The 72089-nt window shown below is 41.9% G+C and overlaps 1 protein-coding gene and 1 pseudogene across 3 annotated transcripts; both read left to right on the top strand.

The window, feature by feature from the left end:
* Nucleotides 1-15505: 15505 nt before the first annotated feature.
* LOC308529630 (ferritin light chain-like) lies at nucleotides 15506-16056 on the top strand (annotated as a pseudogene). Its single transcript has one exon. The product of its transcript is annotated as a ferritin light chain-like (transcript).
* Nucleotides 16057-50454: 34398 nt separating this feature from the next.
* Nucleotides 50455-70508, top strand: CLDN18 (claudin 18; the record flags this gene model as incomplete). Of its 2 annotated transcripts, none has more annotated exons than XM_081105919.1 (5): nucleotides 50455-50674; nucleotides 62797-62961; nucleotides 64534-64651; nucleotides 67051-67161; nucleotides 68305-70508. In XM_081105919.1, the coding sequence occupies 5 exons, from the start codon at nucleotides 50455-50457 to the stop codon at nucleotides 68474-68476; spliced, it is 786 nt and encodes a 261-aa protein (XP_080962045.1). In that variant the 3' UTR covers nucleotides 68477-70508. The 2 variants fall into 2 exon arrangements, with proteins under 2 accessions (XP_080962045.1, XP_080962044.1); XM_081105918.1 differs by lacking the exon at nucleotides 50455-50674 and adding an exon at nucleotides 54630-55073.
* Nucleotides 70509-72089: the final 1581 nt, after the last annotated feature.

The following is a 72089-nucleotide window of genomic DNA, read 5'->3' as shown; positions in this document are numbered from 1 at the left end:
GGAGGCAACCAATAGATGTGTCTCTCTCATGTTGATGTTTCTCTCTCCCTCTCTGCTTCCTCCCTTGCCTAAAAAAAATAAAAATAAATAAAAATAAATCTATGGAAAAAATATCCTTGGGTGAGAATTAAAAAACAAATCCTAAATCTCCAATTCAAATGGTTTTCTCATTTTTCGCACATGGCCAACTTCCTCTAGTTTTGTACCTAAATAATCATTTTTCAGTACCTGCAGGCTCCAAAGGATTTATTTCTTTGCTGAATGAATGAATGAATCTGACTTAGCTTCGTGAAGGTAGAAATTTGTCTTAAATGTCTTCTTTGTATTTATCAAGAACTGTATAGCGCATTGGCCTTACTGGGTTTTTTTGTTTGTCTGTTTCTTTTCCATCAGCGGATTCTGAGTCCTCCATCCTGGCATAAGTTATTGGGAGGAAAGTTCACTATAAGATGGCTTGTCTTCCACTGCCTCATTTTGCCCATCCATTCTTTCTGGATGTTTGCCTTCTCCTTCATGGGACGGTGCTATGGTCTGAATGTTTGTATCTCCTCCCTCCCCCAAATTCATGTGGAAATCCCAATCCCTCAGGGTGATAATATGAGGAAGTGGCAACGTTGGCAGGTGATTAGGTGATGAGGATGGAGCCCTCGTGATTGGAATTAGTTTCCTTATTAAAGAGACTCCAGAGGGCTCCCTTTTCCCTTCGCTATGTGACTCCACAGCCAGAAGCTGGCCACCTATGAACCTGGAAGAAAGCCCTCATCAGACACTGAGTCTCCCAGCACCTTGATTTTGGACTTCCCAGCCTCAAGACCTGTGAGAAATAAATTTCTGTCATTTATAAGTCACCCAGGCTGTGGTATTTTGTTATGGCAGCCAGGATGAACTAAGGTGATTTTTTCTCTCTAAGTTTTACACTTTTCGTAAAGAGTTCAATACCTCCGGTTTACAAGACTTGGTTTCATGGAGACTATAGAGTTTCTAGGCCCCATTTAGTAGTGAGAGGCCGGGCAGGGACTCTGACGACACAGCCACAAGGGGAAGGACTAACAACAGAGCTGGGAAAGTCACCCCTTTTGTTAGTGCTTTGCATCTGTCAAATGCCAATTCAGACTTCCATCAACAGGCGTATTTAAAAGGATACATGTTAGGGAAATTTGTTATCCATGCAATTTCAATAAGAGCCAATTCTATTAACTCCTCCAAAGCCCATGCATTATGGCTTGGCTTTCAGGAGCGAGCCTTGAATAAACTTTTCAGTGATTTCACAACACTCCCATTATGGCTGTTCCATTATGAAACAGATGAACATTTTCTTGAACAATTAGACAGGGTTGTGTAGAATAAAGAGTGAGGTTTGCCTGAGATCACGGAAACCTATCTGCTTAGGTGATTCATTTTCTTCCAACAAGGCAGCCCATAATAAGCTTTTCTTCTGGAGCCTTGTCTTGCTTCCCATTTCAATTAGTGACAATGGCTGGAGAATGGGAAGAATGTCTTCTTCATGTCCTTGTGCTGCAAACAAGACTGGCCAATGAAAAGCCGTGAGGGAGGGAAGGGGAAGCAGCTGCAAGGAAACCCAGTCTGCTTTCTCAGAGAGGCTCCAGCAGTGCCGGGCTAGGGTCTGGGGGAACTAGGTGGCAGAGCTAAGAGGGGGAAGAAAGACTTGGGTGTCATTCAGCAGGAACCGAGTCACTGCAGGCAGAGTGGCAGGCATCGAGTGACACTGAGAAGCATCACTGCCTCTCATGACAGAGGCCGGTCTGATCCTCGGGCCTTGACCCCTGCTGGTTTGGGCATATTGAATTGTCACACTTTCTACAAGTCATTTGTACGTGTATGTGTCTTGACATACTTCTGCCGTGTTGCTGTGTTTTAGACAGAGTTTCATTGTTTCCTGTCACCAGGTATATCAACTGCTCATTCTTGCAGACACAGTGTGAAAATGAGAGAAATTCAATATCACCAATTCGGTTGTTCATTTATTCATTCTCTCATTGAATGAGCACTTATTGGGCATATAGTGCATACATTGATTTCCAGGCATCCCAACTACTGGGCCATGAACTCTAGCTCAAGAGAGGCAAGCTTTTTATCTTTTGTGTCTGCCTTCTCCTCCATCAAATTACTCTTATCCCCTACATCCACATACAATTCACCTTTGGCAAACATTAACAGTCTGCCCCTCTCTTCCAGACCCTGTTTTAGGCACTTGCAATCAACAGTAACCAGAATACAGGTCCTGTATTGGTTTCCTAGGGCCATCTCTAAGAAGTGCCACAAACTGAGTGACTTCAAACAACAGAAATGTATTCTCTCCCAGGTCTGGAAGGTGAGAAGTCCAAATTCAAGGTGTCAGCAGGGCCATGCTCTTTCCAAAGGCCCTAGGCAAGGAAGGCAAGAAGGAAAGCAAGCCCTTCCTTGCAACTTACATTCTAGAAGGGAAGAAATGAGAATAAAAAGTAATTGTGGCCTTGAGTGATAGGTAATATGACGAAAGTCGCACAAAGCCCAAAGGCAAATGAGATATCAGCTGTGGAAACTGGTCTGGAAGTTGATATGCACTAAAGAAGAAAGGGATAGAGATGGACAGATCCTAGTTCCCAATCAGCTGCCCATTAGCCCTACACACTGTGAGGGAGCAATGCAGAAGACGCAGCTGTTATTTTCTTTTTATGGAACACCAAACCTGTGAGCTTGGGTCTTTGTGCCTCAGCCCCAGCTAGCCAGATGGCCTGCCCCAGCTTCTCTCCCCGTGTACTCTACTAGGATTTAACCTTCCACCCTGGACCCCTTCACAACAAGGAGAATCAAAGCAAAGGAAGTACAAGGGAAAACAAGGGTTTCTAACCGAGGCCCATTCATTGCAGAGCTTCACAAAGAGGTAAACCAGTGGTCAGCAAACCGCGGCTCTCGAGCCACATGCGGCTCTTTGGCCCCTTGAGTGTGGCTCTTCCACAAAATACCACGTGCGGGCACCCACGTACAGTGCGATTGAAACTTCGTGGCCCATGCGCAGAAGTCGGTTTTTAGCCGGGGCGAGTCTATTTTGAAGAAGTGGCGTTAGAAGAAGTTGGGGGTGTCGGTCGGTCGGGAGACAGGAGACGCAGCACAGATGGGCCGCAGGATACACAGCAAGGAGGAAGTACATTGTTTTGAGGTACTGAGGTCCACCCCTTCCAACTCTCCCATCCACACTCGTCTTGTATACTTGTTTCAGATAGACGAGTGTGGATGGGAGAGTTGGAAGGGGTCGACCTCAGCGAATGTACCTCAATCAGATTGAGGAAGTTTTTAGCAAAGGCCAGCTTAGGAGTACCCTAATTAAGTTAATAACAATGTACCTACCTCTACAGTTTAAGTTTAAAAAATTTGGCTCTCAAAAGAAATTTCAATCGTTGTACTGTTGATATTTGGCTCTGTTGACTAATGAGTGTGCCGACCACTGCCCTAGGCAATCTGGATACACAGTGTTCGATCAAGTGCCAAATGTCTCTCACTCACTGCAGGGCCAAAGGTATGTCTGCTCCCATTTCCTCCCCTTCTGGGGCTGTGGTCTAAACCAGTGGTCGGCAAACTGCGGCTCGCGAGCCACATGTGGCTCTTTGGCCCCTTGAGTGTGGCTTTTCCACAAAATACCATGTACAGTGCGATTGAAACTTCATGGCCCATGCGCAGAAGTCAGTATTTTGTGGACGAACCACACTCACGGGGCCAAAGAGCCGCATATGGCTCGTGAGCCGCGGTTTGCCGAACACTGGTCTAAACCATGTAAGATAGAAGGACATCACACCAAGGACATGAGCAAGCCTGACCTGGGAGCCAAAGAGATGGACTGCAAGGTCTAGCCTGTGCGCACACCTCTGATATGCCGCTATCCGAAAGAGTATCTGACTTGATCCTCACCTTGAGTCATGTTACAAAGGACCCCTTCCTATTACCTCACACTCCAGGAAAGGTGGAGCACCTCAACACCCCTTAGGGAAAATATATTATCAGTCTTCCCCTGCCCAGGGGGAAAAGAGGACTGGGACATCCGAGATAACACCATCGTGTGCCACATACAGCACCTTAGTCTCATGAGAGATGTCCTCCTCAGGCACACCCATTTAGGGAATCATGAGTTGATGAATCAGCAGCCGTTTCTCAGTTCTGGAAACCCAGCTCTTGTCCTGTCCTGAGCAGATCATCACCTCTTTCTCAGTGATACTGATTTTTCCCGATACAGATGCTCCATCCTGATCCCTGGGACTCAAATTCGTGGAGCGGGCTTGCTGCTTCTCCAAAATGAGGCAATAGATGTTCCACTTCTTTGCAAAGACAACTGTTCCACTCCACCAAAGAGGTGGCCACCTCTTCTCCTATTCACCATCACCACCCTCTTGCCGAGGGGGGTGGAATGCTGGAACCCCTTCAGGTCCTTTTGGAGACCTGCCTGTTGCCTTTGTCCTCTGAGTGAATGTCATGGTGTTGAGGGGGACCCCCCACCAAGTGGAGATAGGCTGAGTGCTAATACAGCACTGAGACAGACCAACCCTAAGCTCCAAGAACATTCCACAACCTGGCAGGGGTCCTGAGTGCTGCACTTTAAATGCAGGTTCCCCAAATATTCTCAGCCCTCCCATCTGGTAGGAGGCTCACCTCTGACCTGCACGTCCTAGAAGCACACATAGGGTCACAGGGAGTTTTTGGCCGCACCAGGTTATACTGAGGTGCCCCAATAGCTTACCTAAAATACCCCTTGGAGGATATTCCTCAGTTTAGCCCACTATGAGATGAGACTATACTTTCTGCCCCCTTGTCTGCAGCAAAGCAGAAGACAGGCCCACAGTCAGCCTGGCTCCGGTCTGAAAGCAAGAATTGGGAGGAAGGGAGTGGTGTAATTCCTACGTGTGGACCCACATATTGCCTTCATAGGATAATATATTTCTTTGGGATGAGAGAGAATAACTGTAGACTCATTAATTAAAACTCTTTTCATTATGACCAAGTCCCCACGTCTCTCCTTTGATTGTAATGAATCTGATCAGAGAAGAATTTTCTCTTAGTATCTATGCAATGATAGAACTTTTCATCCCTGATAGGATGTGCTTAGGATTCATCGCAAAAGTGGTTTGCCGCCACAAAACCTAAGGTTTTGACTCTCAGGTTGTGAGACAAAAAGCTGATGCATACTAATTGTTGTTCTTCACTGGTCTGAGTTTTCCTCTTCCTCCTCCTTCTCCTCCTTCTCATTCTGACTCTCCTATCTTTGAGAGTAGGTTTCAACTGCACATATGTTGAGTAGGGATATCATAATTCTTCCAAATGTTCCTTGGCCCCATATTTATAGCTTCTTCTGTTTCCCTTATGTCTGAGGTCACCATGCCCCACTCAGCACCATAAGGTGGTTTTTCCAGGATAGTAGTACCTAAATTTCCACCCACACCTACACCCACCCCCAAGGATGAAAACCTGGGTATAATGTCCTTCTCTCAAGCAGGATCAGCTGAAACTCTTATCTTGGGCAGAACCTGAAGGAGGACAGGTAGAGAGGAAGTGACAGCCCATGGTCATTTAAGACATTCCCTTTTCCATGAATATCCACTTGTGCACAGTACATTATCTGCCATCTTTACTTTTTGCTTTTCTGGCAATGTTGACTCACTGAAAAATACTGGTTTTTATTAAGCTCCCAATATTGTGACTATTTGTGTTTTATGGGATTTTTCTATAATAATTTTCATAGCCTATAGCTCTGTGATGCAGATATACTGCTCTACAAATTAGTTACCATTTAGACCAGTGGTTCTCAACCTTCTGGCCCTTTAAATACAGTTCCTCATGTTGTGACCCAACCATAAAATTATTTTCGTTGCTACTTCATAACTGTAATGTTGCTACTGTTATGAATTGTAATGTAAATATCTGATATGCAGGATGGTCTTAGGCGACCCCTGTGAAAGGGTCATTCTGCCACCAAAGGGGTCGCGACCCACAGGTTGAGAACCGCTGATTTAGACCATGTTGCAGTAGAGCTCATGAATTTTCCCTTTCATGACTCTGACCTCTTGAAATCTTTCCATTGAACTTTCTCTAAAGCCTCAACCCCACCCTGCAGCTGTGAAGACTGTTGTCCAGGCCCCATCTCAGGCCAATCCTCAGGCTCTTGACTTTCCTGAATCTCACTCCCTCTCGACAGCTAAGATCCCACCGATAAAGAACGTGGAATTGGTTGTCCACTAGACCTCCCATCCAACGCGGCCCTGCAGCATGCCATTCACGAATAAGTGAGTAGCTGTTATCGGTCCACACTCCAACTGCTACTCCATATTTACTTCTTAAATGTACTCTTGACAGCCCACTTCAGCTTTAGAAACTGCAGGTATGAATGGGGATGTGAAGAGGTATCAGGCCTTACTGTCAAAGAATGCAAGAGGTTTCTGCCATCCGCAGTTCTCTTGGTGCAACCTTCTACCCACAATCACCCACCAACCTTCCCAGCCAGCGGGTATATGATAAGAATGGCTACTGGGGTTAGCCAACAGTGGACAGGGGTTGGGTGGCCATCCATTCAAGTTGGCATGCTGATCAGCTCCCACCTGACAGCTCAGGGCCTGGGCCCAGCCCTCCTCTTTCGGTGCCCACGGCTGCCTGATCCGTCTGTCCTCTTGTCACCTTGCTTTACCTTCACTGCCCTAAAACACACTCCTCTCTCTTACCCTGCAACCCGTGCACTTGCTGGCCCCCTGCCTGGATACTTTTTGAGAGCTATCTAAAGAAATCATATATTTTTTTAACATACTTTATTGTTTCCACCACTAAGTCTTACGTGGCTATTAGTTCTATTATCAACTGATTTTTACATTTCTTTATGGTGTTAATTTTTGTCAGTTTGGTGACTCTTGTCTTTATATTCGCAGAAACTGTCAGCCTGTCTGTGGATGCTGCACTCTGCTTATAGCCACATTCTTCTTTCGAAGGTCGGGTTGGGGGATGCTGGGAGTATTCTGGGTGGAAGAGTCACAAGTTGCACTTCTGGGCAGCAGGCTCTGGGTCAGGGGTGGGCAACCCCTGGCATGCGTGCCAAACATGGCACGCCAGTAACTTTTGCTGACATGCGAAACCCTCTTATAATCATCCATTTACAATTTTTTTCTTAATATAGACTTTTTTATTTTTCAGATAAATTCAGTGTAGGTGCATCTTAGATAATAATTTTACATAACATGTATACGTTAAAAAATAAATGTATTTTTCATCATCATATACGGTGTTTTTGTCGCTCAAATGAATTTTATTATTCCTTCAACTTTCTTCACATACGTACACCTTAAGAGATATCAAGTAGGCGTAACATGTTCTCAAAAAATTAGGGTCGGCACGCAGAAGAATTTTGAGTCAGCGATTTTGCTGGTTTTGGCACGCACTCACAAAAAGGTTGCCCACCCCTGCTCTGGGTTCTTCCTGGGTATATCCAGCCACCTGAAATGCCTGCCTGGCCCTCAGTCTGGAACTCTCTGCTCCTACCCAGGCATCAGATCCTTCTATTCACTGCATGGCGTTGGAAAGGAGGGGATGGTGGAGGAGGGGCCCAACATCCCAGCTGCTGTTCCCCTAGACACTCACTCCCTCCTATGACCTGGCAGTTGTTCCAAGACTCCCTTCTGCTCTTCTATCTGCTTCCTCTGAAGCCTCCCACCTCCTGTAATCATCCTTGTCTGAGTGTGTTTTGGGCTGTGATTTCTCAATAATTCCTTACGATTTTTGGTCAATTTATAGCATCTTTTCTTGTTTTCCAGACCATTATGAATTTTCCAAAATATATATATATATATATATATATATATATTTCTAGGGCCTTAGGGTGAGAAAAGAAGGCTGAAACATGTGTTTAGTGTGTCATTTTCACCCAATCTCTTTTTTTCCATTTTACAGATGCAGCAAGGTTTAGAGAGACTAAGTAACTTTTCAAACTCACACAGCCAGGAAGTGCGGTGAGACTGGTGGGTGTCATGATGATAGCTGTCTGTTGGGATTGGCGTAATAATGATGGTAGCACAGAGACAGAGAAGACCTTGTTTTATGGACTTACTCTAGAGGACTCCCTAACTTCAAACTATTGGGTCTATTCAGATGTTCAGTCCAAAAATATTACGTATGGCTTTAATAGGTATATAAAAAGATTCAAGCCTCCAATATTTTTTTACAGAATACTTAGCTATTTTATTAAAAATAGTGCCCCTGGCCGAAACTGGTTTGGCTCAGTGGATAGAGCGCCGGCCTACGGACTCAAGGGTCCCGGGTTCAATTCCGGTCAAGGGCATGTACCTGGGTTGAGGGCACATCCCCAGTGGGAGATGTGCAGGAGGCAGCTGATTGATGCTTCTAACTTTCTATCTCTCTCCCTTCCTCTCTGTGAAAAATCAATAAAATATATTTAAAAAATAAAATAAAATAAAAAATAAAAATAGTGCCCCTAATGAGAATTCATTTCTTATTTAAAGATCAGCTTTACACACATTGTGTGCTGTATGACCAGGCAGCACTGCTCATATTGTTTAATTCCAAAGGTAACTGACTGGAATTAAACATACCAATCTCTTCCCACCTCCCTGATCTTGGGTTTTGTAAAATGAGGATTCTAATTGCAGTGTTTTATGGTTATAAGTGGTATGTGATAGGCTGTCATTAATTAGTAGTTATTGTAAGTATTAAAGAGTGGTCTCTCAATAAAACATAACTATAAACATAAATATAACACACACTTTTAGTTTGAGCAAGATTTCTGATAACCCTCTATTTTATTTTGGAACTTTGATCTAAAAGACCTTTTTGCTTTCTTCATTTTTCCCACAAAACTTCTGCTTCAGTTAACACTGCCCTTGGATCCACACTCTGTTCCTGCTACCCTTAAAATTTTTCTTTTCTTAAAAATATCTTTATTGATTTCAGAGAGGAAGGGAGGAGAGAGATAGAAACATCAATGATGAGAGAGAATCACCGATCGGCTGCCTCCTGCACATCCCCCACCAGGGATCGAGCCCACAACCCAGGCATGTGTCCTTGACCAGAACTGAAACTGGGACCCCTCAGTCCGCAGGCCAATGCTCTATCCACTGGGCCAAACCAGCTAGGGCTACCCTAAAAACTTTTATCTCTTGCTCCTGGAAAGCTGAGGACCCTATCCATGTAAGCGATATGAGAACAGTTGGTTTCCAAAATCAGCTAATAAACTTAAGTTTAATTCTTGCTGACTCTAAGGAGACAAGAAAAAATATTTCCCTAAACAAAACCCACCATAAATAAGGCTTGCCTACGTTCCAAACAGCAATGCATTAGGAGGAATTGAATACATGGGAGGTGTTGAAGAAAAGGAAGCTACGGGAATGTTTTCATGAGAAGAAATGGCAAAACTTATGGAGGATATTGAGAATGTAAGTCCTTGAACTGAGATTGATTGAGAAAAAAATTATGAAAAGATTGTCTGCCTGAATAATAGAGTAACTAGCGACCTTGAACACAGAAGGAGTGTAGAATAGGAGTGAAACAATGAAATCTTTTTAGAACAGAGAATAATACTCATAAGAGGCAATTTTTAAATGAAAGACAGAATGTTCTATAATAGAAATATTGGGGGCCTGAACCACCTTGCAATTCATAGAGCAGGGAGCACCAGTGGCCTTGCCTACAAGCACACGGCTAAGAGAAGGGAGAGCAGCTTGAAATAAGATTATTAATTTCTTTGGAATGAGGCCAATATAACATCCCCTTGCAAAGCTTAGCCAGATTCTTACAAGATCACTGTGAACAATGAAATCTAATGAATATGCAAAAACAAAAGCCAAGACACATCTGGTTACACCAACAAGATGTAGAGTTGTTTGCTCTTTGAAATAAAAACACCTTGTTTTCCTGCCTTCCATAGACTTTGTAATATTTGCCCTGATTAATAAAGTAGTTTTCATCCAACTTCAGGCAAGAGCAATTGAACAGAAGATATTATAGGGCTTTGATGATTTTTTAAAAAGATAAACATTAAGTGATATCAGGAAAAAAAAATGATGCTTTTGTAGGCCTTTATTTAAGTACAGCTTGGAAAACTATAGTAGACTTTCCTGTTACTGTCTACCCAGTATCCTTCCCCTCCTATGGGGTACTGTATCCTTTTTCTGGGTACTCATTTCTCCCTTTGGGGAACTGCTCCTGCCCCTTTTCACAGGTGCTGGAGGGATTGCCAGGCAAAGATGCCGTGCTGTGGTTCGTCAGTCTCCTCATGTTTCTGACTTGAAGGTGATGGGAATTTGTCTTTTTCTATTGGTACAGGCTTTAAGAAAGTGACTGCTAGTGGAAAGTTTTAGTTTTTGTTGTCATTGTTGTTGAAAAATATTATTGGCAATTTTGCTTAATGAGTTTTCAAAAAAAAAAAGAAGAAGGAGCCTCATAAGTTTTAAAAAAGGAAACAAATGCATGCTGGAGTATTCATGAATGAATGACATGAAATTCAGAGGGATGATGAAAACATATAGCAAACAGGATTTTTAAAAGACATCTTGGAAAACCAAAGAGAAGGAATACTGCTAACAAGATAAAATCAAAGAGACTGTTCCTTCAAAAGAGGAGATTGGAGTTGTATGTCAAGAGGGAGATTATCATTCTTAGCTTCCAGTCTATAAAGGGTGACCTTGTGGATTAGGTGCATCCCATGTTCTTGATGACTTTTAGAAGCAAACCTGTTGTTGCATAAGTTAGCTCTCAGCATCTACAGCCATTTTCAGTGGCTATTCTGGTTTTCAATTGCTTTATAACAAACTATGACAAATTCAATAATTAAAACAACAACCATTTTATAGTTTCATGGGTCAGGAATTCAAACTGGACTTCACTGGATCATTCTTACCAGTGTGCTGCACATGATGTTAGCTTAACTCACATGCTGGTGCCTTAGCAGGTATGGCTTGAAGGCTAAGCTCAGCTGGGTGCCTCTCACTCTCTATGTAACACCAGAAGTACAAAATTTTGTCGATATGTAAATTATCTGGATTTTAAAGTTTCAGTTTAAACCTAGCTAATAATAAATCTGGTATGAGTCTATAATAGAGATATATCTTTTATTCCCTCTTTAGTTTCTTTTGTTTGTGCTCTGTCAGGGTATTTTATGTTTTATTAGGTAAACTTTGGTGATTTATATTTTTCTAATATAGCATTTTTATTACCCAGTATGATAGTCTATATTTATGTATTATTTGTTTATCTCTCTATATAAAAGTCTAAGCGACTGCTTGACCATTCGACTGGTAGCTATGACACGCACTGACCACCACGGGGCAGATGCTCAATGCACAGGCATGGAAACATGAAACAGACTAATGAATTTCAGAGGGAGGGAGAAGGGCGGGAAGAGATTAACCAAAGATCTTATATGCATACACGAGGCCCGGTGCACAGATTCGTGCACCGGTGGGGTCCCTCAGCCTGGCTGCAAGGACTGGGCCAAAACTGGCAGTCTGACATCCCCTGAGGGGTCATGGATTGTGAGAGGGTGCAGGCCAGGCCGAGAGACCTCACTGGTACACAAATCCATGCACCGGGCCTCTAGTTAATGTATAAAATAAACACATTTTAAGTATATAACTCAATAAATGTATCTGTATGTGTACACCTCATAACTAACAACCAGATCAAGAGGAATATTTCTATCATGCCAAAAATTCAATAGCCTTTTCAGTCAATAGCTACCCACCTCCTGGGGTATAATCAAATTTTTAGACTTCTATCATCAGAGATAATTTGTGGGGAGTTTGCTATTTTTGTGAATGGTGGGGGAAAATTTTCCTTCATGATTCCATGCCCTCAAGTAGACGACATGTCCACAGCCCACCTGTTAATCAAGGCCATTGTTTACCTGTAAAAAAGCCTAACCTCCCCTGAGTGCCATCAGACCCAATGGGAGCTGACAGCTTCATGGTGTCCAGCCACCACAAGTTCAGGCTTTCATGCAGTTCCCAAGGTCATTTCCTGTGTCCCCTTCTTGAAAATTCCTCTAACTTTTGGCTGGGCATCTAAAACATGCCTGAGTCTTATTAAAGACCCAATTGACAATAGAAAGTATCAAAGGCAATACGCAGAGTAAAATAGTCTTCAGGAATTTCACTGTGCTATCCAGTTTTATTTGCCATTATTGTTGTAACATTTAAAAATAAACTATAGCCCTGCCCCTTCTTTCTTAGAACTTATTGACCATGTTAAAATGACTATAAGAAAAATACCTCATTGACTTGGCAAGACTCCTACCAAGTGAGGCCAGAGATTGAGAGCTAGAAGCAGCCTATCTAAGCATGTGTGTGTGTGTGTGTGTGTGTGTGTGTGTGTGTGTGTGTGTGTGTGTTAGGTATGTAAGAAGAAGGGGTAGATGATAGCTTTCTTAACAATAGCCTTCAAACAATGCTCCTCTTGCAAGCTTCCAGTTTTTCTGGAACTCAGGGAAATTCATTGACTACTAGTATTTGTGTCAATTTATGGACTTTGTAAGCATGGACTTTTCTGTTACTTTTGTACAATCTGTTTTCTAATTTTCAGAATTTCTTCATGTTTTTTTAGTCTATATACGGTACCCTGCATCTTCCTGTCACAAGCATTTTTTTTGTTTTGTTCTGTTTGTTCTTACACTTTAATATACTTAGGATTTTTATAGGAATGTGAGGTAACTATAGTGATTCAATTTACCAACTTGAACCTGGAAGTTTGATATGAATATATTTCAAAACTAATCTAATAAGGCCCCAAAAACCAAATGCTCCATTAAGAGCAATTAGTTTAATATATTCAGATCTTTTCAGAAAATGCTTGGCTCTTGGTCCTTTTGAAGTAGGAGAAAGAATGAAATTGGATCTCATCTGATCAAAGTAGTTAACCAATTCTTAGAAAAAATATACTCCAAGAAATTTATCAATATTTCCCATACTTTGAGAATCTTACAGTGCTCTCAAAAGGAAGGAGAACTGGTTCAAAACTACATTTTCACCTCCAAAAACTCACCAAAGTAAGCAGTCTCTCACCTTGTATTAAGTTTCATGTTGTCCTTGATTTTCATACCACAAAAGATTAAAGATAATACCACTAATTATGATATTTAAAAAGGGCCCTTCCTGAGAATGATCTGCCACTGGTATTGTACTATATAAAGACTTTGATAAATAGCTTTGATAATTTATACTCATTAACAGGAGAATGCAGGAGATTAAAGGTAGCAAGGGTGAATAGCCTCTCATTTTTGCAAAACTTGTGAAACCTTTTATTCACCTACTAAAGCCATTATTAGGTAATAATAAAAAAGGAGGTGTGCTTCATCTATGAACTCAGAGAGGGAATAAAGACACAAGGAGCTATTTTCTCTCAAGAGAACTGTAGTGTCGTAGATTAAAGGTGGAAAGACAGCCATCATTTAAAGCAGCTCACATCTCCAAAGGATATTTATTCACAAACTGATTAGAGTTGGAAATGAAAATGATTCAGTTGGTGGGAACATTACAACTGCCCTTTAAAGTGTGATGGGAAAGATGAAAAGGAGGCTCACTTACCCTTTCCTTAGCATTCGGACCGAGATCAAAAAGACTCCTGTCCCATTGGTAGCCCTAATGAGCCTGCGCTTCTATTTAGCTCTTCAGCTATTTCCAGTGACTTGGAGGCATGTTGTCTGACAACCCTGACCTCCCCCATTGCTGGAGGCAGCATCACATTTTGTGAATATTTTTTTCCCTTGGGGGGGGGGGGCAGGAGGAGTGTGATTTGATTGAGTTTTCCAAAATGGTAATGGAAATTAATGAAGCCACTCAACAGAACCCTTTATTTCTCCCCCAAAAGACTTGCTTCTTTTCTATTGCTACTCATCCCAAAATCTTTAGTCATCTCCTGCATCTCACTTCCTCTCTCATCTCCCTTCAGATCTACTAGCAAATCCTGTTAGCTCTATTCTGAATCTGATCACTTCTCTCCCCTTCCACTTCTTCAACTCAAGTACAACTCATCTATTTCCATTGCTTTAGACTTTGTGTCTCACTCAGGAACTGAGAGCTCAGAACACTGCTGCTATCCAAGTCAAAGGGATAAAGCCAGTTAATGTGATGGTCAACTGAGAGTCAAAGAGATTTTGGTTTTTAAATGTGATTAAAAGGAGTAATAAATTCAGAAAACAGTCAGTCCCAGAAAAAAAAAAAAGTCAAAACTTCTTTAAAAATTGAAACACTATTTCTCCAAAATCAAATTTGCTTCTTGTTATATTTCATCAAGAAAGGGAAAGACCAAACAATTCTTACTTTATTTCAGATGCCAAGTTCATATTCAAAGTATCATGGAGCAAAAACCCCTGTACACAGGATGGCTCCTTAAAATCACTCTTTGAATCGTTAAAATTACTTTTCATTCGAAAGACACAACTAGTTGGTTCATTCTGATGAAAATTCTTACATTTATATCTGTGTCTTCTGTGGGCCTCACAGTTTTCAACACGTACACCCTTATTTTATGTACCATTATGAGAAGAAAAAATATCTAAGATGGTGTAAAAAACTGAGATATGAAAGGCCTATATGTTCCATGCAGGACTAAACAAGAAATATACTTGCATTTTTTAATCTTGGTCCTGAGTGAATACAGAAAAAAAAAATTTCTGGGAATCTGAACCAAAAAACTGCTCAAGCAAATTTGCAGTCTAAATTCTCATTATCTATGTGGTCCCAACACTATCAAGCAGAGAATTGAAAGTGATCTCAGCTTGGCAGTGCCCCCAGATTCTCTCTGGAAGAACTCTACTTCCTTCTAGACTAAAATGCCATCCTGATCTCAGAGACATTAACTGTCTAAAGATGTGTGTCTAAGACCAACGATTTTCAACCTTTTTTATCTCATGGCACACATAAACTAATTGCTAAAATTCTGCAGCACACCAAAAAATATATTTTTGGCCAATTTGACAAAAAAAATGTATAATTTGGATTCATTCACACCAGATGGCTATTGTGGTGTTGACTGCTGTCATTTTTTTTATTTTTTGACAATCTAAGGGAAAAGAGGTCAGTGCCCCTGACTAAAAAATCAGGTATTGCATGTTTTAAAAATTCTTGTTGAAATTCGCTGTCTTAGACTAAATGAAGTCCTTCGCTATGTTGTTGATGTCTGGCCCAGTATAGCTTTTGAGTTCAGTTCTGCTCCATCTTGTATAACTACACAAATTTAGTTGTGCAGTACCTCAAAGGCTGATCAATAAGAGGCATACAGGCACACAAATGAATATTGAAATTTTTATAATAAAGAGCAAATTGGTCAGTGCACTTGGAGGTCCCAGATCTGTCTCTTGTTTCAACAGCGTTTGGACGGAACAGACCCAGGGACGCCCCTTCTTCCAGCCTCTGGCCACTCTCCTGCGTCTCATTCTTATGAAATGAGAACCTTCAGCACCACCTCTGGGACCAGTCAACACACCATTTGTTTGGTTTTTTCTACCTTCACTCCTTATTGCCAAACAATCATGCGCTCCCACATTCATCAGAATTATTCCACCGAAGCAGAGGCTGCTGCCAACCGCCTGGCCAGCCTGCATCTGCGGGCCTCCCACACCTACCTCTCTCTGGGCTTCTATTTGGACAGGGACGATGCGGCTCTCGAGGGCGTGGGCCACTTGTTCTGCGAGTTGGTAGAGAAGGAGCGTGAGGGCGCTGAGTGTCTCTTAAAGTGGCAAAACAAGCGTGGCGGCCCCATTCTCTTCCAGGACGTGCTGAAGCCTCCCCAGATGAGTGGGCAAAACTCAGGATGCCATGGAAGCCGCCCTGGCTTTGGAGAGGAACCTGAACCAGGCCCTTTTGGAGCTGCAGGCCCTGGGTTCTACCCGCGCAGAGCCTTGTCTCCCTGACTTCCTGGATAACCACTTCCTGGGTGAGGAGGAGAAACTCATCAAGAAGATGGGCTACACCTGACTCACCTCCACAGGCTGGCCGGCCCCAGGCTGGGCTGGGCGAGTATCTCTTCCAAAGGCTCACCTTCAAGCACCACCAGGAGCCTTTGGAGCCCAGAGGCCTTTGAGGGGCCCCTCTGCATTCCCTTAGTGTCTGGCTTTTACCTGAGCCTCTTCCCAAAACTACTAGCCATTCTTTTAACCACCCTGAAGCCCTCTCCCATGCATTGGACCAAATGAAACAATAAAGCTTTTTGCAGCAAAATAAAATAAAACAAAATAAAATAAAGAGGAAACTGAGCAAAAATTTCATCAGAACTTAACCTTCCTAAGTTCTCACTTCTCCTAGAGACCAAGAAGAGCAACAAGAAAAATGGGGGTGAGAACCAAGATGGCGGCATAGGTTAACGCCGGAGTTTGCTGCTTTGAACAACTACTTCAAAAGTGAAACCAAAAAACGGAAGGGACATCACCCAGAACCACAGGAACGCTGGCTGAGTGGAAGTCCTACAACTAGGAGGAAAGAGAAACGCATACGGACACTCAGAAGAGGCGCAGTGCTGAAGTCAAATTCTGAGGTGTGGAGTGCACAGAGCTGGCTGGCAGCGGAGGGCACAGTTGGCGTTTTCAATTGGGAGGGAGTCGCAGACTCTGAGCTCCAGTTACGGGCGAGTCTTTAGGGACCCAGACTCAAACGGGAGAAGCGGGACTGTCTGGCTTCGGTCAGAGCGAGTGCAGCTTTCTCTCCGAGGTTTGCAGCCATTGCTGGGACTCAGAGAGGCAGAGCCCCTGGGGACAGGACTGAGAGCCACCATAACTGCTCTCTCCGGCCCACCCTGTTGATCCTGTGCGACCCGCCCTGCCCAAGCCCTGCACAGAGGCATTTGCCGGATAGCCTCAGACAAAGGCTAGATTAGCACCTCCCTAGAGGACAGAAGTTCTCTCACTGCAGACACAGCTGATTCTCATAGCCACTTGGCCTGGAGGTCAAACCCTCCCTGGAATTAGCTACAACAATCAAGATTTAACTATAAGACTGCGAACAAAGACCACTAGGGGGTGCACCAAGGAAGCATAACAAAATGCGGAGACAAAGAAACAGGACAAAATTGTCAATGGAAGATATAGAGTTCAGAACCACACTTTTAAGGTCTCTCAAGAAGTGTTTAGAAGCCGCCGATAAACTTCATGAGATCCACAAGAAAACTAATGAGACCCTCGATCTTATATTGGGGAACCACCTAGAAATTAAGCATACACGGACTGAAATAATGAATATTATACAGACTCCCGACAGCAGACAAGAGGAGCCCAAGAATCAAGTCAATGATTTGAAATGCGAGGAAGCAAAAAACACCCAACCGGAAAAGCAAAATGAAAAAAGAATCCAAAAATGCGAGGATAGTGTAAGGAGCCTCTGGGACAGCTTCAAGCGTACCAACATCAGAATTATAGGGGTGCCAGAAGATGAGAGAGAGCAAGATATTGAAAACCTATTTGAAGAAATAATGACAGAAAACTTCCCCCACCTGGTGAAAGAAATGGACTTACAGGTCCAAGAAGTGGGGAGAACCCCAAACAAAAGGAATCCAAAGAGGACCACACCAAGACACATCATAATTAAAATGCCAAGAGCAAAAGATAAAGAGAGAATCTTAAAAACAGCAAGAGAAAGAAACTCAGTTACCTACAAGGGAATACCCATACGACTGTCAGCTGATTTCTCAACAGAAACTTTGCAGGCCAGAAGGGAGTGACAAGAAATATTCAAAGTGATGAATACCAAGAACCTACAGCCAAGATTACTTTATCCAGCAAAGCTATCATTCAGAACAGAAGGTCAGATAAAGTGCTTCACAGATAAGGAAAAGCTAAAGGAGTTCATCACCACCAAACCAGGATTATATGAAATGCTGAAAGGTATCCTTTAAGAAGAGGAAGAGGAAGAAAAAGGTAAAGATACAAATTATGAACAACAAATATGCATCTATCAACAAGTGAATCTAAGAATCAAGTGAATAAATAATCTGATGAACAGAATGAACTGGTGATTAAAATAGAATCAGGGACATAGAAAGGGAATGGACTGACTATTCTTGCGGGGGAAAGGGGTGTGGGAGATGCGGGAAGAGACTGGACAAAAATCGTGCACCTATGGATGAGGACAGTGGGTGGGGAGTGAGGGCGGAGGGTGGGGCGGGAACTGGGAGGAGGTGAGTTTTGGGGGGGGGAAAAAGAGGAACAAATGTAATAATCTGAACAATAAAGATTTAATTAAAAGAAAAAAAATAAAAGAAAATTAAACTTGTTGTAAAAAAAATAAAAAAGAAATATTCAAAGTGATGAATAGCAAGAACCTACAATCAAGATTACTTTACCCAGCAAAGCTATCATTCAGAATTGAAGGTCAGATAAAGAGCTTCACAGATAAGAAAAAGCTAAAGGAGTTCATCACCACCAAACCAGTATTATATGAAATGCTGAAGGGTATCCTTTAAGAAGAGGAAGAAGAAAAAGGTAAAGATACAAATTATGAGCAACAAATACACATCTATCAACAAGTGAATCTAAAAATCAAGTGAATAAATAATCTGATGAACAGAATAAACTGGTGAATATAATAGAATCAGGGGCATAGAAAGGGAGTGGACTGACTATTCTCAGAGCGGGAAAGGGGTGCGGGAAGAGACTGGACAAAATTGTACACCTATGGATGAGGACAGTGTGTGGGGGGGTAAGGGCAGTGGGTGGGGTGGGAACCGGGTGGAGGGGAGCTATGGGGGGGGAAAAGAGGAACAACTGTAATAATCTGAACAATAAAGATTCAATTAAAAAATAAGTAAATAAATAAATAAATAAATAAATAAATAAATAAAAGAAAAATGGGGGAGAAAAACCTCACAAAACACATTTTTAGAGAAACTAAGAGACAGAAGAATCCTGAAAATTCCCCTTGACATGTAAGTGGTATCAAAGGCAGAGTGAACCACAAGCCTGTGCTGGAAGTTTCTGAGGTCACAAGGAAAAACCGAAATATGGAGGGGGTAGAAGGGCTCATAGACCTTGGAAATCTCCTTCCAGGAGAGGCTCCCTCTAGAATAAACTCAAATGGACCAAAGATTTGAATATAAAAAATGAGACTATACAAGCTCAGATAATAACATGAATTCCTTTATAAACCTGGGATGCGGAAGATCTTTTTAACTATGACTCGAAATTCAGAAGCCATTTAAAATTTTAATAATTTGATTACATAAAATAAAACAGCCTTTCATTAGATAAGTAAAAAGATCTCTGACACACTAGAAGAAATAGTTGTCATTCATATTTCAAAGAGTTAATTTCCCAAATACATAAAGAAATTCTAGAAAATTGGAATAAATGATAATCCAGAAGAAAAGTAAGCATAGAAATTATAGAGATTTTTCCCTCATGCTCTAAATATCTCGATTTTATTTCCTGTTAATTTTTGGTTCTGGTTAATATCTCAAGGTCCATGTATAACAGGGGTAAAGAGTTTCGTTCATGATAGTAGATTTAATTCATATTTCTAATAGTCTTTAGAATTTGGAACTTGTGCTTCTCTTCCTTTTATACTTGATAAGATTTTCATTCTTTTTACTTCATATGGTGACTGATGAAGCACTTATTTGAGGAAGCAGGAGAAGGGTCAGCTCAGCCATTTTTGTTTTTCACTTGCAATAACATCTTCAACCAATATTTCTTATTTAATTAAAATCATATAGTATTATCTTTACATTACTTAACTGAGCACTCTTACACTGTAGTGTGTTGCAATAGCCTGAAAGTGAAGTAATGAGAGAGAGTTCATGCTCTAGTTCCCACATTTTCCCCTCAAACCAGGCAGATTTAGGAATCAGGGTATCCCTAAGGCAGATAGGACAGCCTGGCTTTCTTGGAAACAAAACTAGAAACCAGAAAGCCTCAGGATCTCAATCTCTCTCTCTCTCTCTCTCTCTCTCTCTCTCTCTCTCTCTCTCTCTCTCTCTCTCTCTCTCTCTTGCTCTCTCCTCCTCCCTCTCCTCACCCAGTGTCTCTATTTCTCATTCCATGCCTTTTTCTCATCTTTAACTTTTATTCTGCTGATTTATTTTTACTGCTCATGAGCAAATACGGTAACCTCAGGGCTACTGAATTTTAGTAATTTCATGTCCTCAATATAAGGGGTCAGCTAAAACTATCTAAAATCACCATTCAAATTAGCAAGAGCCAAATTCCAAATAGCTGAACTTGGGTCAGAGGCCCTGTCCTGGTGCAGTCAACCCTGGCCAAGCCCAGGCTCATAGGTGGGTGAGATAGATTCTCAGAGAAGGAGATCTGGACATGGGAAGATTTTCTAAAAAGCGGCTTTCACAGATGGCCCTAGCTCATGTATCCTGATGTAGCCATCTCGCTGTAGGATTGTCTCGTCCATCCTTTGGCTATATGATTTCTTCTCACATGGATGGGGCTGGAATGGAAATGTGAACATTTGTTTCTGTGGTTTTCTTTTTTTCTCCATTTCTGTATCTGGCCGCCTAATTGACACATTTGTTCATCATTAAGTGGTGAATACACTAAAACAGGTCGTAGTTAATTCTGCTAGCCTCAGAGCCTTCTCCTTTTTATGGTTACCTTGTATATCTTTGTTCTTGTTCATCATGTGTGGACTTTACAATTTAATCTTCAAAAGGTAATATTATGCCCACACTTTCAAATTCACTGTGCACATAAATCCTCAAGAGGGGTCAGTGATATTGAAGTAGGAAAATGTCACAAAATGGTTAAGAAACAAATATAGTTAACCTGGAAAAAAAAACAACACTATGTCATCTCTTGAGAGTACAAAACTAAGCCAAAAAAAAAAAAAAAGGAAATGGAAAACTCACTTTAAATAATTATGATAACCCGTATGCTATCTATGCTCAACGTTCAGGTATGTGATGTATAGAACTAGATATGGAAATCACATTGGAGTTGGAGGTAGAACTGGACATAGACATACAGCACAAGCTCAGAAAGAGTGGGAGCCACTGTGGGCCGGTTCCCTTTACAGTGTCTGGACCCCTCACTCAGGATAACTTAACAACCACGAAGGCTAGATTTTGACCACGGCAGAGGCATTTGACAATCTACCAGGGGTGGGCAAACTTTTTGACTCAAGGGCCACAATGGGTTCTTAAACTGGACCGGAGGGCCGGAACAAAAGCATGGATGGAGTGTTTGTGTGAACTAATATAAATTCAAAGTAAACATCATTACATAAAAGGGTACGGTCTTTTTTTTTTTTAGTTTTATTCCTTTCAAACGGGCTGGATCCGGCCCGCGGGCCGTAGTTTGCCCACGGCTGATCTAGACAGAGTTAAAACCCACCAAAACTCCTGCTTTGGGTTTCTGTCTTGTGTGAAAGCCAACAGACTCATGACCTTATTCAAATGAAAGAGAAAAAAAAGGTGTTGTTGTTTTTTTCCCTCCTTGTCAGGGAATTAAATGGTAAATAAAAGTATTTAACTCTACTTAAAGCCTAAAACAGAGGGGAAAACAGAAAAACTATTTTGTCTGCAGACAAACAGGGAAGATGGGGAGAGACTTCAAGATTTTGGAGCATTAAAAGTGATGCAAAGCCCATTTAATGGGCACCCCCAGAGCTTTTTTTTCCCATGCACCGCAATTGATTGCCATGAGATTATGATGCCATTAAAATTCACTCTGCCCATAAACTAATGCCGTAGAAAATGCTGACGTTTATAGCAGTTCCTACAAGGGACATATTTCAGTGTGAAAGTAAGTCCTAATGTAAGAACTTTATCTCAGTAAAGCAACAGCTAGGAACGGGGAAAGAAGGAGGAGGAAGAGAGGCCGTCCAAGAGTGCTGGGAGTTTTATTTCTCTCAATAATGGGTGTATGGATGCTAAATTTCAAAGACTTTTAAAAATAAATCTATTGGCCTTTGACAAAATCAATCCAAACCCCATAAACCAAGAAGTCATCCACTTGATATTAATGAGCCCACATTTGCATTTATTTGTCTCTTACACTAGACAAACCATTAATTTCGTGTTTATGCTTCCTTTGAAGTCTGAATGCTCATAGATAGATGGCCTCATCGAATCTCCTGCTGCTACATTAATATTTCGCTATAAATGATAAATTTTATCATTTTCCACAACACCCCTTTTTACTTTAAGAAAACTGTGAAAATACAAGCAATAAGTCTTAAGGCCTGAAAGCACAGCTTTTTTTATTTTTAATACTCTTCAGCAGGGATCATTAAAATAGTGATATCTTTAACATCAGGATACCTTTGATGGCCTCTAGAACTTGGAAGCCAAGATGATGTACATCTCATCAACGAATCAACCTTTCTTGAGTAAAAGGTGGTTCAGTTGGCTAGAATCAACACACAGGTCCATTTTTGACCAACACTTGTGCCTACAGTTTTTTCAGAATTTATCTGACAATAGATTTATTTCAAATATGAGCCTTATTCATTGGTTTTAAAAAGAAAAGTATTTTGAAAGGTTTGAGGTGGAAATATTTACCTCCAGGAGCTGGTTCTTGCTTGGCAGAGCATAGGAATGGCAAAGTACTGGGTGAGAGGCAAGGAGTTCTACATTGAATAGATTGATGCTAAATGATATGCATTGTGTTATGTTACGGAGATGGTCACAATCAATTCAATTATTCCATTAAATAATAATTGTGATGATGAAGGTTGTGAAGATGATGATGATGACTACTTATTGGGCCCTTCCTACACATCAACAACCTGAGAGGTAGTTACTACTGTTATTCTTAGTTTATAGATAAGGGAACTGAAGGGAGCAAAGAGGTAAATAGTTTGCAAAAGGTTTAACCAGTACATAGAATGATAGGTCTATTTGCCTCTTTGTCACTGTGCTCTTACAGTCAGATCCCCAAGGGCCCCCCAAGAATGGTTCTGTAAGTGACTCAAACCTTTTATTTAGATCTATAAGACCCTCTTACTTCTGTGTTCATAGTAGAGGTAAGAAGGATTTCATAGCCAGGAATTTCCAAGGGATTAACTTTGGTGACATCACCTACAGTCACAGCCTGAATCGGGTGCATGGAAGAACAGGAACAGCTCTAAACCTTTGGTCCAGGTGTTTTCTTGGAATATTCTGTCCTTGCACATTATTCCCTTCTATCCTTCAAGCAGCCTCTTTTCCATTCTGACAGAGATTCACAAATTCAGTGTCCCCCACAGACACTCACCACCTCTCTCAGATTCGTTCTATCGCTCTTTATTACCCCCATCACCTAAATGTATTTGCCCTTTGCTTATATATAAAGTCTTTGCTACAATTCATGTTTTGCTTTGATGTTTCATTAAAATTAATGTTCATCTTTTTATATTTCTCATAAATATGCAATTATATCCAGGGTTTTTTTTAGGTTTATGTTACACATTCCCTTTGAGGGAAGAATGGGCAAGAATTCTATCTTTGACCAGAATCCTCATGTTCAAATTGAGTTGATTAAAGAACTATTCATAATCGCTAAAATATCATCATAATAAAAATGTTTATAAATAATTATGGTGCCAGATATTTCATTTGATTTTTTTAAAAACTTCTGAGCCAAATCTGTGTTTAAGGACTGCAGTAAAATGTTTAACATGCAGACATAAGCTTTGTTATTGAAATAATGTACAGTGTTTTGAGGCTTATTGGTGCGGGGCACTCCTTAAGTGCTTCACATGTGATACCACAGCTACTCCTTAAATGGGCATTGTCATTATCTCCCTTTTACAAACAGGGGAGAAGACAACTGCCTGGATGGAAAGTGCCTCGACTAAGGTCACACAGCTACTAGGAGAGGGAACTGGGCCTGAAACCCAGAGAGTCTGACTCCAGAAGTCCCCTCGTCGCTACAACACTGATTTCTTTTTTTAATAGTCACAGAATAACCCAGAAAGGAAGCCTGTTTTAATATACTACATATGGTTGCTGTGATTACCTATTTTAATAAATTATATATTTTTTCCAGGTCTTTAATTAGATTAATTTATTTAAAAATAGCCTTCCTTGCCCTGGCTGCATGGCTCAGTTGGTTGGAGCGTGGTCCTTTACACTGTAAGGTTGCAGGTTTGATTCCCAGTCAGGACACATGCCTGAGTTGTGGGTTAGATCCCCAATCAGGTTCGTGCAGGAAGCAATTGACTGATGTTTCTCACATCGATGTTTCTCTCTCTCTCTCTCTCTCTCTCTCTCTCTCTCTCTCTCTCTCTCAAATCAATAAAGATGTCCTCAGTTGAGGATTTAAATAAAAATAATAAATAAAGTAAAATAAAAATAGCCTTCCTTGTCACCCTCTAATTTCCTTTTTTAATTAAATTTTGTGGTGACGTTGGTTAATAAAATTATATGTTTCAGGTATACAATTTATAATACATCATCTGTATGTTGTACTGTGTGTTTACCACCCCAGGTCAAGTCACCTTTCATCACCATTTCCCTCCCTGTACCCAATACTACCTCCCCCCTCCCATTTCCCTCTGGTAATCATCATACTGTTTTCTGTGTCTATGAGTGTTTTGTGTGTTTATGAGGGGTTTTTTTGGGGGGTGGGGGGTTCTCTTAATCCAACTTTTCACCCAGTATTTTAGTTACTTATATTTTCTTTGTTAAGAAAATATATGTTAATTGAAGAGAAAATCATGACAATCTCTTAGTTGCTCATGGCTACAGCTAAAGCCAGTCCTTTTATACCTATCACATAACTTCCCAATTTCCAGTAACACATTGAAGAGGAAATAACAGGCTTTTGATGCTGAACTTGCTCTCTCAAACTTGAGAATGGCACCCAAAATAACAAGACCTGGCTGGAACTGGAGCAACTCAATCTTTAAAAATTGTTTAGTTATTTCCTTTCTGAGCAGCTACACTCAGACAAGGTGATCTGTCTGTGACCAGAATTAATCAGATTGGAACTAAGAGTTTCGTCAATGTAGACCTGAGGACTTGGCAAAATCTCTTTGAAGCGATGAGAATGAGGAATTCTGGTACTGACTACACAGCTTCTACTTTAATTTCTTATTTTTATGACTCCTTCATATTTCTGCACTTTGGTGGATTAACAGTTTGCCATATTTTTATTACCTCTGAGTGGACTCCTAAAGAAGATACCAGCACAACATAGGCTGAGGAAGTTAAGAAGTTTCCTTAAAAAAACGTAGGCCAGTGTGGCTTGGTGGGTAAGTGTCGACCTATGAACCGGGCAGTCATGCTTCGATTCCCAGTCAGGGCACATGCCTGAGCTTCAGGCTCTATCCCCAGTGGAGGGCATGCAGAAGGCAGCCAATCAGTGATTCTTTCTCATCACTGATATTTCTATCTCCCTCTCTTTTTCTCTCTGAAATCAATTTAAAAAGGTAGGATAGAAGCTTGAAAGATGGGGAGACTCACTAATTGACCCAGTAATTGAAGAACCATAATGTTCATTAGATTAGTTCCCAAGATCTTGTTGCAATACTTAGCTCCAGACAGTGTTTTCTTGATGTTGGTTATGTGGCCATAAACTATTGTGCCCAGTGAACCAAGAACTACCCCAGATGATTCTACTTTCAGAAAAAAGAAAAAATAAACTAGTTTCAAAGCATAGCAGGAAATTTTGTACAGCTACCTGACTAAATACATCAGAGGTGAGACCATAATTTAAAATAAATGACTAAGATTTGAAATAATAAATTTAATTAGGCATGAAGGCATTGAAATTTCCACAAATACTGACACTTACACCAATTTGCCTTTGTCTCCACAGCAATGAATTATGAGAATTTAGGGGTTTAGATGCTGAATTAGTAGAGGAGTAATTCTTCTGGCTAGGTTCTGCCTTGAGCCATTGACAGTTCATTAGTGTTGCCCTAAAAGCACAAGCTCTTATTGGTCATCACTCTTCATGGGATCCAAGCTTGAGACAGCCACTTTGCCTACATTTCCCCCTTCCTTAGTAATAAGATGATTAAAGAGATACAGTAACTGAGAGCTTCTTTATTTTGCTACCTCCATCCACTCTCTTCTTTTCCTACTAACCATTTCAGGTTCTCCATTGGATTTCCTGATTCTTGAACCAAAGCTGACACTCACTTCAGCCCATTCACTTTGGAGAGAGGAATAAAGAAAAAAAAGGGGAAACAAACCTTAAATTTTTTTCTTTTTTTGAAGAAAGAAATGTTAACACACAAGGCTCAGTGGATGCACAGGAGACAAAGTTCTTTCTGTTCAGTAACAATCACCTGGAGAAGGGAGTGCCATCATGTTGGGCAAGGTTACAGCGCGGGGCCCATTGTGTGGGATTATGTGAATATGTGTGTCAGCCCCTCCACTGCCAGAGCCTGTTCTGTACTCAGAATGGTGTCCATTGTGCCTGTGTTGCTAGAAGGACCCGGGCTCACCAATGGAAAACGCTCACTCTCACCTTCCCCCAATCTCTGCTTTGCTGTCCAAATCTCCCATTATGGGTATGATGTGGACCTCTGGCATCCGGGGCTGCTCTTGGCCTGTACTTCTGAAACAAAAGCTATTATACTGCACTATGAAAGCATGGACACAGAAATAAAACAGCCTGAAAGGCTAGACTGAGCGAGGGAGTGTGAGCTCCATTTAAAGTTAAAAACCCATGGAAAACAAAACACTTCCGATTAAATATGGGCTTTCATGCCTTTGTGTACACACATATGTGAGTGTTCGTCAGAACAGTTCATCCAAATGCTCATGACAAAAGCAAGTGACCTGTCCTTGCTTTCCGAAGCCAAAGAGAAGTGTCGCTGGAGAAGAGGCCAGAAAGGAAGGAATTCTAAGCTTGCTAGATAAAGCTTGTTCTAATTAATGGGCTCCAGGACAGAGCGGGGATGGAGGGAAGGTGTGTTTTCACTGAGAAATGGCAGGCAGGGAATACAATGTATGTGATGTGTCTGTACAAATGAAGGCGGCAATCAAAGCATTTATGTCCAGCCCGCCTCCCCTCCCCCCACCCTTTTAGGAGAGAAGTAACAGAAAGCAGATGGAGTTTTGCTTTCATTGGGGGAAATTCGGTGTGCACCAAAGATGCTGAAGGCACTACCAAGTGGCTGATGTGTCTGGAGCTACATTCATTTCCTTGAGAAGCCCAAGGTGCTTTGAAAATGTATGTGTCAGGGGGGAGATGCTTCTTAGGTCTGGAGTAACCTTGTGCAATTATCTGAGGCTTACCTGGGCTTCAGACATCACCCATTCCACGCACACAGCCCAAGCATTTAGATGTGGCTGTTCTTAAAGCTGTCCAGGGCAAAAGGACTCATGACTTCCCCCAATTAAGCATGTTGGTCCCAAACTCACCTCCATTGCTTCGCTCATAGCTGTCCCCTCTGGCTGATACCCCTTGTTTCCTCTCTTCACTGATATAGCTCATGTCTTATCTACCTTCATAACTCAGTTTTAACCAACACCCTGCCCTCTAACTCCAAGGCTGAGTGAGGGGCCCCCTCTCCCACAGGCCTCTGCCTTAGTCCTATTACAGAGCCTACCAGGCTGTACTGAACGTCTTCCCTACTCCTTTGGGAGTTGCTGGCCTCATTTCTCCTCTATAGGCCTAACAACATACGTAACACCTGACAAAAGCCCATGTTTTGTAAGCATTTTATGAGTGAACCACTGGTGACCAAAATTCCTTTCATATCCCAGTTCTAACTCTGCTTATGCTATCACTTAAAGTCAAGAAAATCCATTCAATGTCTCTTTTTCATTAGGAGCGTAGAGTCCCCTTCCACAGGATGGAGAAGACTGAAGTCACCCTTCTGTAGCCACAAGCCAGGCATAGCTGTTGTGAACAGGATCCAAATGTAGGGCATATGACAGTGATGGCGAACCTATGGCACGCGTGTCAGAGGTGACACACGAGCTCATTTTGTTGGTTGATTTTTCTTTGTTAAATGGCATTTAAATATATAAAATAAATATCAAAAATATAAGTCTTTATTTTACTATGGTTGCAAATATCCTAAAATTTCTATATGTGACACGGCACCAGAGTTAAGTTAGGGTTTTTCAAAATGCTGACACGCCAAGCTCAAAAGGTTCGCCATCACTGGTCTATGAAGATGCCACAGGAAGAGGGTGGGGAGAGATCCCCAGAGCAAATCCAGAGGTCATTCACCCTGCTGGATTCATGTATGAATCAAAAAGAATCACTGAAACGATGGTTTGTCCAAAGGAGTGAGTGCTGTAAACTGGATCCCTTGTGCATCGATGTTTCATTTTGTTCATTCCTAATCCTCAAAGCAACCACATATGATAATCTGAGTTATAAACCGAAACAGAGATGCAATATACTGGGGGTTAGCAGTGTTATCTCCAAAGCACTAGTCAAGAAAGTGGGCCTATATCCATAGCCATTCTCCTTTCCTTCTTGGATTTGGCACTCCACCAAAATCCTGCCCCTGAAGCTTCCTCACATGTGTACATGCGATGGCAAAGCACCAAATGAAAACACAAATAATTCAATCTAAAGCCAAAGCCAATTCTGAATTACTTGTCTCAACAGAATTAACTGAATTTGCCAAATGCTCTGATGTTCTGTAACTATAATTACACTTCATAATTTGTTGCAGTACAGTCACTTGGAGACAGAAGTGCTGAATTAATTGTACCATTTTTGTGACCTCTAGACTTTCTCCATTAAGACCAAGTTAATTTCTCAACATGGAAAGATTCATTTTTTTGTACAGAATAATATCAGTAATAAACCCAGAGCATAAGTGAGCAGTGTGCACAAATGACTGCTATCAAACAGCTATGCGATCACACCCTTGTTCCGCTTAAATGCAATTTATGTCAAATACATTAAGGGAGGATGTGATGAGTATTTGATTTGTTTTGGCTTTGTGGGCAAATAGCATAATTTCTCAAGGATTTGGATATGTGTTTGCGACTAGGCAAAACTAATAAGTAGGGGCATTACTAGGAGGGTCGTTGATGGGGTCTTGATGCATTTATGGAAGATAGGCTTCTCCAGGGAGACACGTGAGGGCATCCTTTGTCAGAAGCACTCCAGATCATCAAGAAGCCATTGAGCATGTGCCGCTTTTGAGGAGATCTCTTTATCTTTCAAGCTTTCCCTGAATATGTGGATGGCAGTAGGACAATCCTGATATAGTCCAAGCCAACCCTTTGGGCCAATGCTTCGATGCCAGTGTATCTGTGAGGCAGGCAGGACAGTGGCCTGGTGGTCTTTCTCTGGAGAGCACTTTAGCTGATGGTTTGAGCAGAAAGGTTATTTCAGAGCATCATTCTTTTGCAGACTGAGAAATGGCCCATGTGCTGGCCAGGTGCTAACTGAGCTGCATTCATTTCCTTGCATAAGATCCAGGCTGACAAAGATACTCATTTATGGGTAATGCCAATAATCAACAGAATGGACAGAACTCATCAAGATAAATATTCATGGTTCAATGATAGCTGAGGGACTGACTGTGCTTTACATGATGTGTTACTTTTCAAAAGCTAGCATTAACCTGATTTGGTTTTAATGTAAGTGAGGAGTAGCGGATGTAAAACTTTGGACACATCTAAATTATTCATGGCGTCTTCTAGGTCTCTTAGCACTCGTTTTTCAGATGCTGTTTACTGTTTAGATATTTTTCCATTGATGATCTTGAGTATGAAACCTACTTGATTCTAGCACATTACACTGTGATAGAAGCTATTATTCCTACTTATAGATTCTACTTAGCTCTAAACAGTAAAGAGTTAGTTTGCATTAACAAAATTATTGATGAAAATGATAAATAATAATATGGCTTTAAAAGTGATTTAAACATACATTATGAAGGACTCAATCATTCAAGTATTACCCTATCAGTCATTTATTTAAAAGAACTTGGAACTGGTTTGTAATCAGTATAGTGTTCTGTCTTTATTTCTCCTGGAAAAAAAAATGGGGAAATTACTCTAAATGTCTGGTACATGGCAAAGGTCTGTCATTACCATAAACTAGAGGTTTCCAGGCAGCATCCAGCATACTAAAGATGAGAAATAAAGCAATCAAAAAAGATATGGCACATAAATATTACCAAACAGAAAAGTAGGCAAGCAATATTAATTGCATCAAAAATATTAACATTCAAACAAAAATATGTCATAATAAAGGCTACAGACATGCACTTAAAACATGGACTCTGAGCAGGTTGTATTTTCCAAAGCTGGTTGTAAAAATATTGCCCATCCCACATGCTCTTCTGCAATGTGCCCTTGCCACTCCCCACCCAGAGACTGAGTCTGATTTCCCTGCCCTTGAATCTGAGTTGGCCTTCGCTACGGGGTTGAAACCAATGAAATACAACAGAAGCGAAGTTACAAGACTTTTGAGGGGAAAGGTCAGCAGAAGCCTGGCAGCTTCCACCTTGGTCTCTTGGGACGATTGCTCTCCAGACACTCCCTGCTGAATGGCATGCTCTGAGAAGGCCAAGCCCATGAAGGGCCATGGGTAGGTGTCCTGGACATTAGCCCCAGCCTTTGAGTCACCCCCGCTCATGACCTTAACATTTGAGTGAAGTCTCCAGGTGAGTCCAGCACCCAGCCATAAGAGTCCTCCCACCTATTTGTGTCTTCACTACTGCGGTCCCACACATTGTGGAACAGAAACAAGCCTTCTAGATGTTCCCTGAAAGATTACTTACTCAGAATCCATGAGCATAATAAAAACGGCGCTGTGTTATGACAGTAAGCCTGCTCTGTTTTACAGGGATCAATGACCAGAATAGGCTCAAAGATAAATCAAGCAGAAATAAACTACACAGGCTCCATATATAAAGTAAAAAATTATAAAATTTCAAAGAAAATTAAATAATTTGTAATCACAGTGGGAAATGTTACCATGTCTCTATAAAAAAATAGACGAAGCAAATTAAAAGTTGTAAGAACAAAGAATAACACAATTAGCAAGTTGATATAATATATATATACATATATATATGATTCTGAACCCACAAAATAAGTAATGCATGTTCTTTACAAATTCAAAGGCAACATTTATTTTAAAGTTAATTTTTAAAAATTTACCTTGACCTTGTATTATGTCACAAGAGAAGTCTCAAATAATTTCAAATAAAATTAATACAATACATACAACATTTGTTGATATAACAGAATTAAATTAGAAATGAACAATCACAAGTTGGTAGTATATAGTATATAAAACATAATATTAAAGCATATAAAGCAAGCATAAATGCGTGCATATGTATATATGCATATGTATGTATATATGTATATAAATGCATCCATACATAATTCATTATTTAAAGAGAAAATCATAATGGAAACTGAAAAATGTTTAGAACTGAAAATTAATAAAAGCATTACTGTAGGATGAAGCTGAAGTACTACTTAGAAGCAAATTTCAAACATTAGATGCATTATTTTTAATCCTGAAAAAATTCAAACAAAAGTAGAGAGGAGTGTAATGACTCTCTCTGTACCCATCTATCCAGCTTCAACCTTTATTAACATTTGACCATTTGGGATTATTTGGGAGCAAAATATATCATATCATTCCATCAATAAATCCTTTAATATGTATCTCTAAAAGGTAACCATCTTTATCATCATACCCAAAACAACTAATAATAATTCCTTAATAATATTTTAGCTAGTTAGTTAGTCAGAATCCAGATTCTAAACAATATATGGTTATTATTTGATTTATATATCTATAATTCCCCCCCCCCTCTTTCTCTCTCTTATTACTAATTGTTTGTTGATGAAGCCTATTGTTTTTCTTAAAGAATTTCCCAGTCTGGATTTTATTGATTCCATCCCAATGGGGTCATTTAACATGTTCTTTGGTTCCCAGTAGTTAGATGTTGACAGCTAATTCAATCCAGATTTGGATTTTCAGCAAGAACACATCATAGGAACCAGCACATCAACTCAGGAGACTTTAGAAACCATCGAGGATCATTGCCCACCTCCATTTGGTCATTAATGGCTGCAAGGTGGTGATCTCCTGAGGATCTTATTCTTTATTTCCAAACTAAAATTATTCTAAGAAGAACTTTCCTTCATCAACTATTTAGTTACTCTGAGGTATAGTTTGTATAAGAAAAGCAGAATAGCCGAAACCGGTTTGGCTCAGTGGATAGAGCGTCGGCTTGCGGACTGAAGGGTCCCGGGTTCGATTCCGGTCAAGGGCATGTACCTGGGTTGCAGGCACAACCCCAGTAGGAGATGTGCAGGAGGCAGCTGATCGACATTTCTCTCTCATCGATGTTTCTGACTCTCTATCTCTCTCCCTTCCTCTCTGTAAAAAATCAAAAAAAAAAAAAAAGCAGAATAAATGCGGACACTTCCCTTTCTAAAGGATTTTCAGAATAATGAGTTGATATTCTAACATCAGAAATTACCATAAAGGATATTTTTAGTATCATTATGAGTTCATGGATTTTAATATATATGATATATCTCAATTCACAGCAGATAATATTTTGATGGTCATATTGTCCCACTTTTGGCCAATGAAAATGAACCCCTTTAATTAAGTATCAGGGTCCTATTGTTATGACCCTGGTAGGCTTTGATAGCTTCTTTATTATCTATTGTGACAGATGTTCTGGGATCATTTTGCACATTTTCTGCTCCAGATCTGGACTCAGCCATTCCACAAGAAACTCTGATTTCTTCCAGTGGGAATGATATTTAGAGAAATGCATTTTATATGACAAATTGGAAATAAATTAGTACTGTGGTCATTTCAAGAAGCTAGGTGCAAACATTTACTTGAAAAGAAGTAGAAGAAAATATTAAAGCTAAGGGCAGAAATTAGAAACTAAAAGTTGGTTCCTTGCAAAAACTAATACAATTAGTTTTATAATAATAAAATAGACAAACTTTTAACCAGACATTTAACCAAACTAAGCAAGAATAAAAAGGCAGAAAAAAACAACATTTCTGGAGGGTGGGGAGAGGAAGACGACAAATTTACATCTAAAATGATACTAAAAACATTATTTAATTGATACTATAAATAATCTTATCCAAATATATTGGTAACTGGGTATATTAGAAAAGTTTCTAAGAAAAATTTAAAAAGCAAATTGAAGAAGAAAAGGAAACTTGAATAAACCAAAAACTACCAAAGAAATTGAATTGGAAATTGAAAGACTTCCTCACTCTTTATTTGCAAATAAAAGAATTCAGCAAGCTTGCTAGAGACAAGATTTATATACAAAAATCAATTGAAATTCTATATAATAGTAATAATTAATTGGACAAATAATAGAAAAAGATCCATTCACAATCCCAAAACATTAAAATCTACAAAGAGTCTTGTGATACACATGCTTTATGGAAAAAAACTATAAAGCATTATTAAAGTACATGAAAGGATACCTGAATAAATAGAGACAGATACTCCACGTTCATAGATAGGAAGACTTAATCTCATAAAGATGTCAAGTCTCCCCCCAAAGTAACCTATAAATTTAATGTAATTCCAATCAATATCCCAACAGGGTTTTTATTTATGGGATGTGACAAGCTCATCCTTAAATTCACATGGAGGAGTAAAGGGCCAAGAAAATCAATGACTCTTTTGAAGAAGAGGAACAAGGTGGGTGGGTGGGTGGGGAAAGGGTGGGACTGTGGGATGGCAGGAAGGCAGGGGAGGAGGTCTGTGGCCCTACCACCTGTTGGATTGTCTATACAGCCATTGTAATGAAGAAAGAGTGGCACTGGTGCCAAGATGGACAAGTAAATCCAACTCTGCCACTTATTAGCTATGTGACCCGGCGCAAAACTCTCAGCCTCTCTCAACATCTTCTTTAATCCTGTCTGGAAATTTAGCTTTATAGCATCCTAGATCATACATGTGTTATGCAAAATATATAAAATAACTGATGTAAATAGTAGGGACATAACATAGGGTATTTAGATACATATCTGAAAACCAAAAAGAGTAATTCAGCTGTAACAAGCTTTATTAAAATATTAATTCGGAAATTGCACTTCCAAATGTTTTGGTTTCTCCTGGTCTTCGGGGATCCTCTTCACACTACTGCCAGGACTATGTGTCCTGTGTTTAAAAAAAATAAAAAATAAAAAAAATCCAGAGGCTCTTGGCCAAGCTCCTTACTTGTTACTGGGTCTTGGCTGTCTTTTTATTTCTGACGCTCACTTACCAAGCACAATTCCTCACTCTCTTCTGAACCTAGAAGTCCTCATAGGTTTCTTTGCCCTAGACACAAACAGATAGCCCTCAGTAAATTTCTTGGTCCTTTCCGTAACCTGGACACAGCCCTCACAGGAGGGAGAGCACACAGCCTATCTTCCCTGTGTCTATGAGCCAATAAGATGCTCAAGGTAACAGGGATATTGCTATCTAACTTTAATTAGAACTAACTTTTTTAATACTAGAAGGTATTACGTGAAACCTTTAACAGTAGTTGTAGGTAATTTTATTTTATTTTATTTTATTTTTGGCCTAGATTTGTTTCCCAAATTATCTCTTCTTCTATAATTAACATTATGTAATAAGCATAACTAAATAACATTGGAGGTATAAACAATCCTATATAATAAAAGGGTAATATGCAAATCAAACAAACGGAGGAACAACCAGTCGCTATGATGTGCACTGACCACCAGGGGGCAGACGCTCAACGCAGGAGCTGCCCCCTGGTGGTCAGTGTGCTCCCACAAAAGGAGCGCCACTCAGCCACAAGCCAGGCTGAAGGCTGGCAAGCACAGCAGCCTGCCTCTGCAGCAGTGCTAAGGATCCCATAGGGAGCAGGCCTAAGCCGTCAATCAGACATCCCCCTAGGACTCTGGGACTGCAAAAGGGCGCAGGCAGGGCTGAAGCCCCCCCCCCCCCCCCCCAGTACACAAATGTCATGCACCTGGCCTCTAGTATCAGATAATATACTTTATTTAATTTTTAAGGGGGAAAAAATGTATTGCATTAGTACATCTCTTCCTTGCAGGAAGGGGCCTTCAGTTTTGTCCGAGTTTCTTGAGCAGGGTCTGGTTCATGGTACAGGCTCCAGGTTTCATTACTGACAATGCTTTCTATTGCTGTCGACATAATTTTCCTCACCAGAGCCAGAACTAGGTCAGAGAAACCAGGACTTACTAAGCAATAAGAATTATAAATATATACATGTATACAAGTCCTTCGGTTGATCTCTTCCCCTTACCCCTGCCCTCCCCTACTTTCCTTCTGGGGATTGATAGCCTGATCGCTGTTTCTCAGTCTTTGGGTCTGTCCCTTTTCATCAGTCTATGTTGTTCTCTATAATCCACAAATGAGTGAGAATGGACATGGACAACGGGGGGATGGGAGCATGAGTTTGTGTGTGTGGGGGGGAGGTTGGGGGTTAATGGGGGGGATGAGGACACATTTGTAATACCTTAACTAATAATAATAAAAAAAAAGAATCAAAAAAAAAAGAATTATAAATAATTCCTTTTAATTTTGTGAGTTTGAAACTTATTACATGAGGCATGTGGGCCTTCGACAGCACAGAATAAAACTGAGGTTATTAACTCAGCACATCCAGTTAAAATAGGAAGCCAAGGTTAGCCGGTATTAGGGAAATAACGAACACCTTACACTGCTTCTCTGAGGCCAAGAATGGCTTTGTACAGTTCTGGTCTTCACTAAAGTTGGTGAGCAGGGCTCTATGAAACAGTCCTGGTTGGAACCTCTAGACCCCAGGAGTTCTCAACCCCTTTTTCTATCACAGCACACATGATCCATGATGTCCCCATGAGGATCATACTCCATGTATGTGCTGTGATTATGGGCAGCAGCAAGATAAAATAGGCTACAGTTTATGTGTAAGTCCGAGCAATTTCTTTCTCTCCTTAAGAAAGCACATTAAAGGCAAATAAGAGGGATTTTAAGGGGAGAACCCCAAAACTGCTCTAATTTTTAATGAATTACATTGCTCAAAACTTCACATCTTTCTTACAACTGAGCGTACTGCTCTAAATACTTAATCTTGGGTATCAGCTCTCATAGAGACACTATGTTCCAATGACAAGGATGCCCTTCTCTCTTCAGTAGTCACAAATTTCCAGAAAGAGCCTGGAACGGTCTCTCTTCCCCCTGTCGTGGTGGTGGTGGTGGTGGTGGTGTATCGCTTGGTAACGCTCATCACGATGTCTACACTTAATGAAACTAATCCTGAAGGTTGGAAATCAAAATCCTATCTGGGTTGAGTTTAGGGTTTCCTGGTAAGAGAGGGAACAGGAATCTTTTGGCTCAGTGGCACTTTTAAAAGGAAGTTTAATTGAAGTCTGAAATGTTGCATAAATGCAAGATATAAGTTTTAATTGAAAAATAATTATAACCACTTAATCATTTTTAAATGAGGGCTGTAATTGCAGTCAGTGCACAATAGCCACATACAGACACTGAGATTTCCGCAATAAAGCAGGCATGGTACAGCTTGATTTGCTAATAGCACTTCCACTTCTCCTCCCTTTTGTCTCAAAGATTAATTCAGGCAAGGGCTATTAGTGCTGTTAATTGGTTCTGCAATTTAGACCTTGTGCCTGTGAATGAATGACTGATGCAGTCGCTCAGCCAATAAATGGGAGCACTTCGTCAATGCTCCCCATTGTCCAGCAGGGCATCCTCCCTCCCGCCAGCCCTTGGGGACAAAAGGCTCAGGGCCTCTTCTAGGTAACAGCTTCAGTAGGACCTGAGATAGGTCGACCAGATGCCTTTGAAATGAGGCTGACTTATTGAGTCTAATGATATTCAACTAGCGCTCTTCCCCTGTCACCAGAAGGAAGGTTCCTTTTTGTTTTGAACCGTCCCCTCACTCTGTTATGAGGTTATGAAGGAATAGGAGATCTGGTTGTTATGACGCTTGGCAAAAGAAAGCACCAACTGTAACATTAGCTTGAAGATAAATATACCCCAGAGCTCAGGGAGAAAGCCTTCTTTAATTGCTGCAGAGCCTTCCTGGCATGGGCACCGCACCCCCAGGGACGCCTCGGAGAGTTATCAGGCCCGATGGGGAACCATACCGAGCGTGCCTCCCCCAGAGGACCCTGGAGATAATTGCAAACTGAAACACCACCAAAGAGACATCCTGATTGAAGACTCACTCACCAGTGGTCATTTGCAAAGCCACATCGGATTTCATTATTCAGACAAATTTCCATTGCTCCATGCGAGAGCCCCTCCTCACTGCAGGCCTATCCCTCTCCGCCAAGGACATGTAGACCAATGCTTTTCAGAAGGAAGACATTAGGAATCAATGGCCTACCTGGCATTTTTGCTCCCTAGAACAGCCTCAGGCCAAGAAGAGGAGGGCGTGAAATGCCCTTAAGGAGGGGAGGAAGTGAAGATGGCAGGGTGCTCTGTGGCTGACTTGACAGTTGAGCATGGACATCCCTTGAATTCTGTGCAGATTGTGAACTGAGGTTACATATTCATGCTTCTGCCCAGGGGGCCATCCGTGTTCAGTTTGGATATCATTTGAGAAGTAATTCTTCTCTCCAAAATATAAGTTTAAATCTCTTCTACTCACGCAATAGAAACTGTACCACACGGCAGGAGAGGCAGAGATCAGATGAGAGAGGGGAATGCCACAACACCAGGAAGCAGTTTCTGGAATAATGAATTTCTAGTAAAAATTTCCAAATATTTAAGAAAATAACTTTGTCCATTCTTTAATAACAGCATAATTTTTACTTTCAGCCCAATGACAGAAACTCAGATCCCCTTCCTATGTTTTCCTGAAGGCTGAATCCAAACCTAAGTAGTAAGACATCAGGGAGGCATCATCTGTAGAGAATTTTATTTTATTTTTTAAAATGTATTTTTATTTATTTCAGAGAGGAAGAGAGGGAGCAACATCAATGATGAGAGAGAATCATTGATCAGCTGCCTCCTGCACACACCTTACTGGGAATCAAGCCCACAACCTGGGCATGTCCCCTGACCAGGAATTGAACCATGACCTCCTGATTCACAGGTCAACACTCAACCACTGAGCCCCACAGGCTGGGCCATAAAGAATTTTAAAACAATAATAAAATGTGTTCAAAGTCGATCTGCTTTTTAGTATCATCATGTGACAATTCCATATAATCTATATATATAAAAGCCTAAGCGAGCAAACGACTGAACGACTGGTCACTATGATGCACACTGACCACCAGGGGACAGATGCTCAACACAGGAGCTGCCCCCTGGTGGTCACTTTGCTCCCACAGCCAATCTCCCGTGGCCCCTCCCCCATCAACCTCCCACGGCTCCCATCGGCCCCCATCACTGACCAGGCTGAGGGACCCCACCCATGCACGAATTCGTGCCCAGGGCCTCTAGTGTTAATAACAAAATTCTTCTTCTCCAAAATATCTTTTGTTGGTCTAAAAATCTAAAGTTACTAAGGTTACTCTTGATTATTAATACTAATACATATGTAGTCTTCAAATTAGCACATTTTATTACTTCTTTTTTAATAAGCATTTTCTGCATAGAAGTTAATTCAGAAAGTTTCCTGCTATCTGCTTGGCCTGACACACTTGAACTTAGCTACACACTTTTGTTTCAAGAGCAAGCTCTTAAGGGTTCAGAATCATTGTGTTTGCTTCTGGCACAGTTTAATGTCTCTAACTCCTATGCTACAACATATTCCTGCATTTAATGAGTAGATTTAAAATAAGCCCAGATAGCTTATTTGTTTCAAAGACAAAGAATATGTTTTATTTCAATTCTGTCATTCTGTGAGTGCACTTGAAGTTTTTCTTGTATTTAAAATGTAAAAGAATACAAATTACAGTGTAATTTTTTTTCTTCTTAAAAAAAACCAAAAAACTAACCCTGGCCAGGTGGCTCAGTTAGTTGGAGCACCATCCTGTGTACCAAAAGGCTGCAAGTTCAATTCCCAGTGAGGGCACATACCTACATACCTAGGTTTCTGGTTCAGTCTTGGAGAGTCTGACAGCTGGGGAGGAGGGGGTGGGCGTGCAGGTATGGGAGTCAGCTGATCAATGTTTCTGATCAATGTTTCTCCTTCATATCAATGTCTCTCTCTCTCTCTCTCTCTCTCTCTCTCTCTCTCTCTCTCTCTTTCTCTCTCCCCCACTTCCTCTCTCTCTCTAGAAATCAATGAAAAACATCCTCAGATAAAGATTTTAAAAAATCCTAATGTCAGTAGAAAGTATTAATTCATGACTTCCCCCCTTTTCTGTATTAAAATATTTTCATTTTTATTTATTTTTTTGCTCATATATGGAAATTTTATTTTTAAAATGTCACAGTCCATGTTCTTCTTTGGACACTGTTATTGTTTCCTTTCATGATTATTGCTGAAAGAAATGTGGTCATATAGATGGAGAACATGTTAACAATTAATCTTCTGTGATATCAAATGTACTGGATGCACATTGTAAGAGGACATACTGATTACTGAAATGTGACTACATTTTGGTCGCTCTGATTTGTCGATCTTTCGCAATCTATGAGTAATCAGGAAAGCTATGGGACCTGCTTGGGAAGTCATCCATGATCAGGGAAAGAACTACGCCAAGAGTGGGTTTGAGAGGACACTGGGAAAGAAAGTTGTGTTGTGCTTGCAACATATGTTTCTTTGCTGTTTTTTGCGAAGCATCCTGCAGGGAAGCTATACTCTCATGATTACACTGGACCCCTACACTGAACTGAAACGTGATGGGAAGAGCAGAAAATGTCTGAGAACACCAAGTGCCGCCATTACACTCCGTGTAAGGATGTGCCTGAGCACAGCCAGAGCTGCTGAGACACGCAGAGGCTGTCCCCAGAAACCTGGTCGCTGCCAATGGGCCACAAATGGCCATTTTATTTATCATCCCAGGTGGAGACTTTCAACAAGCTCCTTAGTGAAGAACGCATTGAAGTTGATCACAGAATCTATCTGTATATGCTTTAGGTTTAATTGCCTGGTTTAAAAATAATGAGTTCTATCTCAGTAACAAACCCACGTTTAGATGTTATAAACATCCCCCAAAGATTGTTTCAAATAGATTTGGACAGCTGCAACTTTATTTTATTTTATTTTTAAATATATTTTATTGATGTTTTACAGAGAGGAAGGGAGAGAGATAGAGAGTCAGAAACATCAATGAGAGAGAAACATCGATCAGCCGCCTCCTGCACATCTCCTACTGGGGATGTGCCCACAACCAAGGTACATGCCCTTGACCGGAATCGAACCTGGGACCTTTCAGTCCGCAGGCCAACGCTCTATCCACTGAGCCAAACCGGTTTCGGCAAGCTGCAACTTTAGAACCAATGAGTGGATTCCACAAAGAGGTAAACTAGGAAAGCAGCTCCCTCCCCCACCAAAGGCCATGTTAACAACCTTATTTCTGTCTGAGTGAGTTTCATGCTACACTCACATTCTTCGGAAAAAAAATAGAAACACCATAAAACCTTGAGTTATACAGATGATAAGAATCTGCAAAGTACTCTAATCTAAAACAGTAATTGGAGGCATTAATTTATATATAATTGGGGAGTAGAGACCTCTGCCCATCAATTTGACATTAATTTCACTAAAAGAAGATATTAGAACACAGCCTTGTAATGGAATTATTAATCTGATTAAAACTTTATTCACCAACATGAACAAGCAAATCAAAAGAGAAGAAATTAAAATGCCCACAAATACAGGAGAATGTACTTACTGGTGGATAATAATCAAAGAATTGCATGTTAACCTAGACATCACTCCCATGTATTCTTTCTTGGAAGTAGTACAAATATTGATAATCCTCAGTTTTTAAAGATGTGGAAAATTGTCATTTAAACATACTTTTTTTAGAAGGAGTATAAGCTGATCTATATATATATATATATTTCTTTTTTTTTATTGATGTCAGAGAGGAAGGGAGAGGGAGAGAAAGATACAAACATCAATGATGAGAGAGAATCATTGATTGGCTGCCTCATGCATGCCCCACACTAGGGGTCAAGCCCACAACCCAGGCATATGCTCCAACCAGGAATTGAACTATGACCTCCTGGCTTATAGGTTGATGCTCAACCACTGAGCCACGCTGGCCAGGCTGATCTACTTTTTGAGAGAACAATATGATCAAAATTTTAAACGTGAATCTTTTTTAGGTTCATACTAGATATTTCACTTTAGTTAGCTTATCCTAAGGAAATAATAAAACAAGCGGGAAAAGATTAAGGTTGTAAGATACCAATATCATTGTTCATAGAAACATCTATATATACAATCATAGGTAATTGACTAAATGAATGATAATATAGTCACATGATGGAATACTATGCAGCTTTGTAACAGATTGAGGTAAATTTTGATGTAATGGCATAAAAATTATTCCATGATATATTAAATTAAAAATATAAAGGTTACAGAATACTGAGTGTGATCAGTACATTGAATATATACGACTATTGATATAATAATAATGCAACTTTATTTTGGGGGGTTTTAATGACACTTTAAAAATTTGGCCAGTGGGTACACATTTACTCTGCAATGAGATAAAATTCCAGCAGGCCCATGATTTTTCTGCTCACTCTTGGTTAGATAATTCCACAGTCACTTTAAGTTACAATTACTGTTTCAGCTAACCAACAGCCCAGCCACTTCAAAAATCAGAATGGCTGGTCCGTGATACTAATCAAAACTCCAAACTTGATTTAATATCATTTACATATGAGACCTGTTAAGATGTTAACCCTTTGTCATTTGTCTTTTAACTTTGTGCTATGTTTTGCTGTAGAGCGAACCTGTTTCGGGCCAGAAGCCTATAATTAAAAAGGAGAGTGGAGCTGTCTTCTCTATATAGAATGCCTCCTCCCCTCTCCTATGCATCCTTCCTCTCCCAGGAAGACCTGTTGCTAAGTTTCCTTGAGGTGGGGTGGGGTGGGGTTGATGTGGGATGGGAGGGTCAGTCCGGGGATAGGAAAGGTCTTACTTGAACTGGTCCAACAGTAAACTCATTACTTGGTCAAAGAAATTGAACCAGAAACCAGTGTGGAACAATAAGACACCAAAGACGGAATCTAATCTGAAGTCCAAGGGAAGTGGCTGGGGCTGTTTGCTGAGCGGGCTTATCTCTGATAGAGAAGGTACAACGGAGGGGAGGGCATCCCAAGTGGCAGAAAAGGAATGGGCAGTGGTTGGGAGAAGAGAAAGAACGGCCTGTGCAAGAAACAGTAGGGATCCCGTGGAATTAGAAAAGAGGGAGCAAAGGGGAAGGAAGGAGTCATGGCTACCCAGCACTTACCTGTCTGCATGTATTACTACCGCCTGAGCAGGGTGTCTCATGAGTCTCCTTCAACCAAAGGCGTAGCTGAGGCTCAGAGAAGCTGAACAAGCAGCAAAGCAAAACACTAAACCCAGGACCCCTATTCCGATCCCCTGTTCCCCCCACAAGTGGTGATTCCCAAACAACCCACAAAACCAGCATCTGACTGGCTGCTCACATCACCTGAAGAACTTCTTTAAAATTCATCATCCATGATCCCTGGCCTTATCCCAGACACACCGAATCAGAATGGCTGGGAAAAGGCAAAATAAGACTTGTTCATAAGCTTTCTAGGTGCTCCTGTGGTGCAGCGAGTTTGGAGCTAATATGTTAGGTGTATCACATTACCTCTAACATATCTCTAGGGCAGGAGGCAAATGAACCGTTATTTCCTGGGCACCAACTTTGCTTTACTTTATTAGAGCATCTCCTGGGAACTGCTCTGAGTATATCCCCACACATCATCCCTCCTCAACATACTGATGAGACTGGTATTATCGCCACACCAGTGAGGAGCTGAGAGCTGTTATGTGATGCACTAAGGGGCCCTTAGCCAGTAAGTAGCAGAGCTGTGGTAAAGACCCCAATCTGTAGGAGCCCTGGTGCCTGGTCTTTGTCCCTTTCCACACTGTACAGAGAAAGACCTTATGCTGGGAGGAGGGAGGAGAGATAGAGATACTGCAGACGAAAGGGATAATTATGGAGCAACTTAACGGAGGGATTTGTGTTGGTGGCCAGACTGTGGGAAACCTCGGCTGGGAAAACCAGTGAGAGAAAATCTGAAGAACGGGTTCAGGGACTGCATTTGTGGACTCCCCCTATTATTCCTGAGTCCGGGCCTAGTGAGGACCAGGTGCTTTGAGAAGTCTTTATTCTGAGCAGCTGGCTCCCTCTTGTGGCAGCTATGGCTCATCCCTGAACGATCTGGGACCAGGCAGCCTTGTGGAGCCCTGGAGGCACCCTGGCTGCACATTGGAATCACCTGAGAGCTATTAAAATGTGCTCGTTTCCCAGGCCAGTGAAATAAGAATATTAAGGGAGATTGAGACCTTCACTGTCCAATACAATAGCCACTAGCTACATGTGGCTATTGAGTACTTGTGATATGGCTAGTTCAAATTGAGATGTAAGTGTAAAATACACACTGGATTTCAAAGACCTAGTACAAGAAAGAGACTGTGAAATATCTCATTAATAATTTTTTTTTAATTATATGTTGAAGTGGTATTTTGGACATATAGAGCTAAATAAAGTATATTGTTTAAATTAATTCACCTGCTTATCTTTTTACTTTTAAAAATGTAGCTACTAGAAAATTTAAAATTACATATGTGGCCCTCAGGTCATATGTAAGATCGCCAGATTTAGCAAATAAAAATCCTGGATGTCAAGTTAAAATGGTATTTCAGATAAACACAAGTAAATTTCATATATATATATATTAGAGTACTAGAGGCCCAGTGCATGAAATTCTGCACTGGTAGGGTCCCTAGCAGCTGCCAGCTGCCGGCCGGATACTCCCTCCCTTCCCCTGCCCCCTGGTTGAACTCCCAGACAACTCCCAGTCTAGGGAACAATTTGCATACTATGCTTTTATTATATAGGATATATATTGTTGTTGTTAATCCTTGCCCTAGGATATTTTTCCATTGTTTTTTTAGGGAGAGTGGAAGAGAGAGGGAAAGACAAAGAGAGAATCAATGTAAGAGAAACACATTGATTGGTTGCCTCCTGCACGAGTCCTGACCAGAGCCTGGGCCGGGGAGGAGCTTGCAACCAAAATATGTGCCCCTGACCAGAATCAAACCCAGACCCTTTGGTCCAAAGACTGACCTTCTACCCAATGAGCCAAACCGGCTAGGGCTATTTATTATATTTTTAGTATAAATATATCCCATGCAATATTTGGAACAAACTTATGCTAAAAATAAAATTCATTGTTTATCTGAAATTACTTCATTCACTTCTCCTTACCAAAGAAAGGGAGAAAATTCTGCAGAGACACAATTCTGACTCAAGCATACACAACCCCTGCCTCCCCCCGTCCCAAATAATGCACCTTAGCCATCAATATACTTGGATTCTCTGTCTATAAACATTTATATTTTGGTTGGTTGCAACACCACACTTTCCCCAAGAATAGTAAGTAATTTATATTTGTGCAATTATAGTGTTAATTCCTTTGGTTCCCAGAACAACATACAATCTATCTTGAAGGAGTATTACAGCCTCTGTTTCTAGTGAAATAGAACATTACTTACAGTTTAAATGCTAGTGTTTTCAACTTCTACCCATCAAGATTTCAAAAATCAGATGGTCTGGTTTATAAAAAATCATATTATCCATAAAAACTAAACAGTAAAATAACCTAAACACTCAACAATAGGGGAATGGTTAAACAAATATGGTACCCCACATAATAGAATATTAAAAATTATGCTCGCAATGAATTTTTAATAAAGAAAAAATTTTTATAGATATAAATGAAAAAGCATAATAAAAAGTATATGTGTAGTATGATACTATGTTAAAAATATTGTATTCAAGCAAAGAAAACTAGAAAGAAATAAAGCCAAAATATTAACAATGGCACCTCTTAAAGGTAGAATCAGTTATTGTTTTATTCTCTACTAGAGGCCCAGTGCACAAATTTGTGCACAAGTGGAGTCTGGCCAGCCCACCCCAATTGGGGCCGATCAGGCCAAGCCGGCCAGGGAGCAGGGCCATGGGCAGTTGGCCGGCCAGCCCCACCCCCTGGTCAAACTCCTGGTTGAGGGGACAATTTGCATATTAGCCTTTTATTATATAGGATGTTTTCTTATTTGGGTTTTTTTTTTATAATTTTCTCCTTTGTTTTAAATATTTTATTAGACTTTATTTTTAGAGCAATTTTAGATTCAAACTGAATAGAAGATACAGAGATTTCCCATATATCCACTGCTCCCCCCTCCCCGATGCACACACACACAGCCTCTATTATTATCAACATCTTCCTGCCCACTGGTACATTTGTTACAATTGATGAGCTACATTAACATTTCATTATCACCCAAAATCCACAGTTTACATTATGGGTCACTCTTAGCATTGTACATTCTACAGGTTTAGAGAAATATATCATGACATGTATCCACCATCATAGTACAGTAGTTTCACTGCCCTAGAAATCCTATGCTCCACCTATTCATCCCTGTTTTGGGTTTTTAAATTTGCTTATTCTTTAACGTTTTCTACCATTTTACATTACTTTTACAATCAGAAAAAAATACTGTCATTTAAAGAAAAACTTTTGTGAAGGAAAATGCAGGTTGGAGCTTTCGTTTTCAGCTACCCTGAACAAAAGCACCCAAAGGTGAACATGCCGTCTGTGTGTGGAGTATCAGGAGGAAGCAGGGAGCCTCCTGCACCTACAGCTAGTCAAACAGAAACCAGCCCTCCCACTTGTTTGCTCTCTCGTCTCCTTCTCTTCCTGAGAGCGGGAAACACAGAGAACCAGGGCTTCCTGATTCTGAGTGTCGGCTCAGATAAGGTGTGTGCTGGTGAAAACCTCAGTGACCATCACCCCAACCACTGCCCATCCAATGGGCTTCTTCTCATCTTGTTGCTTGCATTCATTAACTAGAGGTGATTTGATTTTACATTTTAATTTTTTTATGTCAACTAGAGGTCAGAAGGAAAACATCCTCCTCAGCTCATGTACATGAACCCTTTACTTTGTAAAACAGAGTCAGAACACAGGATCTTTCCGGAGTCTTCTGAAGCATCATCACACTCCCTTTTACCCGCCCAACATACAGAAATCTTTCACCAAGGAGAGCAGTATATTTTCCTTGAGCATACCTCTATTCTTCCAAGTGGAATTTTGATTTCAAATTCTTAAATAAGATGATTTCTCACAGCCCCCATTCTGTTGCTTGTCTTTTTACTTTTTTGATGGTGTCTTTTGACACACAAAACTTGGGCCACCTCTCTTGGAGCCCAGGTCTGTTCCTCAGTACTCTAATAATACTCGCTCTCCAAAGCCAGCATCATTCCTAGTTGCCAGTCTCCCTCAACGTGCTCACAGCTGTTTTGGGCTAATAATTTCCAAATAGGAAATGCACACAGCCCAGGTACAGACCAAACAATCCACTGGTATACAGGAAGATAATTTCAGAACTTCTATTTACAATTATTTTTGAATTATCTTCCTTTATTTCCATGTTAGGTTGTTTTACAATGTAATACAAATAGTAGCACACATGATATCATGTATAAATGACTATGCATATCTGAGGACAAGGACTGTATCTTATTCATTTCTATATTCCCAGTGCTTAGTGCACTGTCTGACTCAACAGTTGCTTTTTAAATAAACGCATCTATGAAATGAATCAACTCAATCACATGAAATCAGCCGATCAACCAATCAATGATGAGTCTTAGTCCCTGTCCAAAAAACATTCTAGAGTCCCTTGTACATTCATAGTCTCTGTCCTTGGGGATGTCTCATTGCTTCCTTTCTTTTCCATGCCTGATGTGAAAGATTTTTCACCAGGCACACCTTGCCCATCCACTTCCACCCACCTCATTCCCTGCCCCCTCAACCAGATCATCCTGAGTCCTCGAGATCTCCTTTCTTTGTTCATCTACGTCCTCTCTCAAAGTCATCACCTCCCCTCAGAATCACCAAAATATTCACTCTTACCTTCAGCTCAAGAGTCATGTTTCTGAGGCCTATATCCTGGCATTGCTCCCCCTCAATGCACCTTAACGGTAAATATCTCACTGGATAAAGGCAGCTCCTAGCCCTCCAGCTCCAGGCTTCTGCACTCATGCTGGTCCATCATAACAGTTTTCTTATTTGAAAAGAAATGAGGGGAAAAATGGAGGACAATGTAGAACATAAATACAAATATGTATGTCCTAGCTGTCCATGACTGTTCTTTATTGAGATTGTACTTTTCTATATTAAAATATTCTTTCTCTTATGAATGATGGTGATTATGCTAATTAGTTATTGTTCTTACTGGACATAATGAAAAGTTGGCAGTCCTCTTTAGGTCCTGAAATCTTTTGTATAAAAATTCACTCATTCATACAATCCAAAAGTCTGGGATCACCAAACCATCAGCAAACAGACATTGTTTTGTTTGATTTGTTTTTAAGGTGGAGCCAGGAGACGTTGATTCATGGGGTAAAATACAAACAGTCCACAAGAGGTTACAAACTAAAGCCTGCCATTTAATCATCATGCCTTGGGCTAAGGCTTAGGACATCTCTTTCCTAATAACAATAGCAGAGTTTAGATCTGAGAGAGAATGTGAGGGGCCTGGGGCACTGAACGTCAATGAGGAAAGCCTTCAGAGAAAGGTACACAGGTGAGGTCAGAGGAGTCAGAGGTCATCCGAGATGTCATCACACCCATGCCAAGGCTGATTCTGTCTCAGAAGTTTTGGCATATGTTGGAGAAACATGGACGAAATGGATAGTGTCCATATTTCTGCTGCATCTTGCTCTATCACCAAAGGGAACAAGGTTTGGGTTTTCCAACTAAAATTCTGTTTGGCAGACAAATAGGGACCTAATTTTTGTCCTGCCTGAGAGGATGTGTAATGTTCAATTATTTTCCAAATATACTAGGCATATTTTTATTAAAAGTTTATACACTCAAACTGAGACTCAAAAACACATCCAGATCTAAAAAGCCAATGGATGCTGGGTGGTATTCTGGTTGGCCATGCTTATTGGCTTTCGAATGAACTCCTGAGACTGAAATGGGGTGGGTACTTGAATTATTTATACCCCTGTCCAGTCAGGGGAGCATTATCTTGTTCCTCCCACAAGCCAAACCAAATGGAAATGAGTCACTACATGGCTAATATGCCTGGAACACCCATATTAGCCTGAAAATCAGGTTTCAGTGGTCATTTTTCTGAGTCATCTCTGACTTGGCAATATGAACTCATGTCAAGAACATGCTGAGTTTCTCCTGCAGAATCTGGAATGGACATTTCACCTGGAAGGAACAGGTTGGCTTTCTCACTTCCAGAAATCTGAATTTGTGTTTTTCAGAGCCCACATTCAGTGCTTGGAGACCTCTGGACACAGTGGTATTCAGTTTGTTATTTCTCAAAATATTTTCTATACTGCCAATGACAAATAGTCTTTATTTCTCTGGGAAACAGAGGGCCAATTTTGATTGAATGGCATAAGTAAAATCTTACAGCAATGCCAGAGTTAGGACATGAACACCTTCACGTGTTATCAGACATATATAAAATGCTTTGCCCCTATTTCCCAGTTTGGTAAAAAATAAAATAAAATAAAAATTTCTACAAGTTTCCCAATAATCCTTGAATGCTGACCATCTGGACAGAAGGTTAGACATGAGGAGTATTCCCCTGGCCACAGGGCTAAGGTGGACTTCTGGCAGCCAGAGGGGCAGAGGTACCAGGAGAAGTCTCGCAGTCACCGAAGGGCACTTTAAGTCAGAATTCTCTCTTCTCATCTCAGGCTTCACAATTACCCCATTACTGGGAGTTTGAATGTGTGCTCTGACTTTAGCCCGCCCCAAGACCGAGCACATCACCAAGATATGACCTCTGCTCTTGCTTTGTGTTTGCTATAATTGTCTGAGTATATTGCTCCCCATGCAATGCTTAGCATTTCACATCCATAATCACATTTGATCTACAAAACAATCCACGAAGATAAAATGGCTATCATCTCATTTTACAGATGAAGACAATGGGGCTCAGAGAGGTTCAGTGACTTCTCTGTGGTCCCACACAGCTAGTCAGCAGTGGAGTGAGGATTGAACCTGGGCTGCCTAGCCCCAGAGCCCAGGGCCTTCCTGCTGCTTCCCTTTGCTGCCTTCCTCCTCCTCCACGATCTCTCTGCTGGAGGCTGAGTCAAAGCCACAGGAGCTGCAGACAGCTTGACTACGTCAACTACTCAGTCCCATCAAATAACGACAGTTGATTATTTGAAGATTCATATTTGCAAATTTACCTACTCACTAAAATTATACCCCAAAATCAATACTCAAAACACTTCCTCGGTCATTATTGGACGCGTCCATTGAGCTGCTAGAAGTGCATGCTCTTAGCTGCCCTAGAACAAGACGAAGTTCTGTCCCCTCGTTTCAGCTCTCCTACTGTCATCAGGTGTCCTTCTCACATTTAGTGCCATGTTTCCACATTTCTGTGAAATAAATTTCTCTATTTATAATGGCCCCCAATCTTAGTGCTGAAGTTGCTGTCTAATGTCTCCCAGTGCAAAAAGGCTATTTTGTGCCTTTCCGGGAAAAGCATGTGTGGTATTATATAAGCTTCATTCAGGCATGAGTTACAGTGCTGTTGGTCAATGTTAATGAATCAACAATAAATATTAAATTGGGTATCTTTAAACAGAAACACACACAAAACAAGATTATTTATTGATCAGTTGATGACACTGTGGCCCCCAGAGGCTCCCAGGAACCTAACCCTGTATTTCCCTAGGGCCAATGGTTCAGTATTTGCTAATTTAGTGTTCCTGGTGACTCTAGAACAGCCGTGGGCAAACTACGGCCCGGGCCCGGGATCTGGCCCGTTTGAAATGAATAAAACTATTAAAAAAAAAGACCGTACCCTTTTATGTAATGATGTTTACTTTGAATTTATATTAGTTCACACAAACACTCCATCCATGCTTTTGTTCCGGCCTTCCGGTCCAGTTTAAGAACCCATTGTGGCCCTCGAGTCAAAAAGTTTGCCCACCCCTGCTCTAGAACTTAACTGCCGTGATTAACGAGTACTTCATCCTGCCTCATAACCAGTGTTACCTAAGTTTTTAAATTAAAGTGGCAATGGCACCTTGGGAGGGCCATCGGATGAAGCCCGTTTATCTCCAAGCATTTCGTGGCTTTAGCTCCTAGAGGCCCTGACTGGCCAACCTGCCGGGCCTTCCAAGAATGCCCTCTGCACTTGCTTTACCCTCTACAGAAGGAAACCTGGCTAATCAGGAAAGAAACTCCCTCAAAAGGTAAACAGCGAGGAGAGTGTACATATGGTGGAAAACAAATGGGTCTTGGTACCATGTTGTGGAAATTATCTCACCTAGGTAGATAAAGGAGCAGGCTGAGCCCAGGTGGCACTCTTGAGTCCCCTCCTCCATTTCATGGCCCATTTGTGACGTATGCACCAGTCTGTCCCAGAAAACTCTCTCCCTACACCCAACGCTCTCAGAACTGTGTGGTGCCCTGTGTCTACGCTGCACCCCACCATGGCCGTGACCGCCTGCCAGGGCTTGGGGTTTGTGGTTTCACTTCTTGGGGTTGGGGGCATCATTGCTGCCACCTGCATGGACCAGTGGAGCACCCAGGATTTGTACAACAACCCGGTGACAGCTGTATTCAACTACCAAGGGCTGTGGCGTTCCTGTGTCCGAGAGAGCTCGGGCTTCACTGAGTGCCGGGCCTACTTCACCATGCTGGGGCTGCCAGGTAAGGGCTGGTGGCGGGGGGCTGGCAGGGGCCACTGGGCCCCTGCCTGAGGCACCATGGAGGGGCTGCTGGGCAAGGAGGAGCAACAGCCCCCACCACCAGGGTAAGAACAAGACCACAGAAACCTTAGGGAGAGGAGCTTTCTGGCGCTGTCAGGGCTCCTGTTCCCCTCACTGGATGGTGCCCAATTCTCCCCAAGGGGCGCATTTTAAAAATAAGCTCTATGTGAGCAATGGCACTGAGTCTCAATCACCCACAGTAACAGGACTCAGGGGGCCCAGACTTTAGCCCCAAGATTCTCCTTCCTGAATTGGGGACTGTGACTCTCTCTCCAGGCCCCCTTGTGCCTGGTCCCAGCTGCTAGGGAGATCACTTCGTAAGTCATGTAAATGTCTAACCACTATGCTGTATTCCTGGAACTAATATAATGTTGAAGGCCAACTATAATTGAAAAATAATAAATAAATAAATGTTAAAAGGAATAGACGATGTTTAGATAAATAATAGCACTTCTGTGTAATGGACTACTAATAAGCTCCTATTAAAATACTATTTTACTCATATGAAACTAAACATTTAACATTAAATATATTAAATGGTGTTTACAAAGCTTTGGTTGTACATGTATGCAATTAAGTGAAAAGAGAAAAACATCAAATGGTATGATTTTTTAATCAGGTAAAAATTATATACAGAGAATGGATAAAAAGGAAGTATTACAAATTTTGTCTAGGATTTAAAATTATGAGTGATTTGTTAAAATTATCACTACTTACAAATTTTCTATTATGAGCACCAAAAGGTGGAATCAGAAATTAGAGATATTCAGGGTGGTACAAAAGTAAGTATACCGTTGTTTGTGCAACACAGAGTTTATCAAATAGTATTATTATGTATTAATTAATTACTACATTATTTTAATGAAGAACTATAAACCTAACTTTGCCCCACCCTGTACAATGTGATAATATATTTTTAAATTAATAGATGTATTGATTATTTTTATTACTAGCTTACTAATTTTACTCCTCCCATATTTTATTTTATATTGCCATTAGACCACCATTTTTGCTTAACTACCATGCATGATTTATATTTATATTCCTAAAAAATGGTAAAGCAAAGGTGAGGGAAGTTTATTCTCCAATATCAGTAAAATAATATAAGCTCCTGGAAATTTGTAACTTGAAATGGCTCTGTCATAACCATATTTAACCCTGAATATAGGGATGATTTTCCCTAAGAAGTCAGCAAAACATGTGCTCCATTTTTAAAATGATTAAACGAAGTAGTACCGACATTATTACATTATTGTTAGACAGAATCAGACCATGAATTATCATTACATATTATTATAATCAAACCATGAATTATCAGTATTGTTAGATCTACATTTAATTTAAAAAAAAACAAAAACAAAAACAACACCTATTGCCATGAATGGGGAAGCCAGCTTTTCCCCTGGGGACCTTATTCACTCTTTGGAAATGGCAGCTAGGACAGTGGTCACCTCACTTCAAAGCACAGAAACTCCAGGAAATGAAAAATCCCATCTTCCAGATGTTGTAAAACATAGTCAATGTTTATTTCACCTAAAAAAGCATGTAGCCTTACAATTTCTCTCTACTCATTCAGTATTCTGCCTGCGTAGGGGTGGCTTTAGTTTATTCTTTAAAATTAACCTTTCCTTTGTCCAAAAAATAAAGTTACTGTCACCATCTCAAACAAGAAAGAAAGCTCGATTCATTAGACCTAAATAATATTTCCCTGTCTTGAAATTTTGCATAAAAACATTTGCATAGGGAAATGGGAGTGAGAATAGATAACTTGTAATAACCTATTTTTTAATTTTTCCATTATCAGCTTATTATTTTAGTGATATTATAGTCAATGTGTTGGGGGTTGTCAGACAAAAGTAATAAAATGAACAACTTACAACCAAACTCTTAGAGTTCTCTTTATGAGTAAAAAGCCTGTGTCTTGGTTGAAATAAGTAAAATGGACTTTGCCCACAGAAACAGTGACAGAATCATTCCTGAATGACTCCAACATTTTCCAAACGAATTGGTCAATCCCTGCCCACCAGCAGAGACCATAGTCACTTTTGCTAGTTGTCCCCTCCCTACCTTTTAGACTTGGCCTTGTAGCTCAGTTCAGGGGGTACAGAGACAACAACACTATCACCTTAAGTCAGTGGTTCTCAACCTTCCTAATGCCGCGACCCTTTAATACAGTTCCTCATGTTGTGGTGACCCCCAACCATAAAATTATTTTTGTTGCTACCTCACAACTGTAATTTTGCTACTGTTATGAATTGTAATGTAAATATCTGATATGCAGGATGTATTGTCATTGTTCGTGACCCACAGGTTGGTCATATATGACTCTTGCTTACTCTCTTTTTGGGGGATTTCTGGCTCATACTTCATTATCTACTAACCCTGATCACAGAACCTAAAGCAAGGTGTGTGGTTGAGGGAAGTGTTGCCTCCATTCAAATTAGGAAGGAGACCTTTCATATTTGCTTTCTGTGTTTGCTGGGAATAAAGTCCTGAGAGCGGTGGTTGGGTGCACCCAAGATAACATTGAAATGTCCAGTTGCTCAGCCTTGTTTCCTGGAGAACCTGTCCAGGTTAGAGGGGTGTGTGTGTGTGTGTGTGTGTGTGTGTGTGTGTGTGCGTTTCAGGGCCTTGAAATATAGATTTAGAGAAATTCTAATTAAAATGTATCTAAATTCAGAGGCAAAAGGCACAGCTCAATTAATTCTAAAAAAAAAAAAATATTTATAGACAAAATGCAATGGCTGATGTCTGGCCAAGTCTCTCTTTTGCGTGATTATATAATTCCTGATCCTTTTATCAATTGCAGTGAAAATGTTTCTGCAAAATGTAGAAGATTGTATGTAAAATGTGAAAGGGCTTTGGCGTGTCCTAGTTTAGTCTCCATGTTACAGATGAAGACACTGTGACCTGCAGAAACTCAGCAGTTTGCCCCAAATCACCCAGCACAGCATGCGTCAGTGAGTGTCAGGAGCAGGTCCTCGGCCTCCCAGGAACCTATCAGGGTCCAGCCAGCCGGAGTCCCTCCTCTGGCCTTTGTGGAAGCTTCTGTGACTGCCACGTGGTCTTCATGTGCTTCTTGTGGCATGAGGTGGGGTCAATAGGATACCTCATGTCTTTTCATCCCAATTCCTCTAGGTCAGTGATGGCGAACCTATGACACGCGTGTCAGAGGTGACAAGCGAACTCATTTTTTTGGTTGATTTTTCTTTGTTCAATGGCATTTAAATATATAAAATAAATATCAAAAATATAAGTCTTTGTTTTACTATGGTTGCAAATATCAAAAAATTTCTATATGTGCACAGCACCAAAGTGAAGTTAGGGTTTTTCAAAATGCTGACACGCCGAGCTCAAAAGGTTCGCCATCACTGCTCTAGGATTTGGCTTCCTGTTCTCAAAAGTGGGGACCACTTAGTCTGACCCTAGTTCTCAACGTCACCAGAGAGGACGTTGAGCAGGGAGCTCCACCTTTGCTGATTTAAAGCATCTGTGGTTCACTAGGACAAGTTCCTGGAACTATTTGTGCCTCACTTGACTCACCCCCCAAAAAAAAATATATGGGGGAAATAGTAACACTGCCCTGCCCATTGCTGTAAGATTAAAATGGAAAGCTAGAAAGGAAAAGTGGTTTATGAGTTGTGAGGACAAAATCTGAAAGTCTGGTTTGAGATGGAGATTCCTGGGCCGTTTTTCCACAGTGAGGTCAGCCAGGTGGTTTCCTGAGATGAGCGAGGCCCAAAGGAAGGGCTTGGGGGGTTCTCAGCGGTGGGCACATCAGCTTTGTCCCCGGAGGGTGGCGTGCTGGGGGCAGAGCCAGAACCAGGAGTGGGGCCGGGCCTCGGGGGAGGGCGTCCGCTCAGCCCGCCCTGCTCTCAAACCAGCGGGGCCCGCGCAGATCAGCAGGGCAAGTGCCTCTTGGGGCCGCTTCCCTGACAAATGAGAAAATAATGCCCTTGAACCAAGAGTGAAACTGAACTATCTAAGGAAAACACTGTGAGCAAACACCCAGAGCTGAGGGAAACCATCTGATTAGCGCGGCTCCCCTCCGGAGCGCGGTAGGCGCACAGCTTCCACCGGAGGAAGGCGGCGACGGCCAGGGTGCCGGAGGCCCGAAGCCATGTCCACCACTACCTGCCAAGTGGTGGGCTTCCTCCTGTCCATCCTGGGCCTGGCGGGCTGCATCACCGCCACGGGCATGGACATGTGGAGCACCCAGGACCTCTACGACAGCCCGGTCACCTCCGTGTTCCAGTACGAAGGGCTCTGGCGGAGCTGTGTGAGGCAGAGCTCGGGGTTCACCGAGTGCCGGCCCTTCTTCACCATCTTGGGCCTTCCAGGTAGGCGCTGGGCGGGACCCCCGGGGGCCCCACCAGGTGAGGGCAGGAAGGGGCTGCGAGCTCCCGCTGCAGCCAGGAGAAACCTGGGAACAGGTTTGGCTAAGAATAGAATGTGTGACCAGGAGGAGTTGGCCCCAAGTCAGAGAGGGCAATATCATAGGGGAGAAAAATCAGAGAATTCATACTCGTCAAAGGAACTGGTCGTGAGGGAGCAGGTCACGAAAAGGATGGGTCCGATGTAAGGGCGTGCGCTTGACACCAGAACAGACTAGGGTTCCTCAAGGAGGAAATGAACTGCGTGCGTGTATGTGCATGTGACTTGCTCCTGCCTGCACATACACAGGAATAAGAAAGTAGGATGGTGACTATTACAGCCAAAAAGTTGAGTTAATTTTATTTCATTTTGTATTCAATTTTTCTTTGAAAAGTTGGGTCTCTGTAGGTGCTAAATATATAGATAGATAGCCATTAAATTATAGTCTTTTTCTGCATTTATGGTGAGAAGTTCTGGTATGCACTCCTAAAAAACAATGCCTGTCAGAATATAACTATATAACTGTGTACTATAGCTTTGCCAAGTTGACACATTAACTATCACAGATATCAGGCATCTGTTAGGATAGTGAACAATGGATGAACGCATACTTCACTGAATGAAACCCAAAAGGGCTCAATGTCCTGAGCTTCCCTCCTAACCCCATTCTGATCTCAACTCTCCTCCTGTTTTGACTTTCTGGCCCACTTACTTTGATTCTTATTTACTCTACCTTCTCCTTATCCTACTGGATCAGGAGTAAATGGCAAGTATGTTGACCTGGAGGACAGACTTCACCATTCCTTGAATGCCTGCAGCATTCAAAGTTTATGTCACGTAATGTTTCACTTGATTCTCATTTTTATGGCTTGGTTTCTATGGTTTAACTTGCCTCCCCATTTGGAGTATAGATTTCTTGTAGAGTAGATAATACTTAAAATTTTCTCCATCAAGGTTCAGGTTTAAATTCAGAAAATACATTCAGAAATTTAGAGGTATTCAGGATGAAGAAACTGGCAAAAATTATTCACTCACTCTTCAATGATTTGAAATGAATCATTTATTCTAAATGATTAACTCATTCATTCATCTATTTTTGTCCACCCATCCATCCATCCATAAAAAATATATAATTATAGAACTATAATTATATTATAATAATGTCAGAATTTAAATATAATGATAAAAGTGACATTCTTTCACCCCTGAAGATGAACTAAATACACATCATAGGATATTATGGGAGCTCTACTTGTGTTTTTAAAAAAAAAAAAAAAAAAAAGAGCCCTAACCGGTTTGGCTCGGTGGATGGAGTGTTGGCCTGCGGACTGAGGGGTCCCGGGTTTGATTCTGGTCAAGGGCATGTACCTTGGTTGCGGGCACATCCCCAGTGGGGTGTGCAGGAGGCAGCTGATTGATGTTTCTCTCGTATAGATGTTTCTAACTCTCTATACCTCTCCCTTCCTCTCTGTAAAAAATCAATAAAATATATTTTTTTAAAAAAAGAGAGAGAAGAAGAAGAAAGAAAAAAGAAAATAAAAGGTCAGGCTAAATGGCTCTGAGGAGTGTCCAGAATATGAGTTTGGTGAGGAAAGGAAAATGGTGTTGGGTTCTGCCTGTGAAACAAACACCTTGTGAATAGATAGATGGAAATAAATGTGCATGACACTGTTAAGAACCTGCAAAGCCCTTGAAATTGAATTGAGAAAAGCAATTTAACTAATTCATCTTTATTTTTGGAAAGAAATAGAAGATGGGTGGCAGAGTAGAAGAATTGGGTTATGTATTCCATTTTTGGAAGCTACTTGTATTGCAGGATCAACAGGACCACAGACTACATGGAAGACCTGCTTAGGGAAGCAGGGGAGGGCGAGCCTGGCCAGAGGGAAGAAAGGGACCCTGTAAGGGAGAGACATGCTGTAGAGTGAGGGGAGAGGTCAGAAGGGACTTGCAAGACCATGGATTGTTGAACTGTTAAATGAAGAAAAATGACTGACCTCATATTCAAAATTAAGGCATGACATCCCATGACTTTATGCTTCATAACCTCTCCACAGAACCTCACCACATTATCAACCTCTTGCTCTTTCTTTATCTTTCCATATGTGGAGCTCCCAAATATTTCCACTCTTCTAATTGGCCAAACCCATTTGTCTTTCCGGTTTTACTGAGAGAAACTCTGCTCCTCTCCCCCTTGACATTGCTACCCTCTGTGGAACAAAATCCCCTCTCTCTCTCCTGTTCAAGGCCGGCCTCTCCACCAGAGCTCTGTAGGCCCCACACCATCCTGTCTGGTCATCCAGCTGGTCAGTCCCTCTCCTTCTTGCCTCTTTCATCTCTCCTCCTGACTTATGCTTATATCCTCCTTTCCTGGAAATCTTCTCTTGATTCTGGTCATTGTCAAATTCTGTCTCTCCCTGTCCATTAACGATACTTTGGGCTTGGTCCTGGATACTCATTGTTCCCACTGCCCAAATGCCCCACCACCACCACCACCCCAAATGCCATCTCCACAAATCTTCCCATATGCGAGGTCCAGCTCAAATACCACCTCTTCCCTGAAGCTTCTTCACATCCTCATATTGGATGTGAAGGACCCCACAAACCTTTGTACCAAACCCAGAGCACTCTGATAGCAATGAGCATATTCTGCCCTCATGACTCTGCTCACAAATCCAAAAGCTGAGAAACCGTGGCAGCCATTGAAAAGGTGTATCCCAGCCCTGCCCATCTGGGTCAGGGGAACAGGATTCCACCAAAAGCCAGGAAAGACATTTCGTGGGACTGAATTGGCAGAAAAGGAGATGGTTTAAATCTTTGATAAAATCTAAAGCAAAAATCCTTAAGGTAAAAAACTATAAAACTGCTCTTAGGATCCTTTCTAAAGGAGCTGCCTTGTTTGCTTCTTCTTACAATTGGCTGTTTCACATAAAGTCTAATGCTCATCATCATGTAAAACCAGCTTGTCTTTCCCCAATGTATGGCAGAAGAAACTGGCGCTAGGAGGTGAACTGATTATAAGTTGGTTGTACAGCTGAAATGAGATCTGCAGGAGCCTCCTAGTCTTTGGTCAAGCTGCATTTCCTTTCTTAAAAAAAAAAAAAAAAAAGATGTGTTAGCCTTTTTAAATATGTGGGCAAACATCTAAATGTGTAGACACTATTGTACATGGAAGGAAATCCCACAGAGAACTGAGGACACATCTACAAAGTCCAAGAGAACCTGTATCTTGGATATAAAAATGCTTGCCCTGATTTCTCATGATCAAAGTTATGTAGGAATCTGAATGCCTCCTCAGCTTGTGGTTGTGGAAGTTGCTGCTTGGATAGCAGGGCAGTCACCCACAAAGCTTCAAGCCCTAGCATGGGCTAGTCACTGGACGGGCATCATTTTGTGGGGGGCCACCCATTATGAGAGTTATATAGTTGGACCCCATCTCAGAGGTGAAAAGAAAGGTCAATGACGATGTTAGCCACCTACACTGACTCATCCATCAGCCACCTCCCCTGTTCATTGCCAGGTGATCCTGAGCCCATTTTCCCTGATCGTCCCTCATTCCTTGGTCCAGGCCTTTCTCTTCCTTTTTTTCTCTCTCTCTCAAATCTTCTTCCCCTATTGCCCTTTATACTCCCTCACCCATGGCTTTTTCAAATCCTCAACCATGTTTTGTCACCAGGAGAGAGGATGCAGGTTTGTACATAGTTAGTCCAAGCCAAAGCCATGAGGAGTTGGAGAGGGGAGGGGTAACTTCTTTTTAAAGAAGGGAAGGGAACGGATATTTACTGAACCTGGCTTAGTTCTATGCTGGTGCCAACTCGCATCTGACCCTCACAATACCTCTATGCAAAAGATATCTCTATCCCATTCCAGAGTTTAGGAAATTAGGTTTTAGTGAAGTTACATTACCTGCCTAACAACTTACCTGGCAGCACCCATTCTGTAGGATTCTCGAGATACAAAAGACCTCCTATTGGTTCCGTGGGATCTATGGAAAATCTAGGCCTTTCACCTTGTTCTGGGGGGCCTTGCCTCTGAGGTCTCACCTCAGACTTCCCTCCTCCAGGCTCCTCTCCTCTACCAGCCCTATCAAAGGCTCCAAGTCGGGGCCTTTGGCTCCTGGTGACTTGCTATGTCATCAGCCCCACCCTCACCCTTAGCCAGCTCAGTGATGTCAGCCACTCAGTTCCTCTCAACTCCCCACTCTGAGCACCTCCTCCTAAACTCCCTTAAGGTCAATTTTCCCAAGTTAAACAATTGAAATTTTGTTAATAAACAACTAAATGAAAATCTCTAGGGGTAGGGCCAAAACATTAATATTTCTTTAAAAGTTTCCCCAGGAGATGCTAAAGTGCAGCCCAGGTTGGGAACCACACCTGAAGGCACCTGGCTTATCAGTTCATTTTAGGGGAATAAGAAATTTTGCAACAGGGAGATAGCAGGGCAGTCACCCATAAAGTTCCTATTTTTCTGTTTGCTTCTATCAGCCCTGAATTCTGCCCACCCTTCATGTCTGATAATGCCTCATTGTTCATTGAAAAGAATTCTATAGTCACACCTTTGGTGTGAGGAATCAATCTATAGAACCTGTTGACTCACCGGTTATCGGCTGATAAGCCTATGCCTCTTGCTCAGAATCTATAATAATAAAAGCATAATATGCTAATTAGACCAGACAGCCGAATGACCTTCCTGACAACCTTCCAGACGAAGCCAAGGCTGCGAGGGCCGAGGCAAACTGCCGCGACTGCAAGGGCCAAACCCCTTGCACGAATTTCGTGCACTGGGCCTCTAGTATCAAATAAGAGACAGAGTGGCTAAAAGAGAAACCTACCTCCTTTAGGGGCAGTTTCTCTTGTTATCTATCTATGGAAAAGGCTTAGAATCCCCGTTGGTAAAATCTTCTAACTAGAAAAAAGTTCGGGTCACAACCATGTATCACCATGGTTATTACTAGACATAGGGGAATTGTAGCAGTGAGCGTTAGAGAACATTTCCTCCTACTTCCTGGCATCTGCCTCCATCACAGTGTCCACTCTCAGAAGAACCTCCCAAGGAGTCTCCAAAGCATGGAAGACTTTGGTCCATCCATCCAGACTGAATTGTGGTTCTGACAATGGCCCCCACAAGACATAACACAAAGTCATGTCTTTTCCAACTGCAGGCTAAAAGAAAGGGGTAGGAGTAAGCTAAAAGGAGATTCCAGATATAAAAAGGAGCTCAAGATCTGGGTGGACCCCAGGTTCAAAGCAGGTGCTAGTGTTCATCAGAAATCCAAAGGTCAAGAAAGAGCAGGAAAGAAGTGAGGACTTGTCATGCAAACCTGACCCCAGCAGAGGCAAGAGGGCATCTGAAAGCCTAAGGCAAAGGCTGACTGGGACAGTCTGGCCACAGCTCCAGTACCTCGGGGCTCCTATGGCACACCAGCAGCAACTCTTCACATCAGGCAAGCCCACAGTGCTTCCACCCCCCACCTGCCAGCACTGCCTTCCCTTCTCATCCAGCAGTGTCAGGGAAGGTCACATACCTCAGCCATAGCCACAGCACACAGGTGATATGTTTTCAGGATCAAATATTAGAATCACTCAATCAAAAGAGATTCGATGACCTTATCCTTCCCAAGAGTGTGGGATAAGAGTAAGTTTTAATAGATGAGGAAAAGACATCTTTTATACTACTTAGTTAATTATTGTTTGGTGGGTTAGCTAGTTGGATGCTTGATTGGTTGAGCATATGAATGTGTTGTTTGACTATGGGAGTGCACCCACATGTGCTAGAAAGATGGAAATGAATACACTAGTAGGTGAAACATGCTTGCATTTGCCAATAAGGAAATGAACAGGATGTTTGTTACCAAAATCCTATGGGGCCAGCAAAGCCATCAGGCAAGGCTTGGGAGGTCACAGGTGACACACTAGAGCCCTCCTGGTTTAGGAATCGATTCAAGGGCCACTCCAAGGCTCTCATGAGTTCTCTTTGCCTTAGTGGGGTTACCATGGCTCTAGCATCAGAATTCAGCTGCAGGTCCAAGATGACACTGTGATCAATTCTCCCAGGAATGAATGGTCAGATCACAGATGATTGATCCATACCATAAACGAAAACATCTACTTTGAAACTGTAGGTGCTAATAGGACCAAGACTGATCATGGCTACTTGTAGAATCCTCTTCCCAGGAGAGAAGCAAAGTTAAAACCAGAAGTTTTTTATAGAGAAGTGAGTCAGAAGCTAATAAATGGAGGTCAGCCCAGCCGGGTGTGGCTCAGGGTTAAGCATCCACCCAGGAACCAAGAGGTCACCAGGTCGATTTCCAGTCAGGTCATATGCCCAGGTTGCAGGCTTGAACCCCAGTAGGGGGCATGCAAGAGGCAGCAGATTGATGATTCTCTCTCATCATTCCTTCTCTTCTCCCTTCCTCTCCTTCTCCCTTCCTCTCTGAAATAAATAAAAATACATTTTTAAAAATAATAATAATAATAATAATAATAATAATAATAAATGGAGGTCAGTGGCACAGAACTAGAGTAGCTGGATACCATTGTCCACAGGGAGCTACCTGGTGGAAAAGAGCCTCCATTCCTCAGATACTGCATAAGGCTCTTTAATGAATTCCCCATGATCTCCCTATCCTTTTTCAATATATGTCATTTCATTGCTATGACAACTAGAGTAGGATGGAGCTTTCTGCTTTGCTCCACACAGTTCTTTAGTTCTGCTCTACTAGAACTGTCCAAGCTAGGAGCCTTTCTCTCTGGAAGACATCAAGCCTTCCTTTTGTAAGATTCATTATGCTTGCAATGGACATGTTTACTGACTGTCTTTCCCCACTTTGGTAGAACCTCCATGAGAGCAAAGACCATGTCTGTCCTGTTAATTGCTGCCATCTTGTGCCTAGTCATGGGGCTCAGTAGAAAACTGTTGAGATTGATCACTGCACTTTAAGGACATCCTAGAAATCATTGAAGGTTTCTAGGGTGTCCTTAAAAGGAAGGTCACTGCAGGAGAGCCCCAGCAGGACTTACGACTTCCACTGATCCTGAAAAGGAAACTGCTGGTAAAGTGTGGTCATGTTGAAAGGCCTGAGATTGATATAGTACCTTTTTATAAGTACCCAAAACTTACAGTTCACCATGGCCTTAGTCACCCCCTTGGAAGGAGGCAAAAATACAGTGCCCTTGTTATATCACTCAGTGACCTTACTTCATTATATGCTATAAATGAATACTGGGTTTTCCTAAAGTGGACACACAACTATATGAAATGTTGAGCCCTCATGGAAAGACTAGAGAAGACAGATGTTTGGGTTAGAAGTCAAAGCAACCCAGTTTTACTATAAGCTCTATCAATAATTTTTAATGCCACCTAAGTCACACCATTTCACTTTTCTGGTCCCCAGAATATCAAGTTTTAAAATAAAGACACGAAATAGATAAATTCCGTGGACCCTCCCAGCTCCAACTGTCCATAATTTTCTCATTCTACAGGCATTTGCATGCATGTCCTTCATCAATCAGAGGATTGTAAGTGATGGTTTTGCATTTCCCAAACTTCCACATCCCTTGACAATAACAAGGTTCACATCATGGTTTATGGATTTGCTGTTCCTCAGAAACTCAGTGCTAGCTGGTTGTGGTTGCTGGGTTTTATCAATCATGTTGTCTGTCTGCTTGTGTCTTGCCCCTTGACCCACAGCCATGCTGCAGGCGGTGCGAGCCCTGATGATCGTGGGCATCGTCCTGGGTGCCATTGGCCTCCTGGTGTCCATCTTTGCCCTGAAGTGCATCCGCATTGGCAGCATGGAGGATTCTGCCAAAGCCAACATGACACTGACCTCTGGAATCATGTTCATTATCTCAGGTAAACTAGGAGCCTGGGGTTCCTGCTGTCAGACGTGCTTCTGGGAATGTCAGAATCATTTGGGCAGAGGGAACACTGCTTCTTCCTGTTGAGCATAGCTTGCGCACACTTCAGAGCTTTGCACACTAGGATTACAGCAGGGATGAGGAACCTTTTTTCTGCCAAGGGCCATTTGGATATTTATAATATCATTCGCGGGCCATACAAAATTATCAACTTAAAAATTATGATATTTATTGAATTTCGAGTCCCGTCTGCTGTTGCCTTGGCAGGGCCAGACCAAATTACATAGCTCTTGGGCCAGAGGTTCCCCACCTCTGTTTGGCAAAATTATAATGAGTGCTAATGTCCCTCTTAGCTGCCACCCCAGTCCCATTATAAGAGACTAGAGGCCCACTGCACGAAAATCGTGCAGGGTTGGGGGATCCCTCAGCCCGGCCTGCACCCTCCCGCAGTCCAGGAGTCCTCGGGGGATGTCCAGGAGCTGTAGGACATCCTTAGTGCTGCCGTGGAGGCGGGAGAGGCTCCCACCACCGCCATTGCATTTGTCAGCCGTGAGCCCAGCTTCTGGCTGAGCAGCACTCCCGCTGTGGGAGTAGACTGACCACCAGGGGGCAGCTCCTGCATTGAGCATCTGCCTTCTGGTGGTCAGTGCGCATCATAGTGACCGTTCAGTTAATTTGCATATTAGCCTTTTATTATATAGGATTCACAACCCTAAAGTAGTCATTTGACTCAACCCCAAAAGGCATTATTTTGGTAAGATTCTAGAAAATGATTTTAAGAGAAGAGTTCTTAACATTGTCAAAGAACCAGGCCCCAAATGTTTGTACTATTTTTTTTAAATATATTTTATTGATTTTTTTTTTACAGAGAGGAAGGGAGAGGGATAGAGAGTTAGAAACATCGATGAGAGATAAACATTGATCAGCTGCCTCCTGCACACCTCCTACTGGGGATGTGCCCGCAACCAAGGTACATGCCCTTGACCGGAATCGAACCTGGAACCCTTGAGTCTGCAGGCCGACGCTCTATCCACTGAGCCAAACCGGTTAGGGCCAAATGTTTATACGATTAACCATTGGTTCTAAAATGCATGCAAAATCTCTTTCTGCACATATTCAAATCCTTCCTTAATTAGAGAAATAAGAGTGTCCAAGCACCTAGCACAATGTCTAGGACAGGGGTGGGCAAACTTTTTGACTCAAGGGCCACAATGTGTTCTTAAACTGGACCGGAGGGCCGGAACAAAAGCATGGATGGAGTGTTTGTGTGAACTAATATAAATTCAAAGTAAACATCATTACATAAAAGGGCACGGTCTTTTTTTTTTTTTTTTTTTTAGTTTTCTTCATTTCAAACGGGCCGGATCCAGCCCGCGGGCCGTAGTTTGCCCACAGCTGGTCTAGGACATAGTGGGACTTCAATAGTCGATGCTTGGAATAACTGTCTGTTATAGGAATGGAATGTTCTGAAGCCTATTCCTCTACACTCATTTAGGTATACATTGCCTCAGAAACATTGTGGTCACTTTAAAGCTGACTCCAGAGCTTTCTTGTTCTTTATCTACAGGTCTTTGTGCAATCGCTGGAGTGTCTGTGTTTGCCAACATGCTGGTTACTAACTTCTGGATGTCCACAGCTAACATGTACTCCGGCATGGGTGGGATGGTGCAGACTGTTCAAACCAGGTAACCTCCTAACCTCAGGATTCCATGGTGAATATTGTTGTAGAAATCCAATTAAACACATATGCCTAATGTGACTGTCAGTGCCTGAAATAGCAAAAATTTATCAGAGGCAACCATGCCGTATCGTAAATCAACAATGATCTGTAAATTCATAACCTTCATTTCAGTGAAATATCCTTGGTGATATGACTTGAGGCTGATCTGACATTTGCACTGAAATACAGTGACAGTTCACGATATTTATATAACACTCTTACACAGACCCCATTGTGGTGGCCATGAAAGTGGCACTATTAACCAAGGCATGTAAATGAGCATCAACCCGTATCTCTAGCCCATGATGGGTGCCCGGCTAGGGACAGGTAAAAGATTGAATAGAACTGAGCAAGATTAGTGAGAAAAGGCCAAAACCGGTTTGGCTCAGTGGATGGAGCGTCGGCCTGCGGACTGAAAGGTCCCAGGTTCGATTCCGGTCAAGGGCATGTACCTGGGTTGCGGGCATATCCCCAGTAGGAGATGTGCAGGAGGCAGCTGATCGGTGTTTCTCTCTCATCGATGTTTCTAACTCTCTATCTCTGTCCCTTGCTCTCTGTAAAAAATCAATAAAATATATTTTAAAAAAAAAAAGATTAGTGAGAAAAGTAATGTTTCATCCTCTTTCGGCTTGACTCTTTCTCTTGTTCATGAATTCATTCATTTGACAAATGTATTGAGCACCTACTGTGGGCCAGGAACTGTTCTGAGTGCTGGGGTAAAGACAAGTTCACAATTCTCATGGAGGTTATGGTGTAGCAAAAGAACATGAAACCCCGCTATAAATTGGTATCTGAAGGAGGGCAGAACTTTTAAAAGATGAAAAAGCAATTCTAACATGTGTATTCATTTAACAACTTCAAAGGGACATTTCTCAAAGTAAGAAGCAGCAGCAAATCCCTGAAGGAGAAAGACCTTGTTCTGAGAGAGCAATGCAAATATTATAGCTAATAACCGGTCATCTCTGGAGTAAATACACTTGGTATTTCTTCAGCCACACCATTATGGGATATAGACAGGGTATAAGGACATGATAAAACCATTTACTCTCTGGCTCCCCTGGAACTCCTATCCACATCCATGTCCCTGCTTTGCTTCAAGGAAGTGTAGCTGCCCTTATGTGCCTCCATGGTCCCCCAGGTTCTCTTGGTTACAAGGGCAACTCAGAAGTAAGTTGACTGACTCATTCTGGTTTGCCTGGGACTTTCCCAGTTTTAGCATAGAAAGTCCCATGTCCTAGAAAGCCCCTCTTCACAGGCAAATCAGAAGAGCCCACCTTGCCCCCAGTTTCTGTGTGCCTAGAGTCATGTCTCTAGCCCAGTGGTCAGCAAACTCATTAGTCAGCAGAGCCAAATATCAACAGTACAACGATTGAAATTTCTTTTGAGAGCCAAATTTTTTTTAAACTTAAACTATATAGGTAGGTACATTGTTATTAACTTAATTAGGGTACTCCTAAGGCTTAGGAAGAGCCACACTCAAGGGGCCAAAGAGCCGCATGTGGCGCAGTTTGCCCACCACGGTCCTAGCCGGTTTGGCTCAGTGGATAGTGTTGCAGGCTCGATCCCCGGCCCCAGGTCAGGGAGAGCGCAAGTGCAGAGGCAACCAATTGATGTGTCTCGCCCACCTGGATGTTTCTCTTTCTCTGTCTTCCCCTCTCCCTTCTACTCTCTCTAAAAACAAAATCAATAGAAAAATATCCTCAGGTGGGGGTTAACAAAAAATTAATAATTAAAATGGGCAAATTAAAAAAAAAAGTGTCTAAGTTGAGGAAGGCGACCTCATTCCTCATGCACAGAGGATGGTGTAGTTTATGATTAACAGGAGGGCTAGGGAGGCAGAGTGACCCGCATTTGACTCCTGGAAATGCCATGTTCTTCCTGGGTCTTTGGAAAAGTTCATTAGCCTCTCAGAGCCTCAGTTTCCTCATCTATAAGATGGTCACATCAATTTAGTTCTTTATGAAGACGGTACTCCTCCCTACACGGATGGTTGCCGGGATTATGTGAGGTAGATGAGATGAATGCTTCCTGGACCACAGTAAGAACTCAAGGGACCGAAATTCCTTCAGAAATTGAGACCGATTCTCTCAAATTTCTCTGGTTAAACTGTCAAGCCACTCCCCTTTGGCGACCTCAGGTCCAAGAATCCTGCAGCTGTATTGCTGGCTAGCTCAGTGCCGATGCTATGCTCCAGGGCACCTGTTCAGTTGGCTGTGACCCAAAGGCATGTGTGTTCAGGGGGCGTGGGCAGGGATAGGTGTAGAATCCAAAGGGGAAACAGAGAGGACAGGCATGGCCAGATGCAGTGGGTGGAACCTGGGAAGTTGAGTCAATCACATTCTTAACCATCATCTCCCCACTCAGGTACACCTTTGGTTCGGCTCTGTTCGTGGGCTGGGTCGCTGGAGGCCTCACGCTAATTGGGGGAGTAATGATGTGCATCGCCTGCCGGGGCCTGGCACCCCATGAAACCACGTGAGTTTCCCCATCCCAATGTAATCAGAGGTCTGATTGGGTCCATTTTAACATATAATTCCCAGCCACCATGATCAGTCCAGGCATATGGAGTAACATTGTTGAGCATGAACCTTGTCTTTTATGGGGAATAGAAAAACGGGAAGAGGAATATTTCTACCTGAGCACATTTAGGTGCAATCCTATTTGAAGGGGAAAAACCATCCCGGGTTCCCTCTGGCTCCAGTATTCTGTAACTCAATGGCTCTCAGCTTGGAGAAATTTTGCCCCCAGGGGATATTTGGCAACATCTGAAGACACTTTGATTGTTACAACTTTGGTGGGTGGGGGGATAGGTGATACTGGCATCTAGTGGGGGAAGGCCAGGCAAGCCCCCACAGCAAAGAAGCATACAGCCCAAATGCCAATAGTACTGCTCTTGAGAAACCTTGCTGTAGCTCCATAAATGGGCCTGGAGTTGAAGACCTGGATCACCGTCTGGCCCTGCTGTTAACTAGCCCTGCGACTGCCAGCAAAACATTTGCCCTCTCTGGACTTCTGTTACCTCACCCATAAGCTGAGCCAAGTAGAGGAGTTGGGCTGCATGGAATTACCTTCCAGCTCACAAATTCTATGATTCTTTGGCACAACCATGTTCCCCTGGACACTGTTTCTGGTTCAGCTTCACTTTAATTCAGGTGTGGGGAACATTCGGCCCTTGGGCTGTATAAGGCCCACAAAATCATTTGGTCTGGCCCTGCCAAGGCATTAAGGGGTGAGTTAGTTAAATATTTGACCAAATATAGCAGGCTAATTTTAAAGTTGACTTCTTTTTTTGTATGGCCTGCAGATGATGTTATAAATATCCAAATGACCCTTGGCAGAAAAAAGTTCCCCACCCCTGCTTGAATTGATTAACGGAGGGAACTGGTAGTCAGTAACTACCAGCTCTACTACAAAGCAAGAAATTCTGCTCTACTGCAGAGGTCAAAAAACCAGTGTCCCAAAACCTAGAGTGACCAATTCTCTCAGTCTGCCCAGGTCTACGGGTTTCCTGGGACACTGGACTTTCGGTGCTAAAACTGACACATTCCAGGGTAAATGAGGTGGTTTGTCCTCCTAGCAAATACGTCTACGATCCTGGAATGTTTCTTTGTCTTTCAGTTACAGAGCTGTATCTTATCACGCCTCGGGCCCCAATGTCGCCTATAAGTCCGGAGGTATGAAGGCCAGCCCTGGCTTTGGGCCCACCACCAAAAACAAGAAGATATACGATGGGGGTGCTCGCACAGAGGACGAGGTACAGTCTCATCCTTCCAAGTATGACTACGTGTAGCACTCCAAGACACCTGTCATGGGCAGAAGAAAACCCCAAGTAGAGCTCACCCAAAAAACAAGGACATTTTACCTTGATCCCTGATGGCTTTTGACTCCCTGCTGGAAGTTAGAAAAGCATTGATTTCACCTATGGGGAGGCCAGATGGTCTTAGCCACATGTCTCTGTCTTTAAATATTCCATCACAAAACAACGAGTTATCAGATATGAATTAGAGCCTATAGCTCACATTTTCCAATCCTCTATTTCTTTTTTTTAAATATCTTCCTAATCTGATTATAGAATATGGTTTGAATTCCTATCTGACACTTGAATGATTTAGACAGACTCTCCCTCCTCCTTCTAGCCAATAGCCCATTGATGATCTATTTCTCAACTCATCCTCCGCCCCCCCCCCCCCAACAATTCTGAAAGGAAAAAAAGAGAGTCTGTTAAAAGATATCATTTCCTGCTACTTTTGCCTCTACAAACACTGATTGGAGAAGAGGAGAGAGGGGAAATATATTTGTAATGTCTCTAACTCATTATCTGAGTTTTCTTATCCTGTGATCTTAAATGGACCAAAGTGATTTCAGTTTGAAGAAAGCAACCAAGCTTTTCCACTTCTTTTGGCATCTGCTCATTCCAGCAAGACTCTCCCAAGGGTTTCCTGAGCCCCCCCACTGTGAGTCCCCCTTCTGTCACAGGCCAGAAAGCATCCCTAGAAGAACGAGAAGAGGTTGTTGTTGTTTTTTGCTTTTCTAAATATATTTGATATTCTACATATAGTTAGAATAAATAATGTATTAGTAAAATGATACACCATCTCTGTGAATTAGCCTCACTGCAATGCATAGATAAAAAAAAAAATGAAAAACTAATTACTTTGATGTTGTCTATATTGTACTTTGTGAAAATCACACTTAAGTCCAAATTTCATAAAATGCTCACTGATCCTAATTCCCTTTGAAGTCTCCAGGACTCAGATGAAAATGATAGAGTCAGTGTCACCCATATAAAAACCAAATAATGGAACACAACAGGTCTAGGAAGTGAGTTGAACTAGTTTTGTTGTTGTTGTTATTTCAAGTGATGAGCATGAATTTAATGTTATGTTTCCAAGTGCTACAGGCCACATTTGCAGGGCTACAGGCCACGGTTGGCTGACAGTAGACTCACTTGGCACTGTGGTCAGCTTTGTTACCCAGAGAGCAGTTCCCTTCACTAAACTGACCTACAGTGTTTAGACCACTGAATGTTTAAGAGCTGAAAGCTCTTTGCAGCCACACACCTTCCCTGTTTTTACATCAGAGCTGCAGAAAGCCTACATTCTTTCCAGGCCACCAGGATTCCATCCCAGCACCAGAGCTAGAATAGGCCCCCTGGAAAACTGAGGTATGGGTAAGGGTGGAGGGGATCTGACCATTGAGTTATTATTTGGGGGGGAAGGAGAGTGGGGGAGGGAAAGACATGTCCTAACTCAATAGTGCATATAAAAGTGACCTCCAAGAAGATGGGTGAATATTCAGAGGATCTTTAGGCTGGACAGACTATATCTGGGGAAAGACCAGATCAGGGCCCATTAAACAAAAATGAATTGTGTTCACTAAGAGACCCTTCTGACTGAGCTATCAGTGGTTTTAGATAAAATCAAATAGAGTACGCATGGAATTCGTTGTCTAAGCTGGGGTAAATGATGAACACATAAATTAATTCAAAAATAAAAAGTGGGGGTGGGGGTGGAGGAAGAGGAAGCTGAGCAATCTAGGGCATGGAGGTTGTCAGGAGTCCTCAGGGTTTGAGTTGAAAGCGTCGGGGCACGATGAGCTCTCTCCGTCCTGCCACCAGAAAGTCCCTGGTGGGGTGTGAGACACTGGGGTGTGGCTCTGTTGGGTTTTAATTAGCATAGTCTCTGTGTAACACTTAATTGTTTAAAAGTCTCCAGGTAGTTAGACTGTGTTTTGTAATTTTGTTTTGTTGCTCTCTCATTGTATATGCATTGAATATTGACCTGCATGTTTTGTTACTTAAATATTAAAAACAGTTAACTCACATTCGGGCAGCTTCTGTTCTTTTTTTCTAAGCTCTGGGAAGTGGAGGTAGGAGTCTTGGCACCTCAAAGCTGAGTGCATCTCCCTGGAGCGTTTCTGCTGGCACTGAAAGTCCTGCATTCCAGGGAACCCCTGGGCCCCCAGCAAGAGGAAATCTGGTCACCATGTGCCCAGGCTCCATAGCGAATAGAAAGACATTCCAGCCAGGGTGGGCCTGGCTCCACACCTCACTCTCTTTCCACCTTGTCAGAGTGAGTCCCACTAAACAGGCAAAATACACACATACATATGCAGGAAAGAAGAAAAGAAGGAAGGAAGGAAGGAAGGAAGCAAAGAAGGAAGGAAGGAAAGGAGTAAATCTACTTTAAACAAAAAAAGATATTTGCTTATTAAGCCAAAAAGCATAATACTTAAAACAACATGGTACTGCCCTAGCTGGTTTGGCTCAGTGATTGGAGAGTGAGCCCGCGGACTGAAGGGTCGCTGGTTCAATTCTAGTCAAGGGCACGCACCTTGGCTACAGAGTGGATCTCTGGCCCTGGTCCTGGTCGGGCACGTGCAGGAGGCAACCAATTGATGTGTCTCTTTCACATTGACGTTTTTCTCTCTGTCTCTCCCTGCCACTCTCTCTAAAAATCAATAGGGGGAAAATACCTTCAAGTGAGGATTAACAAATAAAAACCGAATACTATAAAATTCCAATCATGAATTCTCAAGTTTAAAAAAAAAAAAAGTAAAGCAAGAGCAAATCTATTGTAAATGGTGGACAGACAGATGGCAGGGATGAGTGAAGACATCAGGCTAGCTGGTCCCTCTGAGCTGACACATTCCGCCTCTGCAAAGCACTGAGTACGCTGTGCAACGTGTGTGCACTTTAAGGGCTTCTGGACCAAAGAGGACTATGGTGTGGTGCCACCTGTTAGGACAGGGAACGGCCCAGGATCCCCAAAGTGTACTGTGTGCAGGCGGGTTTGGGCTGAGGTCATTTCATGTCAGCACTAATCTCAGGTGGGAGCTCCCAACACTGTCCAGGATCTGAGTCCGTTTGCACCACCATTGAGAGTGTTCCCATTCCTTTCTTGTCTCAAGTGGAGCTGGATCTGACCTGCTCACTCTGGTCTCAGGCTGTTGACCAGTCCAGGCTTTCCCTGTTATCAAAGCTGCCGCCTTGGGCACTTGTTGACAATAAAAAAAAAAAAAACTTATTTATTTTGTTCAACAAGCCAACTTGAATTTCCCCAAAGAATTTTTTGAAAAGTAAAACATCAAACATATTAAGCATGTGGGATTCTGCTGCCCATACTTATTGCCCCAAGGAGGACTGTTGCCATGGGAATGGCTCTGTAAGGAGAACGGAGCCGGGCTGAAGGTGAATAAAATACCATAATGGAGCACAGGCCACCCAGCCAGCCAGCCCCTTAAGCTTCTTGGAGTGTTTACCCAAGTCTTAGGAGTTAAATCATAATGAAGAGAGAGTGAGAGAAACAGAAATGTCCCACTGCAACAAACACGTTGAGGGATGGGGGTGGGAGTCAGCATGTGAGTGGAGATGTGTTGAAAGTCAACAGTGAGTATGACTGTAT

Source organism: Myotis nattereri (assembly GCF_964212035.1).
Source record: "Myotis nattereri genome assembly, chromosome: 14".
Classification (NCBI taxonomy): domain Eukaryota; kingdom Metazoa; phylum Chordata; class Mammalia; order Chiroptera; family Vespertilionidae; genus Myotis; species Myotis nattereri.
This window is presented reverse-complemented; position numbering and strand designations above follow the sequence as displayed.